At 35.6% G+C, this 72,089-nt stretch overlaps 1 protein-coding gene and 2 pseudogenes across 4 annotated transcripts; all 3 read right to left on the reverse strand.

Moving 5' to 3' along the window:
- Positions 1-748: 748 nt before the first annotated feature.
- On the reverse strand, positions 749-55,527 carry LOC101250081 (uncharacterized). 4 transcript variants are annotated; one of them, XM_010314918.4, is made up of 35 exons: positions 55,198-55,527; positions 54,761-54,928; positions 54,564-54,653; positions 52,214-52,350; positions 52,026-52,116; positions 51,832-51,914; positions 51,589-51,695; positions 43,674-43,826; positions 42,869-42,933; positions 40,875-40,962; positions 40,699-40,777; positions 38,871-38,979; positions 38,710-38,769; positions 38,430-38,548; positions 35,470-35,848; positions 35,176-35,360; positions 34,954-35,026; positions 32,950-33,100; positions 32,689-32,858; positions 32,126-32,467; positions 31,223-31,390; positions 30,812-31,105; positions 27,426-27,602; positions 22,627-22,890; positions 22,128-22,226; positions 21,821-22,005; positions 17,703-18,038; positions 16,689-16,842; positions 16,437-16,547; positions 10,187-10,354; positions 8,227-8,347; positions 2,216-2,374; positions 2,020-2,132; positions 1,881-1,940; positions 749-1,237 (listed from the first exon to the last, which is right to left on the reverse strand). In XM_010314918.4, exons 1-35 carry the CDS (start codon positions 55,408-55,410, stop codon positions 1,034-1,036), a joined length of 5,475 nt encoding a protein of 1,824 aa, XP_010313220.2. In that variant the 5' UTR covers positions 55,411-55,527; the 3' UTR covers positions 749-1,033. The 4 variants fall into 4 exon arrangements, 3 of the variants coding, with proteins under 3 accessions (XP_010313220.2, XP_010313222.2, XP_025883911.2); XM_010314920.4 differs by having other exon boundaries at positions 51,589-51,690; positions 55,198-55,482; XR_011212554.1 differs by lacking the exon at positions 8,227-8,347.
- Positions 28,118-29,064, reverse strand: LOC138339652 (uncharacterized; annotated as a pseudogene).
- On the reverse strand, positions 28,980-30,038 carry LOC138339653 (uncharacterized; annotated as a pseudogene).
- Positions 55,528-72,089: the final 16,562 nt, after the last annotated feature.

The following is a 72,089-nucleotide window of genomic DNA, read 5'->3' on the forward strand; positions in this document are numbered from 1 at the left end:
AAGAGTTTTTTAGCCCGATCTGAATAAGCCAGCTGATTTCTGGGGCTTGAAAAATATCGGTAGGGTCAGCCCGTGGGCCAATAAAAAATAATGAAAAAATATAATATAATATTAAAATTTTAAATTAAAGAGAGTTAAAACTCAAAACAAATTAAGTTAATTTTCTATTACTTTTACTTAAAAAAAATTAGTAAATATTATAAAAATAATTTATTTATGAATTTTATTAACAAGTAGTAACATTAATATCATGTAATATTATTTTGTCAATATTTATAATAATATATCAAAATTATAATTTATACTTTAATTTAATAATTATAAAAAAAATATAATTATTAAAAAAGTGAACTGGTCCCGCAAGCCTGTGACCCACATACTTGTGGATTGGACTGACCATTTTTTGAACCACACCAAAATGAGCTAGCCCAACCTGACCCGTAGCCTGTATGGATTAGCCCGTATGAAATGAACTAGCCCGTATTGACAGCTCTAGCCTGATCATTCAAGGCAAATTCATTTTATCGACGGATGCCTCTTATAACAATTCCAGGGAATGCATGTGGAGGAATGAGAATTAAACTTTATATGTATCGAATGTAAAGTAGCTATTATACCGGTAGGTATCACTTAATGATTAAATAGTTACCAAAAATATAACTTGGCAAATGTTAAGACATCCTAAATAATCATAAATGATGACTGTTCAAAATCAATAACAACGAAATGATGCTAACAACAAAAGCAATTCATCAAAAATTTCATTTACATTGCAAAAAATTCAAAGTTACATTGATTAATTTCTGCGAAATCACTTAACCATTAACAATTGACTTACATTATAGTAAAGTAATGTTCACCTTTACTTGACAGGCTCAAGATCTTTAAATTTGATTTTCTATTTTTTCTTTTGCTACATATTTTCTCCTCCGCACAGGATGGAGAGTGCAGCCTCTAGGAGATCCAATGCAGCAGCAATGGGTTCTGCATTCCCTGCAACAGTGTTGCTGTAGTCCAGATATAATCAATGAATTCAACTTGAAACTTTGTGCTCTTTTTCAAGGTTTTCGAGGATGTCGATGCATCTCTTGAGCAAAGACTTAGCATGCTCATTCTTTTCCACTTCATAGACCTGAACAAACTCGCGGCTGAATGCCACTTCTCCACCAGGCAACTGCCTGGTAGCTTTCAGTAAGTTCACCATTTCCACAAGGCACTCTGAAGCTGCTATGTGAACCTGAGTTTGTGCATGGTTAACAATGTTTGAGGTTCACATTAAAATATAAAACAAACAAAAACATCACAACTCAATCGAAATATTATCACCTCAAACCTTCCACCAAATTTTAGCAAGAAATCATATACTATATCCCCTTTCATTTCCTTAAAAAGAATTCTCTAATTAAAATTACTAGTCATAAATGCTTTTTTTTTTGAGTAATACTAGTCATAAATGTCTGCTGTTGAACTTTTCTCAAATTTCAGCACATTAACATTTTTAATTGAATGCAGAAACACTGCTAAATGCTTGAAGTGGGAACCTAGTGGAGCCAGGAAAGGATGCCAAATCTATAGAGCAGTTACTAAGTCTATCATCCTAGACATTGGATTCGGTAACCAGAAGACAGGATTGCATAAAAATTAAGTATACAACAGCTATCCATACTTAATTGTCCTAAACAGCAGATAAGAATAGGTGAATTACTGAAGAAAGGATGATATCACAACTGAAAAAAAAAAAGTTAAGGCAGGAAGAGACACCAGCATGGAGATATCTCCCTTCAACATAATAACAGACAATCAGGTGTAGATAGTGGACGAGATGAAGTAGTAGTAATGACACATGTGAAAGATAGGAAGGCATAATGAAGATGACATACCTGGGCAATTTTTACTATTTGTACAATTTCAAGTACTTTCACAGAGGTTTTGCAGAACAACTGAAAAGACCAGAATTTTAATAAGAATCCAGGTACAGTACTAGAGAGGACAAAAATGCAACTTTGGGATATGAATCACCTCATGGGCAAAAGAAACTATGCTATGATATTGAGAAGAATCTTGAGAACCAGCTGTCTCAGTATGCAGCTTTGAGCAGAGCTCTTTAATTGACGAAAAAACAGACACTTTCACTGCAGAAAGGAAACAAGTATATCAGAACAGGCAAAACTGTTTCACTCTAATGTAAGGATAAATAATGTTGTGAAGGCAATACCTGGCCATGAAAAGTTTGGTGAAAGTGAAAATAAGAAAAAATCAGTCAAGTTCTTCTGTTGTTTAATAATATCAGGTGCCAGTGCTATGTGAATGCATGCTGTTACACAATTTACTATCTTATCATGCGCAGAAGAAAAATCCTCCTTCTCATCTCCTTCTGCAAATAATAAAAAGTCATAATCAGACAAATGATAGTCATCTGGTTTCAGAAGCATTGAACTATAAGAAAGTTTTTGGTGGTTTGAGCAATATGATGGTTTCCTTGACCTTATCTGAATAGACCGAGTTTCTTAAGTAAAGGAGTCATGTTAGCGGACATATCAGCAACTTGCCTCTATTGTCCAAACCAATTACTCCGTGCTGCCTATTTCTCTGATAATAGATCTCTTTTCTCAACTATTTCTTATTCTAAATCCCTTCTGGAAGTCACATTGACCAATCGATCCAAGACTAAGACACTTGAAGTAGGTTACTTGACCCCTTTACCCTCTTTGACATAAGATTCCTCCCTTTATCTTAATCTCATCCATTAGCTGTTCATCTCAAACACTAAATCATTCAGTAACCTTTTTGATGGATTTGTCTTAAGATAAGATTGTAGCATGGGACAAAAAAGATATATTGAGCTTAATTAAGAAGACGGACTTTACTATCTCAGTCTACCAAGATCACCCACAGATTGCCTTTTAATCAACTCCTCGGAGATGCTTTCATAGATGCTGAGTCCGACCTATTTAAATTTTTTAAAAAAGGTACTTCTTTCATTCCACTTATTCGCCATCAACTGTGAGTCATCTCAACTCGGTAAGCATACTCATTTTTTCTTTTGACAAAGGTAACAAGTTTGTATATTAACCTACAGCACTGAGGCTGGGATCCAAAGAATTTATATCACAGAGCTACATACAACTGAGTAGGCTCAGCAACCCAAAAAAGAACCAGGACCTTATCTCATCTTATAAAGATCTTAAGATGTCTACAATTGTAACAGGATCATCTATATACTCCGAACTACACTAATAGCAAAAAGTGATAATGCAGTTCATTTTAATCCTATGCAAAGGACTACTGAAACATTGAAAACATCTTGAATTTCTCTCCTTCAAAATGGTCCACCATTCACTGCTCGGAGAATTCTTTATCTGTTTTTGCTTGTGCTACCACTCCCCTCACTGTTCCAGCTTACTAGAACCTAACCTGCCCCTTTGGGCATAGTCCACCTTACGCCTCTGAAACTAGTGAATAAGTTCCACAGTTGGCTCACCACTTCACCGTGTAAAAACAGATGGTTGATTATCTTGGCCTTTTGCTCACAAAAAAAGCATCTTGGACACATTTGTACCCTCTTCATGAGGTTTTCTTGAGTTAGAGCAACCTCTTTCACTACCAGCCAAGTGAAGACTATCACTCTGTAGGGAATTTTCACTTACCATATAAGCTTCCAAGGTAAGAAACTAATTTGAGACCCCACCTGATTTGAACTCTTATAAGCAGAGCTGACCGTGAAAAAGCCTTTATTATGGCATTTCCATGTGAGAGTATCTTCTCCTCCTTTGTTCTTGTATACTGCTCTAAGGTATAAAATTCGGCTAGTTTTTCCACCCAGGGGCGGCTCTATGCTTTGGCCTTCCTTTGCCTTTTGGGGGCCCCAAATTTTGTTAAGATTAAATTATGTGTTTAAATTTTTATAGAAAAATTAATTATTTATGATAAAAATATATCTTTTATAAAATAAATTATTTTATCCACTTTAACATCTTTTCTACTTTGTTAAAAATAAGAATTAATAGTGAAAAGTGTTGGAAAACGTGAATTACTAATTCTTTTTTATTTCTTTTTAAATTTTAGTTTCAATCATTACTAGAGTATAAGCATATTAAAATGAGGTATACCAAGTCATCAACTTCTTGTGTCAAATTCTATGGTTCTTACTCTTATCTTTATTTAATATTTATCAACTTATTACTTATAGCACTATGTTAACAATACATATAATAATTGCCTCACTTAAAAGGATGTTTTTCAATGTTGAGTTGATAAAATCTTACCTAAAACTAGTAACTGAAAAAACAATATAAAAACAATATTAAATACCAACAATTTCCATCTAAATAGTGTATTTTTTTTTTTTGAATAAATAGTATATAAAGTATATTATATATTAGACCGAAAATTGAAATTTCGCTTTAGGTCCCCAATTACGTTGAGCCGCCCCTGTTTCCACCTTACAATCTTGCATCAGTCTTCTATATGTCTGGCTCCACCCTTCACCCTTCAGGAGTCAATTTTCTAGCAGACTAGACCTTTGTTGCTGATTTCGTGGATAAATATCTAGAAAAAGTTATTTGAAACTGCTAATTCCTAACCAATCATCTTCCTAGGACATGATCTTCCTTCCACTATTTACATTGAAGCTTGTTCTTTCAAAGAAAACATGCCCCAAGTTTCTGATTGACCCCCACATATTGATGCCATAACAAATGTGTGCTCTTTTTTAGGGAATCTTCACAGCCATTTTATAAGAAAGCTTTCGTTATGTTTTCTCAAATTTCTGATACCTAAACCCCCTGCTTTTAGATAGGATTACAGTTTTTCATTTAACAAAATGGAATCCTTTGTACTCCTTATCTCCTTTCCACAAAAAATTTCTCCTTGTGAATCAATTCTTTCTCGTCCTTTGGCTAGAATGGGGAAAATTGTCATCAAATAAGTTGGCAAGGCATCTAAGACTGAATAATCAACCCCTCTCAACAAATATTGTGCTTTCCATCTGGACAATCTCTTCTCGCATCTTTCCACCATTCCATTCCAAATATCTTTGGATTTGCTTTTTGCTCCCAGAGGCATCCCCAAATAGATAATTGGCAACTTCCCTACCTCTCCTCCCAAAACTTCTATAAGTTGTTGGATTCTATTCACCTCATAGATAGGGAAAATGTGACTTTTCCTCCAATTGATGTGGAGACCAGAAATTGCTTCAAAAAGATTAAGGATTACCCTCAAAATCTTGAGTTGTTTCTCCTCTGCATCATAGAAGATAAGAGTATCATTTGCATATTGTAAATGTGTGATTTCCACACTTGCATTCCCATCCTTTACAACATTAAAGCTCCGTATCGAACCAGTACTGTGTCTTTATCATATTATTTAAACCTTTCGTTTGTTTCAGTCCTCAATCAGAAAGGAAGAAATCTTCCGGAGATCCATTTTTTAGCACTAAAAATCACAGTACTTATGCGAAATCTCATTCACTTCATTCCAAATCTCATCCTCTCATGATTCCAAGCAAAAATTTCCAATTGAGATGATCATATGCTTTTTCATATCCAATTTGCACATAACTCCTGGAATCTTGTCATTTATTCTTGAATCTAGACACTCATTAGCAATGAGAACTGCATCAATGAAATATTTGCCAACATCTCAGGAAGGCCTTATTAGCAATGATAACTGCATCAATGATTTGCCTACATCACAAGAAGGCTATCTGTTGTGTTTTAACTAGCTTATGCATCACTTTCTTTAGTCTTTCTGTGAGAATTTTGGATATCAGCTTGTAGACACTTTCTACTAAACTGATTTGTCTGAAGTCTCTCAACTCCTTAGCACCATTCGTTTTTTGAATGAGAGCTATGTATGTTTGCATTAAAGCTCTTCTCAAAAGCTCATGCGAATGAAAGTTTTGAATAGTTGCCATCACATCTTCCTTGACAATCTCCCAGCATTTTACAAAAAAAACCCATAGAATATCCATCTTGACCTGGTGCTTTGTCTATGACACAAGTCTTACGCCCAAATAGGACTTCTTCCTCTTCAGAAGTTTTTTTTTGCAATTCTTGTTGTTTTTTTCTGTATTGATAGAAGGGCACTAATTCATGTTGTAAGATAGCCTCCAGTTCTCACTATCACTATACAACTTCTTGTAAAAGGATACAATCTCTCTTTTGATGTCAGCAGCCTCCACCAATTCTTGTCCTTCTACTACTAATTTATCAATGTGATTTATCCTCTTGTGAGCATTTGAAATTTTCTGAAAGAACTTAGTGTTCTTATCCCCTTGTTAATCCACAATGATCTTGATCTTTGTCTCCAAGCTTTCTCTTCCCTTTTTTGCAAAATCTTCAAAATCTTTGACCACATTTGCTTTCTGGACAACTTCTTCTTCTGTTAAAGGTCTATTCTGCGGAATACAATCAAACTCGGTAATTCTGGTGAGCAATTCCTTCTTTTTTTCTAGATTCCCATATGTTCTTGCACTCCATTCTTTCAATTTGGACTTCATAGCTTTTAACTTGAATTGTGTATCTACATTATTACATTGAAACCCTATTAAAAGACTTCTTTTCCAACAAGGACACTACAATACAATCATTTTCTAAGTAGGATTCTATGTACTATTTCTATTCATATTCCTATTCTAAGTAGGATTTGTATATATTATGCTTGCTCCTATTCCTATTCTAATACTCCCCCTCAAACTAGTGAATACAAGTCATATGTACCTAGCTTGTAACAAATATGGTTAATACAAGGACCGATGAGAGGCTTGGTGAGATATTTGCATATTAATCACTCGACTTCACAAAGTTGACATACAATCTCAATGTGCTTAGTCTTCTAATGAAATACTGGATTTGATGCATAATGTCGATTACCCACATAGTGATAAATTCCTAAATTACAGTGTTGAACATCCCAAACCAAGCTTAAGAAGACTAAAACCAAGCTTAAGGAGGCTATTTCAGACCATCGAGTGACTTACGTAATCGACATACAAGGCTACTAACCCCCCCCCCCCCCGAGCAACAAAATTAGGTGGTTGCTCCATATAGACTTCTTCACAGTGCAACAACCACCGGAAAGTGCTCAAAATTTGGTACAGAATATATCAATCGTCTTTGAATCAATAGATGAGTCAATTTAAACAAGAAATTCACTGTATCAAGAACATGCTCATGCTTCGGAGTATTAGATTTGATGGCCGAAAGTGGTCACAATCTGAGAAATAAAATTATATAGGTAGGCTTAAAATGATGACACAGCTATACTAAGAAAGAGAATTATATGGGTAGGGTCGATTTTTTTTTTTTGAAACTGGTAACTTTTTGTATTCCTCAGCATTAAGGGCTATGCTGGAAACCTCCAAAAAACTGTTACAAGAAAGGGAAATACTTACAGAGAGACTATGAAGTCCACTAATTGGAACTCCTCTTCTATATTCTATTCTTTACACCAAAAACCTAATGTAGTCACAACAATGACGACACAACCCTACTATAAAGGAGAAATTATAGAGGTATTATGACACAGACCCTACACAAATAGGAAAGATTCACCGAAAAGAACGTTGCCACACAAATCAGATATGAAAAACTAGTCACGACAAAGATGGTGGTGCTACACAAATCAGATATGAGAAAGTAGTCACCAGAAAGATGTCACAAGAGACAAATAAGATATGAAAAATAGTCACAACAATGATGCATGGTGCTACACAAATAAGATATATGAGAAAATAGTGACTGGAAAGATACATGGTGACCCAACTTTTGCTAACATAATCGTTGGCCAGACGGGCGACATATATGGGTAATAGCCATCTACCGGCAGCGGAAGCTCTTTGATTCTCTACCAAGATCATAGAGACTTGATACCATGTGAGAAATATTGAAAAGAATATTATTGAATAATGTATCTACATTATTACATTGAGACCATATTTATCGACACTATATTAAACTCCTTTTCCAACTAGAAAACTACAATACAATCATATTCTACGTAGTATTCTATATAGTATATATTATCTCTATTCCTATTCATATTCTAAGTAGGATTGTATATATTATTCTTGATCCTATTCCTATTCTAACAGATTCAAAGACAATAAAATATGCATCATTAATTGACGTACATCTTTAGTGAGGGAAATGACAAATAAGATAATTTATGCAATACCTCCTCTAAGGTCACTGGAGGAAATGACAAATAAGATAATTTATGCAATACCTCCTCTAAGGTCACTAGACAAATTATTCTGACCACTCTTATTAATTTGCAAACTGCACATGTCAAATAATTGTGGAAAAGCTTTATTGAAGAAGTCTGGATTATTGAACGCCTTTAAAACCTGAAAGGAGAGACGACCAAAGGAAAGATTATTTAATGCCATGAAACATGAAGAAGCTAAAATGTTACACAAAATGATCAAATATTAAACTAGACAATAAAAAGCAGAATCTAGTTAAAGCATAAGTAAATTTCTTTCTACCCAGATTATTTTGTAGTGTACATGGAAAGCAAGCAAGGATGCAAAGATCATCCCTATCGGCATACAACATCTGTACTAAGACCACCTATTTTGCCCAACCTATATCCCAAAGACCATTTGATTTGCTGTAACTTACAGTACAACAGTATAATGTAAGTTCCTTGCCTTCCAAATTATAAGCATGCAAACAACTATGCCTCAATCCAGGAAATTTGGTGTCAGCTGTGTGATCCTCAGCAACCATGTTGCTCCATTTAACTTTACCATATGACATACATTTCCTCTAGAAAACTAATCCAAGCAATTTGGTGTCAGCTGTATGATCCTCAACAATTATGTTGCTCCATTTAACTATATACCATATGACATAACATTTCCTCAAGGTAGAAAACTCTTTCTCTGAAAAAATTCTGGAATTTCTGATTGAATAGCAAGGAGTCTTCAAGAGAGTTCCAGTTTGCCAAAACCCAGTGCTCCAGCTTAACAATACATGCAAGTATTCTATTTCATTGAAAGCTTTGTTTTTAGATCCAGCATATATATATCCGGTTATCCACTTCTTGCTACACATAATTGTCACCTTTCATCCCTTTGGTGCAAGATCTTGAACATTCTTGACATAAGTTATGGTTATGAGCATTCTTCAACTATCGGGGGTCTTTTTACATAGAAGAGAGATTCTGTGTGTGCGGGGTGGCGGGTTAACTCACCTGAAGGTTTCAGAAAAATTAACAAAGTTTACAAGCAAATATCTTAATGAGGCTTTGAACCTATACCACATAGATACTGCTTAATAATATACCTATGCAAAGTAGGCATATCATGCATGTCAGTATCTTTTCAGTGCCTGCTGCACAATAAAGTTCCATTTTCTATATTTACATTATCTAAAGCATATTTTATTGGATTACGGAAGAAGCTAAAAGATCGGATCTTCAAAATCCTATCTACCTGTGTTGAATGTGTCTGAATGATGTGATACTATTCAACTATGAAGGTTTAATTCATTTCACTCAAGGGTGGTTTAAATTGTGTCACTAGGGATAGCAATCCAGGAAAAGATACAATTATTTTATCTTGCGTTTGGTTAAGATTTTGCTTCCAAGATTAACAATCCCAGGATTATATACAACACAATTGTATACATAATAACACTATTCTTCCTATTTTACCCTTGAGAGTTATTAGCCCTGAAAGTATGGATTTGACCAACATAGAAAAACTAAATGATCAATTCATGTTCATTGGTCAATCTAATTAAACAAAAAAAAAAACTCATTTATATTCATTTATTGAAAAATTAACTTCAAGTATACACATAGTAAGGGTACAATAGTAAACTTAAATAATTTCTTAATAGACGTGAATCTAAAATGGTGACATATAAATAGGAACATGTGAAGTATAATTTTATACCGCAATCAATGTGGGAAAACAGTCCCAGGATAATACACTAAAATGACAAATATGCTTTTCTCCAAAGCTCTCTCAACTGAAACTTTTATCTACTTCCCATGAAGTGGGTTCAGAACCTGAGGTCTCAACCCTCAAGTTCAAATTCAAGTAGAGATAAAAACACTAGGTGATTTTTTAGACAGAAGATTATTCACATAACTACTGTCAGATATTTCAGGCAAAAAAGATTGCATGTTCCTGCCTGCACAAATAAAGGTGGTCAAACAGCCAGAGTACAAATACCTGCTCAAGACAGGAGAAAGCTGCTTCACGATACTTCTTTGTTTTCTTTGAACATGCAGATAATATAAGACTCAAAATGGCATCTGGAATGTCAGGATCAGCAGCAGAAATTGATTTATGACACGACATACAGAGTGCAGACAATGCAGAGAGTACTGCATCCTTTCCCTGAATCACATTAATGCATTTTTCTGTTAAGTTATCACTATCATAATAATTAGACAATAAGCACGATATTCCGTACAGGCTTAAGTAAAAGGATCCGGGTGATAAATTAAGCCTTAAAGATTGCAAAAAGGATTGGTTTACCAATACATATCATTCAGCCATCTAGTTTACCAAACATGATCGAAGTATACACTACATATACACTCGGTTGTATATATAGGTATGCATCTAATATGAAGTGTTACACCAATACATATCATTCAGCCCCGAGTCCCCTCTCTGTCAACCAAAGTTGTCCTTTGAGATCCCAACATCTCTCTAGTTGCTTACTTGATGCAATAAGTTGTCCTATTCCACATACTACATGTGTCCCCACTACTATAATATGAAGTGTTACACATAATTTTCTTATTGGATTCACTGCCATATACTCATATTCCATATTAATTGGATTTAAACAAAAAAATAATCATAATACTGATCTTCGTTTATGAAATTAATTTTAGTATGATAAAAGAATAATATGGGATCATAATTCAGAAATCACTCTAAGATGAAATTCCTCTAACTAGAACTCTTTTACCCTCTGATTTTAGATGACCACAACACTACAAAGTAGGAGGATTACAAACTAGTCATTTTGGAAGTATAAGATCATTAATACATATTAGTAATTTAACATATATACATACACACAAGCAATACACATACAAGCAGTTTGATGATCAACAAAGCATGATGTAGTGATCATAGGTAAAAAAACAATACTATTACAATACTTCTCAAAGAAAAAACTTTACAGCATGAAAAAACATGCTAAGAAACAACACAGTACTTCCTTTTGCTTCATTTAATGTGACAGTTAGTTTGGAAACAGAGTTTGACAATTTAAATTTTGTATTATATTGTGGCAACGTTGTTCATAACAAGGGAGACATTCAGAATTGCAACTACTAAAGGGGTATCAAGTTGCTAAGCAACACAACAAAGGTTTGGGAGAGGGTGGTCGAGTTGAGGTTGAGGAGGCTCGTGAGTATTTTTGAGAACCAGTTCAAACATATGTCAGCACGCTCGCCTACAAAAACCAGTCATCTCGTAAGGAGACTAGTGGAGCAGTATGGGGAGAGGAGGAACTTACACATGGTGTTCATTGACCTAGAAAAGACTCACGACAAAGTGCCTATGGAGGTGCTTAGAGGCTAGTAGTGTACCTGTTGCGCACACAAGGTCAATAAAGGACATGTATGATGGAGCTAAGACCTAGATAAGAATAGCTGGAAGGGACTTAGAGCAACTCAATGTTGATGGGGTTGCACCAGGGATCAACCCTATGCCCGTTTTTATTTGTCTTGGTGATGGATGTATTGACACGACTAATTCAAGGTGAGGTGCCATGGTGTATATTACTTGCAGATACATAATTTTGATTGACGATACTCACGCAGGAGTTAATGCTAAGTTGGAGTTTTCGAAACACCCTGAAGTCTAAAGAGTTTAGGTTGAGCAGGACCAAGACAGAATACCTAGAGCACAAGTTTAGTGAGGTGACACACGACACTAACGTGGAAGTGAGGCTTGATACACAAGCCCTTTAAAAGAGAGGTAATTTCAAGTATATTGGGTCTATTATCTAGGGAGATGGAGAGATACACAAGGATGTCACTCAACGTATTAGTGCAGGGTGAATGAAATGGAGGCTTGCATCCAAAATCTTGTGTGATAAAAGTTGCGAACTAAACTTAAAGACAAGTTTTACAACGTGATGGTTAGACCAGTTATGTTGTATGGGCAAAGTGTTGGCCACTCAAGAACATTCACATTCAGAAAATGAAGGTGGTAGAGATGAGGACGTTGTGGTAGATAGGAGGGATAAGATTGAAAATGACGATATCTGAGAGAAAGTGGGAGTGACTTCAGTGGAAGATAAGATGCAAGGAGTAGCAGTAACCTGAAGAAGTATTGGGAAAAGATGATTAGACAAGACTGACACAGTTGCAACTTACCGAGGACATGACCCTAGAATAGAAAGGTGCGTAGGATGCAAATTATGATAAAAGGTAGTAGGCAAAAGTATGTTCATGCTAGTAGGTAGGAGTGCACTGTCGAGGTGCCCTTACTAGCAGCTTAGGGCTATGCTTGTACTTTCTTATTCTTCGATTTTGTTGATATCTTTTGTTTCATGTAAGCTTATTTGTAGTATTATTTGGTTGTAGTACTTTCTGCTTCTATTTGTTGTTAAATCTATTATCTCTTGTATTACGTTTTCTTTAATCTATTTATGTCTTGAGCAAAGGGTCTATTGAAAACAACCTCTCTACCTGACCTCTGAGGTAGAGGTAACGTCTACATACACTACTACCTTGCTCAGATCTCATTATGACATGTTTTTTTTTATTTTATCTCACGGGTTGTTTGATTGAACAAAGTTTAAGACATTGAACGAGTCTATTGGAAACAACATATTTACCTCACCTCTAAGCAAAGGGTCTATCGAAGCATATTACTCCTCTGTTGTTTGATTGAACAGAGTCTAAGATGATAAGAATTTGTATTATATATGTGAGAAATATTAGAGAAGAATATTATTGAATTGTTGCATCTACATTATTATAGTAAGACTCTATTTATAAACACTACAATACAATTCTTTATCAAGTAGGAAACTAACTATACACTATTCTTATTCCTATTCCTATTAAAGTAGAGTGTATATACCTATTCCAATTCTAACACTCCCCCTCAAGCTGGTGCACAGAAGTCATATGTACCGAGATTTAATTAATACGAGGACCGTTACCTTGATTAACGCTGTATTGGATGCAATGCCTACCTACATGATGTCTCTATTTCCTGTTCCAGTTTCCTGTTCCCGCCAGTGTTTTGAAAAGGTTGGACTCCTTGAGAAGGAGCTTTTTTTGGGAAGGGAACAACAAGAAAAATAAAATACATCTTCTCAATTGGAAGTCTTGTCAAACCAGCAAGAAGGAAGGAGGTGCTGGAATTAAGAATCTAAAGATCCAGAATAAGAATTTAATGATGAAATGGTTATGCAACTTCAACTCAGACAATCAGCCATTATGGAAGAAAATTATCATGGAAAAATATGGTCTGGATGGAAGATGGACTACCAAAGTAAGCAATAGTCCTTATGGAGTTAGTCTCTGGAAATCCATAAGGAACTTGTGGCCCAAATTGCTAGCAAAAACCATGTTCAGCACTGGTAATGGAAGGAAATTTGATTTATGGAATGATAAATGGATCGAACAAGGTCCCCTAAAGCAACTCTATCCAGACATATACTCCCTCAATCAAAAACAAAACTCAACAATTGAAATGGTTTGGGGTGCACACAGTTGGAATTTGAGTTTCAGAAGAACTTTAAATGATTGGGAAATCGACAGACTAGCAAGCTTCTTCGAAACTTTAGAACAGTTCAAAGGTACATCAACTGAAGCAGATTGCTTGATATGGTTAAGGAATAAAGAGAACAAGTTTACAGTGAAAGCAACATACAGAGTCCTCTGAACCTCAAACAATCAGAGTGGGACATGGCCTTGAAAATGATCTGGAGGGTTAAGATCCCCCACAAAGCACGAGGAGAGGTTTCATTCTTTGCTCAAGGTGTTTTCTTTGTGGTAAGGAAGCAGAGACGATTCTCATCTCTTTCTTCGCTGCAGCTGGACTGACCAGTTTTGGAAGATTTTCATTAACTTGATGGGAATTAGTTGGACTATGCCTAGAAGAGTATCTGATGTATTAAAATGTTGGAACAGTGATACCAATCCCTCCAATAAGAAAGAGAGATGGAAAATTGTCCCAGCTTGTATTTGGTGGACTGTGTGGGGAGAAAGAAACAAAGTTTGTTTTGAAGAGAAAGCCATTAGTATACAGAAACTAAAGTTGAAATGTTAGGCCTTTTCTTTTTTTTTTTTGGTGTAAACATAGCTTAATGGAGGAGTTCGAATCAGCTAACGATGTACTCGACTCCTTACGAGAAGATTAAGGACTAGGAGCTTATTTTTTTGCCCATCTGGATGTAAATATGGGGGACTACACACCCTTTGTGTAGTTTGTTATTAACACACAAAATGTTACCTGTTCCAAAAAAAAAAAAGGAGCTTGGTGGAGATACTTGCAAGTTGATCACTCAGCTTCACAAATTGACAGTCAATCTCAATGTGCTTAGTCTTCTCATGAAATACTGAATTTTATGCAAAATGTTGATAAAACACAAAATGATTAGCCCCACTATGAGTCATGTCAAACTCTTGAATTACTATGTTGAACTTCCCAAACCAAACTTGGAAAGACTATATCAGACCATAGAGTGAACTACGCAATCGACATACAAAGGCTACTAGCCCCCCCTCCCCCCAAGTAACAAAACCAAGTGGCTTCTCCATATAAACTTTTTCACAGTATAGCGGTCACCAAAAAGTACTCAAAATTTGGTATAAATATATGGATCATCTTGGAATCAATAGATAAGTCGATTGACCAAAGCACGCTCATGCGTCGGAGTATTAGATTTGATGGCCGAAAGTGGTAACAATATAAGAAATAAAATTATACGGGTAGGGTCGGAATTATGGAACAACCCTACTAAGAAAGAGAATTATATGGGTAGGGTCTGAATGATGGCATGACCCTCCTAAGAAATCAAAATTATATGGGTAGAGTTGGATTGATGGCACGACCTTACTTAAAAAAAAAGAGAACTTATATGGGTAGGATCGCAATGATGGCACGACCCTACACAAATAAGAAAGTAGTCATCGAAAAAAAATGATGTTACACAAATCAAAAAAGAAGTAGTAAACGGAAGGATAACACAGTGCTACACAAAATCACAAATTGGATATGAGAAAGTAGTCACCAAAATGATTGCACGGTGCTACATAAATAAGATATGAGAAAGTAGTCACCAGAATGATGGTATGGTTCTTCATAAAGTAAATATGAAAAAACTAATCACCGAAAAGATATGTTCTAATACCATATAAGACATATCACATAAACCTAACGCAACCCCAATTCATTCCCCAACCAATGTGGGACTTTTACCCGCTCTAACACCCCTGTTCACGCCCACAGGCCCGATAGAGGAGTGAACCGAGAGTCCAAACGTGAATGGACCTGACTCTGATACTATGTGAGAAATATAAGAGAGTAGTATTATTGAATTGTTGTATCTATATTTATAGAGAGACCTTATTTATAGACACTACAATCGAATGCAGGTGTTCGATACGGGTGTGGATCTAGAGGTCGGATCCTTCATGATCTAAATTTTAAGATTTTGGGATATGGATCTATGTATGGATACGGGTACGGGGATTCACCTAAATATAACTAAAATATCTAAAGATAGTGTTATAAAACCTAAATTATGAGATATTATGTGGAGAACTTGAGGAGAATCTTGGATAAAAATTAAAGGAAAATGAATGACATATAAAATTCTATACAAAATGTATTCCTTTTCTTCAATTTCACCTTAGCTTTTGTATTGATTATAGAAATCATTAAAACTGTCCAGGCATTCTCCATCGATTTTAGTCAACGTACCCAAAATTAGTTGACCAAATCGGACACTGATCCACACTCACACCCATGTAGTGTCAGCACGGATGTGGCACCAAAAGTGAAGAGTCTGAGCAACTTAGATTATAATACAATTTTTTATCAAGTAGGAAATATATATACTATTACTATTCTTATTCTTATTCCTAGTCCTATTCTAAGTAGGATTACATATACTTATTCCAACTCTAACAATATAATGGCACAATATATATATATATATATATGTACACACACACATACACACACTATTACTATTCTTATTCTTATTCCTAGTCCTATATTACAAAATTCAAAAGTTGAAAAAGTTTAGTGATGTAGATTCTTTAAAAAATTGTGAAATATGCATAAATAATATTACTATAAGCAGAATCATTTTATAAGATCTTGGAACATCCCAAAACGGAAAGGCTACCATATAAACTGGAATGGAGTGAATGAGACGAAATAATACCAGTTTACCCAAGGAAATAAAAAGGTAAAAAGTGCCAAATCCTACCTCCCATATGCGTCCAGGGATTTCTTTTAAGAGGGATGAGAGGAGTACATGGTGCTGTGAGGAAACCACCTCACCAAGGATGTCACAGAGCTTACTTACTGCCTGAGCAGCCTGCATGATAAATAAGATAGTAAAACTCTTGAAACAGCCCAACATACCTTTTTCTTTGAGGTGCAAGGGAAAACTGCAGATAGTTAAACTTTCATGCACTTATCTAAGCTTGGGAGTGAATATAAGAAAGATCATTAGTACCTTCTGTTTTCGAGACCATGAGGATGACATAATTCCTCCACTGATAAGCTCAACGATCTCCCCCAAGTACAATTGAAGAGTAACTCGTTCACTACTCATATTTTCCTCCCACATTTCTTCATACAGATTAGAAACAGATTTTTCATCCTCAAATCTGCATAAGATTATATAATAGTGTCCACTGATAAGCACTAGTCATAGAAAATACTGTTAGGAGAAATTTAAAATACTTGGCTTTACAACCGGACAAAACTTGCAAGCTCAAGTAGAAGGTTCAATTATGTAAATATTTTTGCAAGTATGTATATATTGTTCTAAAGGAGGGCAATGGGGGTACTTGTTACCATTTCCCAATAAAAAGGGAAGGTGGTGGTCTGGTGGAGGTAGAATAAACAGAAAGTTCAGAGTTCAAATTGACTACTACATCAGGCTGTCCTACAACTAGAAAGTTCAAGAACTTCATAACACTTCCATTTCAAAATGACATACAATATTTGTCAAAGGTGGCCCTTAAGTCAGTAGCCAACAAATAAGGCACAGGATTTAATCAGAATTACCAAGGAAGGATACCAGATAAACCAGCTCCCTATCTATGCTACTCCGGAGAGAGGAATTAAGTCCATTTTATGCATTTGAAACAGGATAATATAATATTCTTGAATTTGCTGTCCCAGTAATCTTGAATATGTTGTCATGTCATGTCAAGGGAAGTTAGCATTGTCCCATCATCCCAAATCCATACTGCTTATAGGTTGTCATGTAAATTATTATGTTCATTTTTACAATTCTATTCTTCGTTTGAACAAGATAACATGGCAATATATAGATTCTTCGATAATTAAGGTTACCTCATTTTATACACATAGATACGTTCTCATGTAAGAAGTGACAGCAAATTCAAGATTACTGGGACATGCTAACTTCTCTTGGGAAAATTGATATAACATGAAACAAGATTACATAAAAATTCACCATCACAGGCTATGAAATAGAGAAAGGAAAATAGAGTCTGACCTTGAAATAAATATTACTGGCACAATCACATCATTATATCCACCCAAAACATCAGCAGCTGAGGAAAAGTAGCTTTTCAATAAAACTGCACATGCAATCTGTTCATTCCTTTCCCCGAGATGTAAAGCAGCAGTGTCTTCAATCAACTTCTGGGCCTGGGAAGGAGTTGCATACTTCAGAACTGTGGCACAAGCATTTGCAAATGCACGTTTTGAAGTAGCACTTCTTTCCTCCTTAACAGCTTGAAATAGAAGTCGCAGTAGCATGGTTGTAAATGGTTTGATATTTACGCCAACTTTCTGCGCTAACAAGCTTATAAAATTTGCAACGCCAACCCTGTCAATAGGAGAACAAATAACGTGTCATGAAAATTCAGAACTAGATCAAAGGCGGTTCATTACCAAACAAATGGGATCTCTTCAATTTTTGAGATAAAAAGGTAATTAATCATTCAAGTCACACATACAATACAGAGATTGTTGGAGAGATGTGGCGCATGCAGGGACGGTACTCTAATTTCAGAAGAATGCTCAATGACTGGGAAATTGAGAAATTGACAGAGTAGCTGAATACTAAGCAGCTGGGGTTATGCCAGGGTACAACAGAGAGTGAAGGATTAAAATAGAGCTCCAGATGTTACTTATGCTGTGAAGATTCAGAGTTTAATAGCCAAGTGTCTCTACACTGTAGTGTCACTTCTCAAATGTTGCAACTATTTTCAAGTATAGTTGGATCAGGTGGTCTATCCCAAAAACTATAACTGACCCTACCGAGGTACTGGTACAATCAGGGAGAAAATTTCAGGTGAAAGAAACGGTGGAACCTCATCACAGTTTGCATTTGTTGGATAACTGGAAGGAAAGGAATGCCAGGTGTTCCATTTTGAAGGCAGAAGCAGGCAAGCAGCTCTACTCAAAAGTTAAAAATTAATTGTATCTTGCTGATTATGTTATGGTGCAAAGAAAATTATGATGATGACTCCATAATAGACTTGATAAAATCCTTGTAAGGAGAGCAAGGATAGGTTTTTGCCTACTTTTGGAATATGTAACAGAGATATCAAAAGCGAGAAGCAAAAAAAAGATCTAAGGTTTGTTAGAGCTATAAGTGCAAAGCGCAAATAAAGCGTGAGCTTTACTGAGAGAAAAGGTGCAAATGGAGAAAACATACAAAGTCCAAGACTAATATTTATAAGCATAAATAACAAAAACATGGACAGGGAAATTGATAGTTTTTACGATAAAGTGAAATATCAATGGTTTAGCATTGCCTCTTCGGGAAATCCTCATTCACAATAAAAAAGTATCCCATAGAATCTTGATGACGACATTGAAGCGCACATAAAGCAAAGCGAAGTGCTCAATACGAGCCTCGCTTCAGGGTTTAAGCGCGCTTTACCTGCCTTTGATAACACTGATATGTGCGCAGTTACTGTTAGAATAGGAATAGATGTATACAATCCTAATTAGAATAGGAATAAGAATATGAATAGTCATAGGAATAGGAGTAATAAATAGTATCTTTCTTGGTAAAGGCAGTGTTGTGAAAGGCGCTCCTCTTTCGCCTTTGGCGACAAGGCAAGGCGAGGCACCATCGACTATCTGCAGCGAGGAGAGGTAATTTGAAAATGGCAAGCTATTGCGACGTAAAGGCAATGGCGAGACGACTGGCTTCGCCTTTTTTTAAAAGGTCTGATTTAGTAATTAAAAGCCAAAATTAGGGTTTTCTTGGGTATTTTTGCATACTTTCACCTTCGCGACTTGCACTCCTCTTCTCCTCAGTCGCGACCCCTTCGAGAGTCGAGCTTCTTCACAACTGCTGCCAAGAAGGAGACCTTTTTTTTCTTCTTCAGTTCTTCTCTTCTTCTTCTCTTCTTTTCTTTTTGTTCTCTACTCTGTTTTTCAGAAGTGAGTGACTGAGACTGTTACTGTGCTCTGTTTTCCAGTGGTAATGTAGCAGTGACCTGAGTGCTCTGTTTTCAGTGATAGTGAACCAAGTGTTGTGTTCTGTTGCAGTACTCACTGCTCACTGAAATCTGCCTATAATTTTTTGTTAAAAAAAAAATCAATCTTTCTATATTTATTTTTCCCTACTCAATTTAGTTTTATACTAAATAATTTAATATTTTGGGTGTCCATAAATAATGAATTCAATGGACTCTGATGGTAACAAAAGGACATTGGAGTATTGCTTTAAGAGTTCTAGTATTGCTTGTCAATTGTCTTATGAATTATTGAGTCATTCAAGTTCTAGACTTTTTTTTTTATGATTGCAACTTAATCAAGTACTAGACTTTTAATATCTACTATTAGTTTTTGAATTGAAATATTTGCTAATGAATGTTATTGTTATTGAGATTTTGGATATATATATATATATATATGAAATTAAATATTTTAAATTTTTGGTGTTAATTGGCGCCTCATTTCAAAAAGACGAGCGTGAGGCAGGCCCTCGTCACCTTTCACCAGCCAAAACACTGGGTAAAGAATTGTATTGTAGTGTCTATAAATAGGGTCTTTGTGTAATAATGTGAAACAAACAATTCATAACATCCTCCTATATTTCTCACATGGTATCAGAGTCTCTACAATATTGGTAGAGAATCAAAGAGCTCTCATTGTCACCGGGTGGCTATTACCCATATATGTTGCCCGTCTAGCGAACAATTATGTTAACAAAAGTAGGTCGATGATATATGCATCAAACATATATTCAGGGGAAGAAAACTTAGTCAAACAGCTCACCCGCACATCAATATTTGGTGACTTCCTAGGGTTGTTATGTGTCAACCCCATCTTTACGGTGACTATTTCTTCATATCTGATTTGTGTAGCATCTTGCATCTCTTCGGACTACTTTCCATATTTAATTTGCACAATATCGTGGATTTTTCTGAACTACTTTCTCATGTCTAAGTTGCATAGCACCGAGTGTCTTTTCTGTTACTCCTCGGATTTGATTTGCATAGTTCCATTCGTCTTTCCGGTGACTTCGCGATATTTGCGTAGAGTTGTGCCATCATTCCGACCCTACCCATATAATTTCTCTTTTTCAGTACGATTTTGCCATCATTCCAACCCTACCCATATTATTTCTCTTTTTCAATAGGGTTGTGCCGTCAATCCGACCTTTCCTATATAATTTCTATTTTCTAGTTGGGTCTTGTCATCATTCCAACCCTACCCATATAATTTTATTTCTTAAATTGTGACCACTTTGGGTCATCAAATCTAATACAACGGTGTATGAGCATGTTTCGACCATTATTTCAGTGACTTTCATATTTAATATGTACTCGTCTATTGGTTCTAACACAGCCCATATATTTATACTAGATTTTGAGCACTTTCTGACGACCGCGGGATGGTGAAGAAGTCTATATGGAGCAACCACCTATTTTATTACTCATGAGGGAGTTTAGTAGTCTTGTATGTCTATTACGTAAGTCACTCTATGGCCTGAAACAGTTTATGCAGGCTTGGTTTGGTAAGTTCAACACTTTTATTATATCACTCTATATTTTATTGACATTATGCATCAAATTCAGTATTTCATGGAAGACCAAATACATTGACATTGGCTGGCAATATGCATGAAATCTAATATTTCATGAGAAGACTAAACAAATTGAGATTGATTGTCAATTTTGTGAAGTCGAGTGACCAGCTTACAAATATCTCACCAAGCCCTTATCAGTCCTCGTATTAATTACATGTGTAACAAGCTAGGTACATATGAAATGTATGCATTAGCTTGAGGGGATAGGAATAGATATATAAAATCCTACTCAAAATAGAAATAGGTATGTACAATCTTACCTAGAATAGGAATAGGAATATGAATAGTCATAGGAATAGTAGTAAATAGTATCCTACTTGGTAAAGGATTATATTGTAATGTCCATAAGTAGGATCAGTGTAATAATGTAGAAACAATAATTCAATAATATTTTTCTCATATATTTCTCACAGTTACCAGCACAAACTTTGTGCTATGATTTTAATACAAATGTTACCTTCTGGAAAAAAGACAACACAGATAATAAGATAAATGTAGACTAAAATCCAATCAAATTGCATTTTTCATGTAAATTACACTTTGGACTTGCAAAATACCTGGTATTTAATCCAACACCAGCACGAACTAACTGAGCAACACGAGGTACTAATAACTCCACTGACTGGGAATCAACAACATCAATGCAACGATCAAGAGTTTCCCACATTGGTGAGCCCTTTGCTATTGATATACGGAGGTTTTCAAGCTTTTCAGTTTGTATACCAACATTTGCTGCGTGCAACTGAGACAAGGGAGAGGCCCGAAGAAAAGGGGAAAACATTAGAAAATGAAAAGAAAAATAGAATAATGTCCAGATACTAATAAGTACCAAAGCAATATCAGAAACCACAGAATTTGCTAGACCTCAACATAATTTAACCCTTGGTCTTCCAGGCTTGATAAGCTCTCAAGCATGCAGCAGACTAGGTCAGGTAGATGTGGCCGAAGTGCAACACCCGCACCCTGCAATTATTGAAAAAACTGTTAAAAGAACCAAATTGGATTGTTTGAAGCTGAAACGAACTTATTGGATCTACGCAAGCAAGAAAAAGGTTGGATATTTGCATGGGCACTAGATTAGAATAGACAAGTTTCTCCTTCATCTAAAACCTTGTACCATATACACATGATGATCGCCAACCACCAGATAAGAACTTTAACATTCAACTCTGGTGCAATAATACAAGAAAATTACAGAACGAAGCAAAGAAAATTCTTCTCAGTCAAGTATGAACAGAAGCACCATAATGATCTGACTGAAATGATTAACAGAGAAGGAAAAGACATGACATTGTGAGTATTTTGGAAACTGGAAGGTCTACAAGACATATTCATTAGTTCAATTTTCTAGATAAAATGAAACCTTTGTGAGTTTTGTAACCACTCCAATGGATGCCTTGCGAATGCTTTCAACTTTACTCATTATGCCTTCAGATAGCAGTAACGGCAACACAATCTCCATTGTCTTTGTTGCCTCTGAAACTTGTGTGAGAGAAACATCACATAATCTCAATGTTAGATTAGTAATAGCCCGGCATAATCTGTCACCCGAATTTCGTACAGACTCCTTTATGTCATCCATCGCACGGTAAGCAGTAGTCCATATTCTTTTTAAGTGCTTCTCAACCTATACCATATGCAATGCTGACATTGTCAGATAAGGCAACAATTATGCTCTCTGCAATAAGGGATACCACAGATAAACAGATCAACAAGTACATCAAATTAAAGGATATGAATGATATTCCACACTATAAAAACGCAAGACTGGAAAATTCTAGGAAAAGCTTATTTATCAATTGCTCCCTAACAAGCATTGCAGAGTGGGAAGAGTAAGCCATAATTTACATCCAAGAAAGTACCTCATTCTGATATGAATACACATGACAGGCTCCTCTAAGGCTTACTAAAACTACTTTCCTAGTCCCAAAGAGACTTATTTGAGAATGGATCTCTAAACCCCATCAGTGGAACATGTTTTGGTGTTTGTACATCTGATATTACACTATCATCCATTCTTCATGTACCTGAGTTCCCTGTTATCTGTAAGCCCCACCACCAAAGAACTAAGTTGTAGTTGTGAGTTCTTCCTTAACCACTATTTTTAAGGATCTTCAAAAAAGGAACAAGATTGGCAGTTGTAAATTGCATGACTACTTACAACTATTTGATTGGGACTGGAGACTCTAGTTAAGCCCTTTTTTGGAGGAAATAAGGATGTCAATCAAGAAATAACCCAGTGGCATAGGCGGTTGGGGCACCCATCCTTTTTGGTTTTACAGATGTTGTACCCTAATTTGATTTCCAGACTAAATTTGACTCTATGTTTTATAATGCTTGTGAATATGCATACTAGAGACTCTTACCCTTTGAGTGATAAGTACTAATATTACGATTATTCAGCCGGATGTCCGAGGTTCTAAAACTATTTCTTTGCCTGAAAATTGATAGTTTGTTACCTTTATTGATTATTACCCTAGGATAACCAGAACTCCAAAAAGTGAGGCTTTCTCTTGTTTTTAGTCATTCCACACTTTTTGAGCCTCAGATGAAAAAATTGTGAACTGAAAATGGCACATAATACATAGATAAAAGATTTGGTGCTTAAGGGAGTTCAATGGGATAATCCACCAAACTAGTTGTCCCTACACTAGTGTACAAAACGGGGTTGTTGAAAGAACAAATAGGCATTGGTTCAAAGTGGCAAGATCTCTTATGTTAACCCTGTATCTACCAAAAAATCACTAGGGATGCCATTCCAGTTGTCGTATATCATATCAACAGAAATGCCACTTAAAACCCTCAATTATCAGAGTCCTCTCGAGGCTTTAAAGGGTGGGATAAACATATTATTCCTCCGAATAATGTTTAGGTTTCGTTTACACTAGGAGTTCTAGGAAACTTGATCTTAGAGCCCTTAAGTGCGTCCTATTAGGTATTCTCCTACACAAAAAGGCTCCAAATGATTTCATCTTAAACAGAGAATTCTAGCTCTCACTCATCAATGAGAGTCAAGTTAATCTCCTGGAATGTTGGGGGGTTGAATGGGGGAAGTAAGAGGGAGTTGGTGCGAAAGCTTCTTCAACAATGGGGGGCTGATGTCTCTGTGTTGGTAGAAACAAAACATGATGGTCAGATAGACAATGTTATTCAGAGTATATGGCACAGTAGATGGATGGGAAAGATCCAAAAGGAGGCTAGAGGGACAGTGGGGGAATCCTATTCTTTGGGATAAAAGAATTTGGAATGGACTGATGGTAGTGGATGGCAACCAATGCATAACTGGCAAGTTCACCAGTTTATATGATAACTGGAGCTAGCATTTGATTGGTGTGTATGTTGAATGCAATAGAGTGACTAGGAGACTTGTGTAACCCTGAGGTGACAATCCAAGAGTGCTGGTCCACACAGGGGTGGGATATCTCTTTTAGGAGGCGTTTAAATGATTGGGAGATAGAGAGGGTAGCCATGTTACTGGGAAAAATAGGGCAAGTTTCTATTAGCAGTACGGAGGTTGATATACCCAGTGTAATCAAAGGCGAAAAGCGCAAAAAAGCTCTAAGTTCCGTGAGGGCTTTAAACGCAAAGCGCAAATAAAGTGTGGGCTTAAATGAAAAAAGGCTCAAAGGGAGAAAAAAATACAAATATATATGTTTAGTCAAAGACTAATAATTATAAACATGAATGACAAATATATGTCAAAAGAAATTGAAAAAAAAAATTATGATAAGGTGAAATATCAATTATTTAATGTCACTTCTTTATACGAGGCTCATTGGCAAGGAAACGTTAACCTTAGCACCTTGATGACGACGCTAAAGTGCACATAAAGTTAGGCAAAACGCTCAACACGTTTTGAGCCTCGCTTCAGGGCTTAAGCGCGTCTTTGATAACACTGGATATACCTCTTTGGGAACACAATGGTAACGGGATATTTTTAGTAAAGAGTGCCTACACAAGAGGTCTCAAGGTGACTAATACAAATACTCAATGCAAGTGGAATTATATCTGTAAAAGCAGCATCCCTACCAAAGTTAAGTGCTTCACTTGGTTGGTTATCAAAAGGGCCTGTGTAACCCAAGAAGTGCTACACAAGAATAAGAGACAATTGGTTTCTAGGTGCTTTCTGTGTATGGTGACTGAGGAGACAAACGAGCACCTTTTTTTGCACCGCAAGTACACTGCTCAGTTGTGGAATTTGTTTCTCAACATTACTAGCTATAGTTGGGCCATGCCTGAGCTGCTGAGCATACATCAGACCTTCTTAGCTGCTGGATCAGAATAGGGGGAAGTAAGAGCCAAAAGAGATGCTGGAGATTGATTCCCTCATGTATATGGTGGTCAGTATGGAGGGAGAGAAATGCCAGATATTTCGAAGATAGGTCCAATCCCATTCATAAAATCAAATGGAATTGTATTGTATCTCACTCTTTTGTGTAAGCAATTATGTATGATCAGATTATAGATCTGATAGGGAGTCTGTAATTTAACTTTTTGGTGGTGGCCAGCATATCCTTAATGCTAAAAATACAAACTTACCAGTTCCAAAAAAAATGAACAAAACATATTGAAATTGAATAGGAATTCATGAAATCGAAAATTACTAGTGGCACCTTGAGTTCACTTCATGTACCTTCAGAAGAACAGCTAGCAGAAGTACTTACAGAAGGCCTCAGCAACAGGACTTCTCATACTCTGGTTTGCAAGGTGGGTTTTACGACGTTTCGGCTCCAACTCGAGGGGACTGTTGATTGTGTTATTTCATTAGCATGATTTTTTTTATGACAAGGGAAACCCGCAGCCGTTACCCTTTGGGTGCGAACAAAGTAAACCCTCTGCTCCTATGCAATAGCTTGCAAACCACACAGGAGAGGTAACCCGCACTGGGCAAGCTCGACCTAGAAGGCAAACCCCTTGCTTTCGCTAGCAAGGGGTTTTGAACTTCAGACCTCCATCATAAAGTCCCAAGCCCAAACCACTCGGCCACCCCGAAGAGTAATTCATTAGCATATTTTTTGGAGATCATTTTCCCTTTTCCTAGCGTAATTATACGAAAAAAGTTTTTTTTTATTTCATTTGATGGTCTTTCCTTAATTAGTTAAGATTTACTTGTATAATACCCCTTTCTCATGGGATGTAAAGGCATACTGAAATACAAAAAGAAAGCATTTTCTTCTTTATTTACCAAATTTTACAATATCTAACCGCATCATCAAACTTTCTGATCCCATCAATTTAGTTATCTCTTTTGGTATAGCTTTTAGAAGCATCAACAAATTATCCAATCTTGACCAAAAGAAACTGCCCAACTGTTTTTAGTTTTTGTAATACAGAAACCACTAGCTCAGTTCAGAAATGTTTAGTGAGTGACAAGCAATTATGATGGACAATCAACACGAGTAGTGTGCTCTATCAAATTGCAAGGTTCTGTAATCCTCAGATTAGTTTACTTTTGTGCTCAGACTTGTCAAGTTAAGAACATAACAATAACAATATTCCCTCTATCCCATTTCTGTGACCCTTGCTTTTCTAGTCTGTCATAAAGAATAATAACACCTTTCTTTATTTACTATTTAGAAATAATTGAACTTTAAAATTCTCATTTAACCCTTAATGAGATGTGACTTTATAGCCACAGAAATGTGTGGCATGTTTTAGACCACAAATTTCGAAACTCTTTCTTTCTTGAATTTTGTGGCCAATAAAACACTGCTTCATAAAATGAGACGGACGAAATAATAAATAAGAAATCATATTTTGGGATTTGTAAACACTTGCTTTATGAGAATTTGTGGATATATTTACCATTAAATCATGTAAAATACATAACCTTGATGCTGGTAAAGAGATACAAAGCTAATTACCAGTACATGAAGAAAATTAAGTATTAGTGGGAACAGTTATCTGTATAGAGAATAAGTTACTCCTGTCATCCTCCAACCTCTATTTTTGTTAAGTACCTCAATAATAATCAACTCTTTTTCTTCTTTCCTTTTCTTTTGACAAGAGTCATATATGCAATTGTTTCTACCCTATAACCTCAAAACTTAGACCAACTTTCTCGATCATAATGCTGAATATCATTCTATTAAAGATTTCTAAATGTTTATCACAGACAAATGCAATTTCCTTGAACATAAGATGACAAATCAATGATTTTACCTGATCAAATTTACGTCCTTGAATTACATCTGAAAGTGCTAGACAAGAAGCCTCTCGTGATCGCCAAAGTCGGGATCCGCTTTGAGTTAAAAGATCATCCATAATAAGATCAAAATGCTCATCAATTGACTTTTTTGAATCAGGAATCAGTGATCTCCAAATATGTGTCATCGCATCCTAAAGGAAAAGAAAAATAGTTAAAAAATGGGCATCGTCACTAAAGCCAGTACAATATCAATTTCCTTAATACAAAAAATAATTATAACAAACTGCATGGTAACCGCCTTTTCTTTTTAAAGAACTAACTGTTCTTGTATTCAACCATAATGTTACTCAGTATTTTCACAAATAGAGAGAAAAAGCTCGAGAGATTATAGCAGGAAATCTGCTACACTATTCCGAAGAAAAAAAAACATGTATAAAGATGTTATCTCCACTCTTAAGTGGTAGGAAACAGAAGCTAAAACCAAGTTTAAGAATCTGGAAACAGAAACAAGAAATAAGGAGAGAGGAGAGGGGAGGGAGCGTAGAAAGATAACATTTCGAAAGCTCTAACACTCAAGCTGCAAATTCAGAATTATAGCTACCGGGAGAGGTGGACTTGGACCTCTACTATTTGAGTAATTTAGAAAAGAAAAATTACAAAAGGTGTAGGTGAAAAAATGAGCAAAAATATTAGTTGAATAAATACTTGTAACTTGACATTAGAGCATCCTACTGAAGTTGCAGCGTGGTTCCACTAAAATTCTATTGATGAACGGCGAGAAATGGCTGCTTGCAATGCTTTTGTTCATTCCTCTTGTGGAAGATGACCACAGCCAGATATGGCGACCAGTCTAGAATTTACATGTTTTGATGCCATCACTTGAACAAATTATACAGATACAAGTGCATCTTCAGCTCCTCCAATCACCAGAATCGATAAACTTTCAACTGTTTTTAGCAGCTGTGCTGCATTTTCAGGTGAGAGAACTGTCTCAGATGAATGTTTTCCTACCTCATAGAGTGCTTCATGTCATCCTTCTTCACATACTAAGGGATTGTATACGCTCAAAACATCAGTTGTCAAATTGGTGGCAACATATCATGCACCTCTATTAACAACTTAAGTAATTTCTGTTCCCAACAGTGGATGCACCAAGTGCAATTTCCCGAGAGAAGTACAGAATAATATCCTTGCAAAGGCTAAAACCAATTCTTCTCACAGGCTAACATCCAATATTACAATCCCCTTAATAAGGGCATTAATTGAATTCCTGGATGACTGAACTATTTGTCCAGCCTTCAGTGCAAGCAATCCACCCCCATCATCATGACCAGCAAGTACAACTGAAGTAGAACCCATAATCAAAGAAAATGAGAGAAGCAGGTCAACCTTTCAATCTTGTAGGGATTAGGCAATTGATTTCCTCCCAATCTGTCTGACATGGCCTAGATGTCAATCCCCATCCTAGCCTGTAGAAGGTTGTGACTGCACAACCTACCTATCGGGTTAGCTCAACCATTATCAATCTCTAAGAGAAAACTTCGGCTCTAAAACCATGCACTAGAACAGTAACAAACTGATTGTTCCCTTCAACATCTCATAATGGGAATGAACATCCCACCTTAACAACATCATCTTCATCACCAGTTTCATCTAGGCTGAAACTAGGGATTTCTTCAGACAGAACTGGGGAAGTTGGAGACTCATCTAAAAGAGGCATAGAGAGAGTGTGGGTATGAAATTGACTACTGTGGCACCTCCAATACGATAATCACTTTGAGACAAAACATGCAATGGGTGAGCAGAAGAAGGTCTGAAAGACAAAGAACAGTAAGGTGAGCCAGGCAAGCAAAGTTTGTAATGAAGAGAGGGCCCAAGACAAGAAATAAATGAACTGTCAACATCAGCAAGCAATATAGCAGGGACTTTCCCATCCTCATGAGCCGATCCTGCAAGTTTTCTCCTCATATCACTCTCAGTTCTTGTTTTACCTTGTCGGAATTGGAGATTGTGGTACCTTACTGTATGAAGAGAATCCAACTTTGCACGAAAGGACAGCTTCTGGGTCAACTCGGTGAAACAAAAGCTTCCTCCTTGCTCAAAAGCTTGTTCTTAAGCAATTACAGCATGTCCAAGAGCTAAGACTACCGAAGAAAGAAACAACACAGGCACACCCCCAAGACTTTTTCAGATGAGTCCTTTTGCCTTTAGATAGAAGATGAAGCTTCAACCTCCAGATATGAATTGACAGAAAATACAAGCTTTGACAGAAAGAAGAACATGGAAATGATGGAACAGAATAGAACCGTTCCAAGGTATGGTCCATGCTTAGCAGGGCCATCACACAGAGAATAAACAGAGGTGATAATAAAAAATCTCATTACAGAAACGAGAGGAATGTCCATCAATGTGCTTCTGAAGGAATATCTCTGCAAATGTTCTTTGAAACTGTAACATCTTATGCATGTAAAGGTCGAAATCAACACACTTGGTACCAAAACATCCCCAATCTCCACGATCAGTGGCGCCGATAGTACCAGCCACGATGCCAACATCGCCACCATGAAATATATAATCTTCAAAAACCTCTTCACCTTCTCCAACATTCCCTTTCCTCCACAAGCCATTATCATAATTCCAAGTCCAAAAGCAATATTGACCGAGAATATCTTCCTCTTCAGGTAGGGGCTTCTGAAATAATAGATCGAAGAACAATTGAAATTCTAGATAAATCCATGCGACAAGGCGGCCCAATGGCCATATCTCGTCAGCGGCAAATAAAACGCCGGTCAGCAATGATATTGAGTCTCGATATTGAATGTGTTCCGGGTTGGGCAGGGTATTCATTATGAAAAAATGTAAATTTAAGACAGAGAAAAGTAAACAATTTTGTCCGTTTGCAAAAAAAATTCTTGTGTCCGTCCGTTGAAAAAATATAGAAAGGAGACTTTTGGTTTATCAACGGGAGTTTTTTGAACTGTTTTTCTCTCCCTTTACACCACACCCCCCTACACCTCCCCCTGCTTTCTTTGGCTGTCTTCCTTTGCATGGTAACCCCTATTTTTCCCTCTTACCCCAACTTATGAAAAAAGCATAACCATATAATAACAAACGAAACATTTCTTAGCTAACGGCTAAAACGCCAAAGTAATCACAGACAGTGGGATATCAGCTTATTTAATACAAAAAATTAACATAACAAATTGCACGGGAACCACCTTTACCTCCATCTTACACAAATTCTGAGAACATAATATAACAAACTAAATAGTTCACATATCACCTGAAACAGCCAAAATGATCTTTAGGGTTGCTTGAATGGAATACTATTAAGTTAAACCCCTATCAAACTAGGAGAACACAGAACACCAGCTTGGCACAAGCACTTATACGGAAGTACCTGCACATTCTTATCAGGATCGTACTGATAACGAAGGAGTCTTGGAACAAGAGCATGCAAGTAAGGCTGCAGAGCATCCCCGGCATGCTTGGCTATCTTGGAGAATCCAAAGGCTGCACCTCTTTTAGAATTCAAAGATGCCTGATAATTGGCTAAGTCCATGAACTTATAAATCATGTCCGGCTGCCCCATCTCGTTTGCCAAGTTGCAAAGCTCCTTATAAGTACTTAGTTTCCCTCCACTTGGACTTTCACCAATTGTACCCTCTTGAAACACTTCAGAATCTTCTACAAGCTAGGAACAAATTAAAAAAAAAAAAAACTAATTTCAGAGCAAAAAATGGGTATTCATAGTATAACACACGAGGAAAGATTGTCAAGAATTAGAGCAAGATAAAAGTAGTCATCAAACCTTGACAGCTCTTTTCCTCTTCCCAGAGCCAGTAAGAGTGCCAACAAGAGCATTCACTAAGCTTTTCTTCATAGAAGCATCACCAAGCTCATACACAACACTAAGTCCCTGAGATGCCAGCTCCTGTGTAAGCTCGTTCTGCTCAGCCAGAAGGTGAGAGAATGCTTCCTACAATAGTACAAGAGTCAGTGTCTCAAAAGGCTCTGGTAAAATGTTTTCTTCGGAAACATCAAAATAAAAGGAGGTCACTTTGATGTCTATAGATAATTGAAGAAGCATAGGCCTCACAGTTTAGAAAGCACCCAGTGGTTAGTTATTAAAATTGTATTTATCAGGGGAAGAGAAGTGCTTGAAGCTGTCTCAACATTGCTCTTCAAAACAAAATTGTGACTATCATAATTGAGACCGACTATGAAACAATAAACATGATCTCTAACGGGGATGATTATCATCAAAAATGTAATCGATGACTGCAGATTATACCTGACTAGATTGGGAAACACAACGATTCAGTGTATCTGCAAAGAAGCTAACCAGTTGGTGGACACACTAGCTAAGCATGGAAGCAAAATCCAAGTTTTTGGTTTACATTTGTACTATGATATACTGCCATCTTTTGTATTATTTACTTATGAATCAAATAAGAAATCCTATCCCTAGGAAGGTCAAAGCTTGTAATAGTTTCTATATTTTACTAATAATACATCCCAATAATCAAAAGAAATAAAAGGCTGTCCTGGCAGCATATACAAAAGGCTAATAGAGCTGAAAAGCAATAGTTTGAGTACTTCTCCCAGATACAACAACATTAGGATTAAACCCAAACGAGTTCGAAATTCTTCCCAGGTATGTAGTATAAGGTTTTGCTATGGAACTGTCAGCATCAAGTTAAATTCAAGATACCTGGATGTCAGGAAGCAGTTTCTGGATAGCCTGGTGCTGACCACAATACATTGTCAGCGACAAAAGCCAGACAGTGCCAGCACAGCGCTCTTGTTTCCGGCTACTGTATAATAGATCATCAAAAATCTTTCTAGTGATTGCATCTCTAACTGTACCATGGCCATCTTCATTGGCTTCAGATTCCACACAGGTAGAACTTGTAGAAGACACATCTCCCATCAAAAAGTTCGAACTCATGGAAAGTGAAGTGTAGTTACTCTTAAGAATCATGTCAGCAGTAACAGGAACACCACCCCATAGAAATGACAATGCCTCCCCAGCACCAAACAAGATATCTTCTACCTGATCAACAACAAAAATAGGAAACCCAGATGGAAATGAAATAATGTCAACTCGATGTATGCGAAGCAGAAGCACAAGAAAGACATTATTTAGCAGTGATATTATAATAACAATTAAGAAGGTTTTTCCTCCAGCTGTGAACCTGAGAAAAAGAGTGTTTGTGCATGTCACCAACATAGAGAAAGACCTTTAGGGCCATCAATGGAGGAAATTTCACTTACCTTTGACTGGCTTAGACTGAAAATCAGGTCAAGAGCAATATTTAGATGTGAAGAGGATAATTCCTTGACACACAAGTGTCCCAACGAAATAACAATTTTCTGCACTGCTTTCACATCCTCACCAGCAAGCAGCTTGCTTAACTTTTCACGCAAGACAACCAATATGGGAACTGCAGTTTTAAGCTTGGTTAAGTAAAATCATACTAAAAGCATGCTTCACATACAGATTCTATAGTAGCCTCAATAAATATGCAAACACACCTGAACTAGAGTCTACCAGCAGGAGAGGCAATGGGACACAAAGTCCAACATGGCCCAGTGCTTGCATTGCAAAAGAAGCCAATGTGGCAGTCTCTAAATTGACAACATCGACCAGACATTTAAGTGTACTCTGGAGTAAAGCTTCTGGGATCTGTCACATGTAGAAAGAAAAGCAACACAATCGAAACAAAATCAATAAATACAAGATCAATAATGAAATAAACAATTAGTGCATAGGTTATCCACAAGTTGTGTACATTTAAGATGGTAAATCTTTGAAAAAAAATTGGACTCATATTTTTTATTTCTAAGTTACCATGCAATAGATAACTCTCAAGTCTTAACGATGACAATAAAATCAAAGCATCCCAAATCAGCATCTATTGTCTTTGTGCTAGACTATACACAATATTTTGCTATCTGGCTGTCCTGAAAGCATGCATTATTAGGTTTCCAAAAGCCCCAGTCTTTCATTTTGCCAGACAAGCCTCAAAACTAGAATTATCACTAAGCACATGACTGCATTCATTTCTACAACATGATCAGGTTGTTGGTCAATTTCAGGTATTCAATGTGATGATTGGTTACTGATATGAACATGTGCTAAATTTGATCCTAATAGATCCCGCGACTGCAACATTCTCTCCTAAACCAATCACCCTCTGTTAAGTGAATCACCAACACCTAAATTACATTCCATAAAGAAAAAAGTGGTGCTATTACCTAATTATTGGCCGATTTCAGATCTTAACATGTGCTAATATCAGTTAACATTGTAACAACCCAACCCCTCATTCCAAGTATTTGTGTACCAAATCATGTTTTTGAGACTTTGAATAGGTTGGATATGAACTTGTTGGTAAAGTTCCGGTTGAGACCCAAGGGGCTCGGGGTGCACTCGGACAAGTTGGAAACTTAAAGGGTAGCATGTACACAGACCTTACCCCTAACTTGGTTCTACTTACCAATTAAACAAAACTAACTTGGTCCTAACCTGAGAACTGACTGCCGCGCTACCCTGAACAAAAAACAATTTTTTTTGAGAAAGTTAACATAATATAGACAGCAATACACCAATGGTGTATTTCAGTCGCAAGTACATCAGGAGTATACAGTAAGCAAAACTAAAAGATCTATCATCTATACCCCTCCTAAACTATAAAAAAAACAATTTAACGCAGTTCCACTAATTTTTTCCAGTTCCGTTACCCTTTGCCCCAAGGCTTAATAAACCAAATGAGCAGAAAAGGATGAGAAGGCCACCACTAAGGATTAAAATACAGCTGTAGCATCAGCGAGCAGAAGAGGGTGTCAGAAGCAGGTCAGAAAAACCAGGCAGAGAAAGGAGGATTAGAGGAAACAAGAAGATTGGAAAGGAACTTCAATTTTAAACAAAGAAGAAATATTTGGTCGTTAAAGGTAGGAACCATGCAAGTAGGACAAAAAGAATGAAAGGTATCGGGCTAGGAAGCATAAAGTGGAAGCAACTTCAAAATTTTAGTAAAAATTGAATAAGCTCTAGTCGTCCTGAGGGGACCAAAGTAATAGAGAAAACTAATTTTGTTTATCCTACCTTAATTCTTACACAATACACCTACACCTATAATACACTAGAACATGCAGAATTTAGTATGACCCAACTCTGGAAAATATGGCAAGGCATAATTGCTTTGACTCACTTACGCGATTAGCATATTTCAGTCTCAACTTTGACTATCCACAGGGTTGATTAGGAATTGGAAGTTAAATGATTTCACTCTTTTTAATGCAGAGCCGGTGTACCACCTATTCTTGAAGCATTGTTTTAGGTCATACTCAGGAAGAGAACCAGAGTTATAATACATGAAGCATATATGCAACAACTAAACTCCGTTAACAAAGTATCCATCTAAATCAAGTACACTGATGTTCTACAATGCATTTTACATCAATTGACAAAAAGCACCTGGATGCACATTGCAGTAACGGTTCTTGACATGCAAAATGCCAAAGGAAAAAACTTACAGAAATAGTTCTTGACATGCAATTTGCAGTAACATAGCCTAAAGTACATAGCACACCATGCTGCATCTCGAACCTGGAAGAATTGATAATGCATTATATCATCAGGAAGCCGCTCCAACAAGGGAGATGATCAGCTCCAACAAGGGAGATGATCCACTCCAACAAGGGAGATGATCCAAAAGAAGCAACAAACAGCTAATGTTAAATAATCCAAGCTACAACCTTAACTTAGGTGTTGTACTGATTGAGGCAATCAATTCACTAATAAGATCAGACAAACTGCGAAGAGGAAGTGAACAGGAAGCAATTCCAATTAAGCGAGATATAGATTCACGTGTATCCAAGTCAATATGCCCCAGAAATTGCTTCATCCATGCAACTTTATCAACATATCGAGAAGTTATCACCTGTCAATTATATTAGAAGACCAAAAATTCCTGAACCCATACATCAGATATAAAATGAGAATTTAGTGTGGTCCTCTTCTTCTAGCATTCGAGGGAAATGTGAGCCTACCTCGGGCATATGAGATCCAACAGATATAAGCGCTTTGGAGGCATTAGCATGCAGGTCAACAGAACCTTCATAAGCCATTGCATGTTCAAGAAGCAAGCATAATTTCTCAACTGTAGCCGAAAAATGGGCACCTTCCACCAAATTATTCTGTTTCATATCTGCCTCAAAGCACCTCAACAAAAACTTGATCATAGCCACATAAGATTTTGATGGGAAAAGAAGCTTTGAACCTGCCACGCTAGCAGAATCCAACAGCGCAGGCTGCTGTTGGATAATATAGTCTAGCATGTCACAAAGTTTTGGGTACTTTAAGTTGAGGCTTTTGCTTACTGCTTTCCTTTGATCTTCATCAGGAAATAAACCTTCTAATGCAATTTCCCTACGGAAAAAACAAGTTGCACATTTGCAGACGGTTTATAGTAAGAGGAGATATCTATTAACCCATCGAAGAAATCACCCAACAATGCATTGCACGTAACTTGAAAAGAAACTTTTTCAACAATGAGGAATACCATGTCTTCTGTTTTAGTTACTTCTTACTTTCTTTCGATCACTACTAGTCTACTATTATTCTATCCTCCAGAACCCATTTGAAAGGATAAAGAAAATGAGTAGCCACATATTTGCAGTAGACAGTTTTTCCAGAATAACACCTAGGGAATTACAGGAAGCTATTTCTTCTGGCTTCATCTTTGCAATTTGGACCCTAGGATCCTCAGAATATCTATGGGCTAGCTTACATTCAGTGGAGGAAAACCTTCAAGCCTTTTCACTCCATGTGACTCTCATTTTCCGCATTAGGTAGGGAACCCACATCAATTAGACCAAATTTCAGAAAATTAAAATAGTGGAGAGAACTTAGATGAAGTTCAAAATGCACCAACCTCCTCCTCCCTCTCCCCTCTCTCTCCCACAGAAAAAGAAAATTACATAAACAAGCACCACAACAACCATGAATTAGTCCCATACAAGTTGGGGTCAGCTATATAATCTTACCATGTTTCACCAAACAAGGAGGGAGAGACAATTTTTTTGGGATTAGGGGGGAGGGAAGCACACTTTACTGTAAGAGGCTAAAACTTGTTTGATCAAAGGGCTTTTCCTCCTCCATTGTTGAATATAATCTAGCTAATTGCATTTTACAATTAGGCCTAAGAGACCATAAACTATTTATCAACAGTTTATGCTGGTAGAGAGAACTGAACCTGAACATTCATGTTCTGCCAGTGCCAGCGCAACCACAACACTCGGGCAAGGCCTTATTGACAAGTTTGTTACATATTCTCTGGTAGATGAAGAGTTATAAGGGCAACATGTCCACCTACATAAAGTGAACTATGCATAAAAGGTCTCTAGATGGACCTCTTTGGTGTTCAATTGAAGATACAGTAAGGAATCATCCTATTAAAATAGCATCCACAGAGAAGCCAACACCGTTCCACACGCAGACAAAAGCAGACGGCATTCACATTTCGAACTATCTGGTGTTACCAAGTGTAATTTGTTCTCACAATTGCCAACTTCCACAGAGCCTTACCTCAAAATTTAAGTACAAATTATTAAAAAAATATTCTCAAGTTGTACACATTTGATGAGAAGGTTGTATAATGTGACATAGGCATATCTTTGGTAGTGACTCACGATATGAATGAAACTTCTGGTTGCATTAAAGCATCCACAATGCCAGTATGTGGGACAGGTGCACTATGACTGGGTGTCCCAAACCTATAGTTAGTTTTCCAGGGTTCTCACATCTCCACCCTCCATTCTACCATCATTATTAGCTTGCAAACACTAACACAAATGGAATACATTCTTCCACTTGAAGGATCCAAATTACAAAATTAGTGCAGAACCACACATGTTGACCAGAAAGAGGGGGAGAAAGCTTCAAGGAATGGTGTTACAGTTAAAATTAAAGTGGAATAGGTTCATGACTCAGAAGGAACAGCATCACCAAATGACTAATAATAGAATTTTTTAGAAAAGGTAATAATTTACTGATGTTGTGGACAGTTTTATCAAAAAAGATAAGTGCAAAAAAGTTCTAAGGTTTGTTGGGGCTTTAAGTTAAAAGCGCAAATAAAGGGTGAGCTTTATTGAGAATGTGCAAATGGAGAAGATATACAACTATATATATGTGTAGTCCAAGACTAATAATACAGGCAGGAATAACAAATCTATGGACAAGGAAATTGATTGTTTTTATGATAATGTAAAATGTCAATGGTTTAGCGTCGCCTCTTCAAGAAATGCTCATTCACAAGGAAAAGTATCTCTTGGAGTCTTGATGACGACACCGAAGCGCACATTAAGTGAGGGAAAGCGCTCAACCCGTTTTGAGCCTCGCTTCAAGGTTTAAATGTGCCTTTGATAACTGGTTGTGGGATTTAAGTCCCGGGATACAAGTAGTGAACAAAAAGGAGAGAAGCACATGCCAATATATGGTTTTCTAGAAATTACTCAACATGGTTGATAAAATCATTGCCATAGAATTCCACAGAAAACTAGTCTACTTTTCAAGTTAGATACAATTATTCATGTTGAGAAGCATAACCATATATCAAGGATTAATTGTCAAATGCCAGATTGCCATTCTTTATGACATACCAAGAACGAGTAACCAAAGAGAGATACAGATTATCTAAATTGACAAGTTAACCAACTTACAATTGAAACATTAAGCTACACAATGAGGGAAGCTGTAAAAAGCTCAGCAAAGATTCTAAATATGCAAAAGTACTACTATGATCGTAAGTGATATTGTAGAAAGATATCGAACAGTTGCTAAACCAGAATCTTCAATAATGAGGGAACCTGTAAAAAGCCCGGCAAAGATTCTAAATATGCAAAAGTACTAGCATGGTCGTAAGTGAATATTGTAGAAAGATATCGAACAGTTGCTATTTGCTAAACAAGAATCTCCACTTAATGTTAACCAGCAAACATCATAAGCTAACCTTATATCCAGCTTAGTGTCAGCAGCTCCAACCATACAAATAAATCTGCTTGGGCAATGCTGCATGTCAAACAACAAGGTTGCCCATCTCATAGCACAAAAGCGCACTTCGCTTTCCTCCTTTTGAAAAAGAAAACGAATTAAACAATAAACAACAGCTTGCATCGAATTAAACAATAAATAACAACCTGCATCCATATTAAATGCAGTCCCTAAAGTTGACGGAAACAAGCATAACAATGGAACAAAAAAAAGAAATCAATAGTACAAATGTATCCTACCACTTGAGAACTTCTCAGAAGGAGCGCCTCCAGATCATTTAATACATTTTGTGGTGCACCCTGAAAACCAAATAGCCATCAAAAGATGTAATAAAAGATGGGTGGAGATATAGAAAATTTAAATATACGACAAATAGCGTTGACAGCTTAGAAAGTAGAACCTTGTAAGCAAAAGCAAGGGAATTTGTTGCTTCTTGAATAGTAAGACGGAGAAATTGGGCCTCAGATTGCAGGGCAGCAAAGAGCCTTGAAGCAACATCGACTTTATCTCTGTAACAAATTCAAAAAGAAAATGGCACATTAAAAAGTATCTAATTTAGCTGCAAACAAAAGAAAGGCCCCGGGGAAGGGAGGGAGGGGAGGGACGTCTGGAGAAGAGAGGGAGAGTGAAAAGAAAACACAGCTGCCTGTTCCCCGAGTTAATCAAGTCAATAATATGCAAGGCCTAGCCGACAACCTGGACTGCCAAGTAGCTTTTCTTCCCACCAAATACCTGGGGATGCCCTTGGGAGCCAAGAACAAAGAATTAGAAGTATGGAGTGAAGTCTTGGAGAGAAGTGAAAGGAAGCTGACAAGGTGGAAGAGTCAATATTTGTCTCTGGGAGGTAGAGTGACTCTTATAAAATCAGTTTTGGATGCCCACCAAACTTCTATGCTAAGTCTTTTTCCACTACCAAAAAGTATTAGAAAAGAAACTCAACAAGTTGTGAAGGGTGTTCCTCTGGCAAGGGAACAAAGAGAAGCAAGGATACAATCTGATTAAATGGGAAGATGTGATAATGAACAATTCACAAGGACGTCTGGGCAATAAGAACTTAAGTACTCAGAACACTAGTCTGTTGCAAAAATGGCTGTGGAGATTCTGTTGCAAAGATATAGCATTATGGAGGAGATTCATAGCTGAGAAAAACGGCATATAGAACAACTGGATAACTGAAGAGGTGAATGGCACTTTTGGATGCCCAGTATGGAAAACTATCAGGAGAATGTGGACTGATTTCAATTCGCATGTGACTTTCAGAGTGGGGAATGGCTGGATGATCAGCTTCTGGAATGAGATTTGGCTAGGTGATGTGAAAATGAGGATACTCTATCCTGACTTGTACATTATAAGCCTACAACAGACTGACACTATAGCACAAATGTGGAGTCCTCACGGCTGGAACCTTATTTTAAGGACTCTAAATGATCGGGAGGTAGGAAGAGTAGCAAAACTACTTCAGGCCTTAAATTTGTTCCTTGGCATCAACGCAGAGCCCGATAAACCAGTTTCGAAATTGCATAGCACAGGAGTCTTTACAGTGAAGTCTTGTTACAGGGAAAGGAACACTAATCACCTTTTGACAACAGTTACACCCTGGAAATTAATATGGAAGATTAAGATCCCTTTAAAAGTTGCATGCTTCACTTGGTTGGTAATAAGAAGAGCTTGTCTAACCCACGAAGTGCTATAAAGAAGAGGTATACAGATCTGTTCAAGGTGCTATATGTGTGAACAGGAGGCTGAAGTAAATAGCCACTTATTTTTGCATTGCAAGATGGCTACAGATCTGTGGAACATGCTCGTTTGTATACTTGGGGTAAATTGGACAATGCCCAGAACCACTTTTGAGGTACTAACACACTGGCGAGGAATTGGGAAGAGAGGATCAAAGGAAGATTGGTGGAAAAATGTCCCCCTTGCATTTGGTGGACACTATGGAAAGAAAGGAACAAGAGGATTTGAAGGGAGGGTCAGCAGCTCCCAGATGATCAAGACGAGAAGTCTTAGCCTTCTGTATTTTTGGTGTAAACAAGATTTAGTGGGGGGAAGTAGATAATTTAGTGGAGTTTATCGGCCAACTGTAATTTTAGATTTACAAAATCTGTTTTTCGATTTGAGAATGATGGCACCCCCTGGGGGTTTGTGAATCCCTCCTCATCAATTTCTTGATGAGTTCTTTTGTGTGAATACAAAGTTATCTATTTCAAAAAAAAAATGGTACATACCTAAAAAGTTGAGGCATCCTCTTAGCAAGCAAGCCAATTGCTTGGAAGGCAAATGCTTTCGTCTCCCGCGCAATAACATCTGGACAGATATTACTTGTTAAAAATTATACTAAGCCAATTAATCAATCTCAAAGGGCTTAGCCTAACAAAGTTCATTCTTGTATGAGCAATAGCACCTGATTCTGCTGCTGAATAACCATCAAGAGATTTCAGAATCCCAGTCAGTATAACAGGGCCCATAAGCCTCAACTGGTCCATTGTTCCCTGCATATATTGATAATATAAGTGTCAAGAGAAATACGATTCAATGAAATTGCTTTAGTTATCAAAGAATTGGTGTACATAAGAAGAGTGAATTGTCACTGGAAGCCAAAGACCATCTTCTTCCTCAGGCAAATCTTGGCATTTTCAGCATAAGCAAAAGTGGATCTCCAACTTTCAGGTTCCATAGAAGAGGTCAGTTCCCCTTCTTGTTCTTCCAATTCAGAAAGACTTGTCGAAAATCGCCCGTTGGGTTGGTCCGGCCAAGAAAGGTGTGGACTTTTGGGTATTGCTTGGGTCGAGCTAGGCTACCTAGTGATTTACAAGCACCCTCGCTGCACACTTTCTATACTATAAAAAAAATCAATCTCCAATCAATAATCTATTACCTCTCCAATCAACATGACAGTCCGTGATGGTCTCAACTTGATGGCCTCGCCATGCACAGACCTTACCCACGAATGAGTCTATAACAGTCAAACCTTAGACTCATATTATATTCTTTTGTTGTTGGACACTAACAAATAACTGAAGTATTTTAACACTTGATTCTCATATTGTCACTTAACTTACTAACCAATGTTGGATGCATTATGGAAAAAAGCAAGTAGTGCATATGTAGGGCATCATGTTACGGATGATTCTCACATTAAATAATGAGTCTTTAAGGACGACATATCCATAAAGGCATTATAAAGGAGAAAGATGAATCCATGAGGTTCTTGGCTCGATTGTTCATAATGGTAATTGGATATTATTCGTCATATCTACGGTTGAGCACAGTGCTAGTGAGAGGACACCTCTAAGTGATTTGCTCCCAAGTTTTGGTTCATACAGCAAAGGTGGTATTGTGCTAACTATGATGTAGGCACACCTGAGCTTGAACCCTAATCAGTGAACCAAATCTGATATTTAGGTGGAGAAAAAACTACAAATGGACTCATTATCCACCGTGCTTCAGAACTGAAATACAACGAATTTCTCCGATGTCTTTTAATAAGAAAAACTCTAGTTGATCATCACAACATTCAGGGAATAATTGAGAGATATGCTTCAGAGGAGTTATCTAGTATTGGAAATAGTAGGAATTGGAGTGTTTATAAAAAAGATTACACGTACACTAGGTGCAGATGATAAATTACAGAGAGGACCAAGTATAAGTAGGTCCAGGTAACCTTATTACTTATGTAACTTAATGGAAAGACTGGATGAAGGGCAGAAGATATGGAGTATAACAGCAAAAGAGGAAGTCTCTTTTCCTCCACATAGAGAGTAATCAGGGAATGCAATAGTTAGAGCAAGCAAATCTTAGACATGGGGAACATATTGTTATTGTAACTTTGTAAGTTAGTATTTTTCATCCAACGAGTGCAAGAAAGATGTACATTACTTATTATTGCACCATAGTGTGGTTCTGAGTTGGACTAAGGAAGCATGGTACCCCAGATAAAAGCAGCAAACCTTTTCTAGGACAATTTGAATGATAGGATGAAGAGGATGTTCCAATGCAATGGAAGGAAAGTAAGGAGTATGAAAAGTTCTTTCATGCTCCATTTATGCATTTGGTATAAAAAACAAATCATTTTTGCATATATAATTGGATAGAGCGGTCAGGAAATCAAGAAGAGCACTCAAAGCCACATCGTGCATATACTTTGGCACCTTCACGGTGAACTAGTGAAATGAACTTCAACTTATCTAGTGAGGGCATCTCCAAGCCTCTATAATCATGAAAAGGAGTCTTTAAGTTTTGGAAACAAATGTTCTCAAGCTTCCCCAACTGTTTTTGCACTTCCCACATCTTTCTTTAACCTATATTGGACAATGTTTGAGCTCCTTCATTAGCACATGACAGGATTGTTAAGCTTCACTATGCTGTGAGAGATTTTCATAGATCATGAAATCTTACATGCTTGAAGACCCATACTGTGAACTCCATCCCCAATTGCTTCAACCTTGACGTTGTATTACTTCCTATAAAAGCAAAAAGTATAAATGACTTGTCTTCTATAATAGTAAGACTGGAAGTTTAAAGAAATGACAGAAAAAATCCTAACATATGTACTAATGCAATAAAAGAATAAGATGCAGCACTTTATAACATGCAAATTAAAATAACTGCTCTATGTTTGAGGTAGCATAAATAGAAAATTGAAACATATCGCTCTTGGCACACCCCTTGAAAATTAGATTGATTGGGAAGCTCGATATGCCCTTTAAATAATTTAAATTGGTAAATCTTGTGACTTAAAGTAACTTTTATGTAGTTCTTAAATATGTAAATTGTTTTTCAAAAATCTTTAAAATTGTATGTCCAAATGCACGGTCAAAACAAAAAACTTTGACTTTAGAAATCTAAACTACGTAATAAATTGCGACAGAAGGAGTACTTTCGTAGCCCACTCTAGAGAAAATCATAAACATAGAGAAAAAACATTTTTACCCATATGAGGATCACAGAATGGCAAGCATAACCATTCTAGACAAGCAGAAATTTCAGAGTGGGAGTCTACATGAGCTTAAATCCTACATTTGTGTGTATAAAAGAAGCTAATATACCAGCACACAATCTTGAAGAAACAACGCAAGCCATAAATGAAGTTTTGGACGTTTTTATGGTCCCTTTTAAGAGATGACTGATGATTCTAATGCTTTACAAAATGCGATAATGGTTTCCGAGCATTCCGAGTTCTACACCAAGACAGCATTTTTACCGTATATGCAGCCAAAAATACACTGTAGAGTCAACGGAAAACTGTTTGCTGCAGTTATTGATCGGCAAAAAATAGACATCAGTTTTGCTCTCAAAGATGGATTTCCAGGACTAACTCTAGACTCTGGTGGAATTTGGTCAGTTCCAGCGGTACCTACAAAAACAGCTACATCGTTAGCATTATCTGCATCTAATAGAGCAAAATAATTTATAACTCAACAAGATATGCATCAGAAATAAAAATTGAGGCAAAATCAGACAAAAGCACTTAGGGGTTGTTTGCTAGCTGGTTAGAGTATAAAGGTATTAGTAATGTAGGGATTAGTTATGAGCGAATTTATGTATTATTTTATGCAAGTATAAGTTATGTAGAGATTAGTTATTCATGTATTAGTTATAAATATATTAGTTATACCACCTTCTATCTTGCATATAATAATACATAGACTTCCTTCCTAACTTATACATGTACTAGTTATGCGGGCTTCTAAATTGTCAACCAAACATCATATTAATTTTATACATGAATAACTTACTTTATATCTACCTACCAAACGTCATATAAGTTATACAGAAATCAACACATGAATAATTTATTTCTTATCCAGATACCAAACGACCCCTAAAAAATAATTTTCAATAACACCAATGAGTGAATGGCACCAAAAAACCTCAATATAAATTATACAGAAATCAATACATGAACAATTTATTTCTTATCCAGCTACCAAACAACCCCTAAAAAATAATTTTCAATAACACCAATGAGTGAATGGCACCAAAAACCTCTACAGATATGTTCCTCACATAATAGTTGCAGGTCATGGTGGAAGTGGGGGGTGAATAACCTGTTAATAACTTGACTAGTTCCATTTGTTGTGCGACTCATTGTTAAAAGTTGCACTTTGGGGGACAACAAACCTACCTTCACATGTATGTTTCTACTTTTTGAATGATCTATTTATATGGTATAAATGTTACTACTTTCTGGAATGGAATTGTTCTTATGGTAGTATTGTAGTAACAATGTCTGAAGTGAGCTAAACGTATTTATGTTAGAGAAATGATAGTTTCCCTTCTAGTATTGGAAGTCAATTTGATTCCATAAATTGTTATATTCGGTAACATGTTATTCGGAAGAAAAATATTTCCCTACAATTTTTATACGCGTGAATAATTGATTTTTAATCAACCCAGACTTAGCTAAAGATAGGACAATAATGGAGGAAAAAGATCATATGTTTATATCTACTAGTGGGAATACGATTTAGAGGGTGTTTGGATTGGCTTAAAAGTTGGTCAAACCTACTTTTAATTCAGTTTTTGACTTCTGAAAGTGTTTGGTAATGTAAAAATAACTTTAAAAACTTCATCAAAAAAAGATAACTTAAAATAAGTCAAAAATGACTTAAAATAAGTTAGGAAGTGTTTGGCAAGGTCAAGAATGACTTAAATAGAAATTTCAGTTTAACTTTTTATTTTTGACTTAAAAGCTACTTCTTTAAAGTCAATCCAAACGGGCTTTTAGTCTAGTTAGAGAACTTCTACAATTATTAATTTTACTATAGCTTCATATATTTGACTTATTTTCAGTTTTGTTTTTATTTGGTGATGATCACATGAGTTGAGCCTAAACAGAGAAGGAAAATTTGTACACTTGACCCAACCTTATTTGGGATTGAGGCGTAGTAGTTGTGAATATTTTATTTTAACAGTCTATAACACATGGTTTAAGCTAGGAACACGTAACTTTTAATGGTTTGGACCAATATTATTGTTGTGCATATTGTTGTTTGTTCATTGGGTTAAAATTAATTAATTATGCAAAAATATTCTACTAGGAAATAGATAAAGCTATCTTTTTTAATAGCATACTATGTTTTGGGTTCTTAAAAGTCTCCACTTTCAGTTCCGTGCCTAGAAGCATTACTTTAGAAAAGAAAACATTACAATGAAGACTATGAAGTCTTATCATGCCCCTAAAAAACATTTGGTTGCAGTTAGCAAGTTGAAAGATGAATGGTCCATACAAGTCTTGACACAAACGAAAGGTGGTGGAAAACAAGAAACACCACTATGCCTTATTAAGATAGGTGATATGGGAGAAATATGGCTCCATGGAAGGGGAGTCAAGAACAAGAAAATACCACTATGCCCGCAACCAAGGGTGTGGCCTAGTAGTCAATGAAATGATGAAGTGGATTGAACACCACAAAGACTCAAATTCAAATTCTCCCAAAGACAAAAATACTAGGTGATTGCTTCCCATTTCGTCTAGTCTTGGTGGATAGAGTTGGCGGGTACGTGATGCTGGTGTCAGGTAGTAAGTATCCTGTGAAATTAGTTGAGGTGCACGCAAGCTTGCCCAGACATCGTGGTTTTATATATATATATATATATATATATATATATATATATATATATATATATATATATATATATATCACTATGCCTTTTGGGAGTGACCTTCAAAGAAGGGGTGGGAGGAATTTAATGTTTGTATCTAATTCCAGCTAGGACTGGTATAGGGTTAACATCTAGGAGATGGTGGTGCAGGAAACAACATGTTGAGGATCACTTTCAAAAACATCTATTGTATTGTTGATGACAATCTAATAGGTCCAAAGATACAGGTGCAAATCTTGAAGTAACTTTTGATGAATCGGATATAGCAGAGTTTCAACGTCTACTTGAAATGATCTATAACAAAATCTTACCAGCAGAGTCAGAATTTTCGGTTGGGTATTGGAAGCAAGGACAAGCTCTTGGATTGAAGTATTGAATGTTACTAGCAAAACAAAAATAGTGTGTTTCCTCATATATTAGCTTAGACTCCTAGGGTGAAAAAAAAACGTTTTTTCAAGTGATTGGTACCTATGGGTGCGGTTTTGATGATCGAAAACATGAGAAAGAAGAGGATCACATATGTTTGTTCATGCTTCCCGTAAACACTTGAGAGAGGACGTGAATCATCTTTTGTTGCATGCATCATCAAACATGATGCAACATCACGTCTGTGGTGGAAGCTTTAAGATGGTTCAATATACAATTAACTATGTCGGCAACTGCAAAGAATGAACTCTAGTTAGACATTTAGAGGATAGAAAAAAAGATGTCGGTGTGTGGGATACTGCTCAATTAGCACTTGTAATGTAGACAATACGGAAAAAGAAATAAGAGAGTGTTTGAAGCAAAAATAGCTCGATCCTTATACATAGCTACTACATATGAGGAGCAGCTTCGTGTTTTGAGATATTTATGGTGTGACAGAGTTTCCATTCCTTGTCTGTCTCCTAACGACAAGTAGAGAATTTGGTAGGACAAGTTTACACTTGTCTTTGTTAGTGGTAAAATTCTCCTCTATTGGAAGTTCAAATGTTCTTCCTCACATTGGCCCCACCTAATACCCTTTGAGGTTGAACAAATTGATCTTAATGGATTAGTATTTTCAAAGCATCTTGAACTTCTCTACTTCCGAAGAGTTCAACAAATAATTGATGGGACAATTTTTCATCTATCTTTTTTAGTAGGAAAGTTTCTTCGTGTGCTCCAACATAACAAAAGTACATATGTTCTTCGTGACAAAGCTCACCCAATACCCTTGAGATAGATGAACAATCCTACCACTGACTAGTCACATTATAATGTAGAAACATATGGTTCTCTGCCTTTTGTCTACACAAATAACACCTTGAAGGCTTGAACATATTCATATTCCCCTTTCTTCTAGGATTTCCTGTGTAAGGACAGCTTCTCTGGCTACTAACCAAGTGAAGCATCTCATTTTGTATGGTATCTTTACACTCCAAATATGCTTTCAAGGCCATAAATTGAGTTGAGCTCCCCTTTGGTTCAATTTTTTTATACTGAGTTGGCTGTTTCTGTGTTTTTGCCAATTAAGTGCATGTTCTCCCTCCTGAAGTCCTCTGCATTGCTCCAGAATATTAGCAAAGTCGGGCACTTCCCAATCAAAAAGAAGTCTTCTGATGGTGAGGTTCCACCCCTGTCCAAATCAAAGCTCCTTCATTGTAGCCCCCTGTTGTTAATTCAAATCATACCTGTAAGAGAATAATTGCTTGAGGCATCCTTCCCAACTAGTTGTCCTCCAAAAAAAGAATTATATCACCCTCCTTTACATTAAAAATCAGCTTGTCGATAGAGTTCCCCCACAGGTTCTTTGTAACTCCACAAACTTGTACCAAAGGATGGTTTATAAAAAAACTTTCATTTCCATATGTTTGCTTTAATACCCAGCCCCATAGTGCCTGTTCCTCCCTGGTAAACCTCCGTCGCTAATGTCAAATGAACTCAAACATAGGTAACCCGCTCAACCCGCCCAGAATTTTAAGGGTTGGGCTCGAGATAATTTGAATTGGTTTCGATCTCAACCCATTTAAGTTTAACCCGTTTGAAGAGAATTCTCAATTGAACCTTATTCAATCTCCAATTTCAACCCGTTTTAAAAAAAATTATTAAGATATGTTCCAATGTTGAAGGTATGAATTATTATCTATTTAACATCTTTTAGAATTTATCTATCAATTTGTTACCTTATTAACAAAAAATTCTTGAGCGAAAATTCAAATTGTGATTACAAAAGTTAAATATCAATATGTTAAATTATTGAGATTAATCGTGTCATATTGGACGGGTCAAGACCCAACTCGTTTTTAGCCCAAAGTAAACTTCGGAGGGTCAAGACCCAACCCGATTTTCGTTCAACCCATTGTAATATTTTCAATTTCAACCCAACCGCCCATTTTACACCCTCACCCACCGCTATTCTGCTTTCTCAAGTTTTTCACTCTGAGTCCCCCTTTATGGTTGCTTATGGTCAGCATTTCGCATTTAACAAAATGGCATCCTCATTTCTATTTATTTCCTCACTAAAGGAAATTTCTTCTCAAGGTTTCAAGCTTCTTTTCTACACTTGTAGGTATAGGCCTATAGGGATAAGGGCATCAAGTAGGTTGGCAGAGCATCCAGCACAATTTATGAGTGCCAGTCTACTACCAAGGAAATGTAGTGTAATTTCCATCTTGCTAATTTCTTTCACACCTTTCCAAGACTCCAATCCAACTATCTCTTGATTTGTTTAAACCTCCCAAAAGCATCCCAAGATAGATAGTTGGGGTAACACCAACTTCCCCTCTCAATATGGTTGTCATATGTTGTATATTTGGCACTGCATTAGCTGGAAAGTTTGACTTTTCATCCAATTAATATGAGCTCATAAATGGCTTCAAGGCTCTCTTCTACATCACAAAAAATCAAGGTGTCACGTCACCTGCAATATTGAAGATGAGTAATTTCCAGCCTGCTAATTTGATAGTTTGCCACATTGAAACCCCCATTTCATCCATTGCTCTGTGTAGTTTTTATCATGTCGTTCAAATCTTCCATAACTTGTCTCAATCCTCTTTGAGAAGGAAAGAAACCTTCAGAAGATAACATTCATTGAGATGGAAAATCCGACAATACTTTTAAAAACTTGATCCAGCAATCCCTAGAGCATCTTCAATTCAAACAGATACTCCTCAAATTTTACCACTTGCCTTCACCTGCCACTCAGAAAATAGCTCTACGATTTGCAATCAAAACTATAAACCTGAAGTCTAAAAACAAATAATCAGAATGAATCCTAAGTTAATAAGCTAACACTGATGGTGGAGGTTAGCCAGAATCTCAGTAAAACCAAAGAAAGTTGATTTAAAGAACAGATCAGTGGAGCTAAAGCACAATGCAAGAATGATGCAAGAACATTGCAGATTTTCTACGCTACCAAAAAACTAAGGAAATTAAAACAGCTTCAGATTCTGAAGATGACCTAAAGGAGAAATGATAAAGAAATGGACTTTGGGCCTAAATCAACCCTAAAAGCTAGCTCATGAGGAGAGGATTGCCCTAAACCATATAACGAGTTCATGTTACCATCACACAAACAATGTGGGACTCCAACAACCCACCCACCCATCCCCCAACCCCTCCACACTCAGGATTAGACATCCACAATATAAGACGGGAGGCCCAACCGCACAACATTAAAAATAATGAATTGGGATGAGCCTTGATCTAATATAGTGATAAACAAATGGAGCTTGGGCCTAACTCAACCCTAAAAGTTAGATCATAAGTGATAAGGGTAGGATACCCCAAGACCATATAAGGATTCCTTGTTCCCTTCCACAAACAATGTGGGACCAAGACTAGGCATCTCAAGCGTGGACAATACAAGACGAGCCAACACGTTAAAAATAATCAATTGGGATCTATGTTGCGCAGTCTCTTCATTTTTGTAGCCGAACCCGTCTTGACGCGACACTGGTGCGGTCGCGAATGTGAGGTGTGTTTTGGATTCGGTCAATCCGAATTGCATACTTTGACCACAACCAAGAAAAAAATTGGGGAAGAAGATATCACTTTCATGGCCGTTGGCCCTGAAAGTTGACGACTTTTTCTCTAACAAAGTTGCCACGAGATCTGGTTGCTCCATGAAAAAGAATAGACAAAAGGCAAAGCTTACAAGAACAGAGAGAGGAGGCATATATTTATTCTTGTATAAGAAAAAAGAGGAGACGAAGGCTCCATGGGAAAGAACAAAGGATTCAGAGTCTTTTTCTTGAAAAAGAACAGAGGAGAAAGCTTTTATAAAAAAACGAAATAGAGCAAGCGAAGGGTTTCTTGGGAGAAGAAGGGAAAGGCACGACACTTTATGAATTGTATTATCTGATTTAAGTTATTCTCTCTATATATATATATATATGAATAATTCTTTTTTATGATAAATAAAAGGAATTATAATTTTTTAAAAATTTATTGGTAACAAGTTATAATTAATTCATACTTTTATATGGTCCAATGTAGGAGAGTACATTATTTGGATTAGACCAAAAATTCAAATCAAATTATTATTATTATTATTATTATTATTATTATTATTATTATTATAACTATATTTTCTAATATTGAATATTTTTAGCCAAATCCCTGCACCAGTACCCATACTCGAATTCGCACCAAATTTCCAAAATTTTTTGATTTTTAGTGTGTTATTCCATGGATCTAACACCCTAAGCACCCAAATAATTTTTCTCAAAAAACTTTATGAGGGCCTTTGTAATGAGTTAGGGAATCTTCACTTATACTAAAATTATTCTTAACGCCAATTTACGCATTTACAAGCCCTTCTTTAACAATCCGAGTCCGAGCAACTAGATTGGGATGAGCTTGGATTTGATATCATGATAAAGAAATGGACTTTTTGGCTAACTCAACCCTAAAAGCTAACTCACAAGGGGAAGATTGTCCATGACCATATAAGGAGTCTATATTCCCATCCCACAAATAATGAGGGACTCCAACACCCCCTATGCCCACGATTGGTCATCTAAAGTGTGGACAAAATAAGACGAGGGCGGAAACATCATAAACAATAAATTGGGATGGATTGGCCCTAATACCATGATAAAGAAATTGACCTTAAACCTAACCAATCCTAAAAGCTAGCTCATGAGGGGGGATTGTCCAAAGACCATATTAGGAGTCCATGTTCCCATCCCATAAATGATGTGGGACTCCAAATCAAGACAGCTCAGAATAATGGAAAAGCATTGCTGTCGTTGACCTGATTATACTACAAGCAAGGATTTCTACAAATCCCTGGTAAATAATGTGAGATTGATGAACAATCTCCACAAACTTTTGCAATTACCATTATATACTATGAAGATCAAAGCGCAAAAAACAATTTATCAGGGAATTGCAGGTATAAAAAATCCGCTCTTCCAACCCTATGCAAAGACAACCTAACAGAGATATATTTTCTTTCGATTACAGCACTAATAAGATGTAATAAATCACCGGCGTAACATTATCAGGGTAAAACAAGTTTCAACATAACATAATGTATATCATACCATTAAATAGCACAAACAGTTTGCTCACGAGGTTTGCATCCTCCAAATTCACACCAGAAGCATTCTTCTTGTGAAGCTCCTCTCCTCTCTTAACAATAGACTCTTGACTTTCAAAGAAAACAAAAGAAGCTGATGTTATTTATTCTAAAATCAGAAACGCGAGCGAAGACATTCAACTACCTAAATGAAAACCTAAACACATCAAGTTCCGCAGAATTAGCTTCAAAAAAAAACAAGAAGTACCAATCTGAAGAGGCAGCCACATAGAGGGGATAAACAAGTTCTGTAGACAGTTCCATAGCTTGAACGACATTCAAGATTCCCAACTGCATAATGTGAGATAGACCAACAATATGTTTTCTTCAGATAGTCAACAGAGATGGACAAAAATCAATCCATGTAATGTTTACAGAATGGTAAGTTAAGCTACTGAATACCTTCACATTTCTTAAATAGTCATTTGTCAATTGTCGTTTCCCAGTAACACGATCACATTGAGCAATCGAAAGTCCGGCAGGGCAAGTGCTGCTGTAATAATAAATTTTGTTTTACAACAAGTTAGTCAATTAGCTTCTCAAATGTCAAAATTACCAAACTAATATACTGATATAAACTCTAGTTTAACCTTTGAGAAGTTGGTTGATATAAAACCATGTGAAGGCAAAATTCAAGAAATATCTTGTGGTCTGGCAAATCACCAGATCTTCTATACTTTGCCGCTACTTCATCACTTATTTTAATAGAATGGCATTCCCCAATCACCTGAAAATCAGAAAAGATTTCACATAGCACTTAACACGGATATGATGAACGTCTTTTGTTGTCTTGTGAATAGAATCCAATGTGATTGATAAAGCACTTCATAACAATTTATCAAAGGATCTTCACCAAAGTAGTCGATCTGAAATTTTTCCACTTTGCAAAGAGCACTATGAGAGGTACAATGCAGAAAAATGATGAATCCAATATAAGCACCATATGAACTTCAATATCTAGTAATTAAAATAAAATAAATTTACATGTTTAACTAGTCAAAGGCATTGAAACCATTGGCTACAGAGATCATTAGTATCATGCAAATGTTCCCCAGGAATTTTTCCTGACAATTTCAACTGCATGGTCCTGTTAGGTAAATAAAGAGAGACATAATGGCATCTCCAATGAAACTTCTAATCTGAAAAAAGCTTTAGCTATTGCTTGGACCATTACCTAATACAAACTCACAGAGCCACAGTTGGTTTATCCTCATAACACTATACATGCTTGGTAACATAATACTAGCAAGATGCACATATTCATCAGACAGATACAATATACCCCTGTTTCTCCATCCAAAGCTAATCGTATAGTAAAAATATTCCCTAGGCAGAAACCAGAGCATAGAAAGCATAGAGAAACGTGAGCTAAGGGGATGTTTGGTTATCATAAAAGATCAGCAAAAGTGGGAGAAAATAGCTTTTCTGTATCCTAAGCAATATATTTTCCCTTAGTTCCCCATGTTACCAACTGATGAAGATGTACCTCCTCCTTGCAATACTCACAAGAAAATCCAGGAAATATCATCTACTCCATGAACATGTCTCTCTCTTTATTTTTTTTATGACATCATGTCTCTCTTTTAATTGCTATGGCTTTTCTTCTTTTTTTGAGAAGGCAACATTTTTATATAACGATTTGCCACATAAAAATTGCAGTTGTCCATAATTATAAGGAAATATAGGAAAATGCACTAAGATATAACCTACTTACAGACTAAGTTGCAAAAAGTTGGGTGTAGGTATCCGACACGGACACCACGCGGATCTGGGAGTCGGATTAGGCAAAATCTAAATTTTAAATTCGTGATATGGGTGCGGGGATTTAGCTTAAAAAAATCAAAAATATAAAAATAGAGCTTTAAAAATATTTTAAATAAATATTTTGTGGAAAATTTACATGCATGTTGTAGAATTCAATCTTTCATACTCCAAGATGGGCATTAAAAGTTAACATGCTAATAATTAATTTAGGGGGTGTTTGAGTTGGCTTTTTCTAAGTAGCTAAGCTAAAAGCTAAAAGTTTAAAAGCATTTTTTGCCTTCCCCAAACCCCTCCAAAAATAAAACAGAGCCTAAAAGACAAAAGTTACTTAAAATAAGCAAATTCAAACACCCTCTTAGGAACTGCCCCTCTAATCTCTGAGAAAAAAAACATTTATAAATAGCAAACTTTGATCAAGAGGAAAAGCTAAAAAGGATAGAAGTTATTCCATTTTCCATGTCTTAATCAAAATCTCAATTTTCCCCCCAAATTTTTCCATGGACTCCAATTAAAGTATCCAGTAAGGGTTGACCAAATCCCGCACCATGTCATGTTCGGCAGCAAATGAAGAGTCCGCGTAACGTAGCTTATAAAAACCTAGAACATCAACAAAAGATTCTATGTCTTCCATACATTCATGTTTACACCAGAAATAGGAAAGAGCTAGGCACTTCATTGTTGTATAACTACATCTTTGTCTTATACATTGTCAATCGCTCATGAACTAATAACGATGGTCATTATTGTTTATGCCAAATTTGTTTAAGAACAATATTGCACTTCAGACACTTTTACTAGAAACAATATCGTCCTTAATAATATACATCCATTTTACTTTATGAATATATGTACAAACACACACGGATATATATGCATATTCATTTCACTCTGTCTTAAGAAAATATACATCAAAACCATCAGAAAGAATATTCATAAGATTGTGTGTTCCCTGCTATGTCCGAGTATTTAATATATATGCTTAAATTTTAGAAGCAGCCCTCTAAGTCTCCAACTTCCCAAAAATTTTTGGACAACAGATACCTCTACTAGAGTCACTCACCTTTTCCTTACTTTTCTTCCCTACATCTTTCTTGCAGATCCTGACAACCATATGTAACTAAAAGGAGAACAAAGAACCAACAAATATTTTAGATTAGATGAAGATGATGTGATTACCTTAGTTGTGACCCTCAACAGTATGTCTTGATGTTGAAGAGGTAGCTTTGAAATGTTAGCTAAGAAGTTAGGTGCCATATTTTCTTTATCCTGAAACAATAGATAGTAGAATCAGCAAGGTAATTACGTCTGCCTTGCAAAATGATGTCAAATTCACCCAAAGCTTCACTTCCTGTTCAGCCAATATTAACTCATACCTCCTTTATTGTACGATCAACTGCCATCTCAACATACATGATGCAGAAATTCCTAACCATTGATGATGCACTAGATTCCATATACAACTGCCACAAGTCAGATAATGGCAAACCAATGTCATTCTGGTGCTTCACTCTCTTGTTCACATGGCTTAGAATCTCAAGTACCTAATGGAAAGAACACAAGTACAGCTTAACAAGCGTTCAAAAAACATACACTACCACGCAATTTAAATTTGAGAATGCAACTAAAGAACTTCATAGGGAGTGCAAGACTCGTCACTCATCCCCAGCTAGAAGCATAAAGTACTAAGTAATGCAATAAAGTGTCTAGAAAAGATAAAATTGAGAGACCCATTAGGGTACAAAGTCTTGAGGAAGGGGGAAATGATTAGTCTAAAAGAAAATTAAGAGACCCAATTGGGAAAAATGATTACTTTATTGCGGACAAGAGGAGCAGGAGATGAAAGGGAAGCAATGGAGAGAGGTAGAAGTTTGGTGAGCAAGTCTTGTAGCTTGGAGTCATCGCAAAGTGCGAGCCTTGTGAGCATTCGATCAAGGAGTTCCTCTATCTCGACATCCGATTTTCCAGAGAGCATAGATGACCAAGACGATGCCGTACTCGAAGAAGAAGAAGAAGAGTCCGCCATTTTTTTTTCTGTGAAAAAACTTGGAGGGATCGTTCGTTCAATGTAGGTTTTGTAGCTGGACTTCGCAAAGACCCTCTCTCAAGTGGTGGTTTAAACTTTAAAGTGCATATGCTAACCTCTTTCTCAAGAAATTGGCTAATACATATTTTTTCACCTAATTACTAGACTTTGTCCACAAATGCAGGGGGTTTTATTTTATTTTTTTTCCCAAAGGACAACTCTCGTATATAGTCATTTAAAAATAATTTAATTGTGTCTCATAGTTATAGTTTAATAGTTACAATTTATAGTTACATGTTATAGGGTGAAGATTGAAGAGCGAGACTAGAGAGTGAGGAGAGAGGCGAGCGAGAGAGGAAAGAGATTGCGATATATGAGTTGTATATGTATATTAGTTAGATAATTATATACGCATATGTATGTATAAGAGAATTGGGAGAGGAAGGAGAGAGGTAAGTGAGAGAGAATAATAATTTGTATAATTTGCATCTCGTTTGTATAATTCGCAGGTACGTTCGTATAATTCACGTATTTTTGTGTAATTGAGTAATATAAGGTCTGAAATTATACAAATATAATAAACTTAAAACAACGAATTGATACAAATATAAACATATGAACTTAAAGCAAATTACACATATGTTATACAAATTGCATTACATAAATTATATTAGAGAAAATGCACAAGTACCCCCTCAACCAATGCCCAAAATATCATCGACACACTTATACTATACTAAGGTCCTATTACACCTCCCCCCCCCCCCCCCGAACTTATTTGATAAGTAATTTTCTACCTCCTTTCGGCCTACGTGGCACTAGTTTGAAAAAAAAAGTCAATCAGCATTGGGTCCACAAGATAGTGTCACGTAAGCCGAAAAGGGGTAGAAAATTATTAATAAAATAAGTTCAGGGGGTAATAGTACTTAGTATAGTATAAGCGTGTCTTTGGAATTTCGGACATAAGTTGAGGGTGCATTATCCCATTATATTATATAAAATCTGAACACTACACATTTATACAAACTTTAGAAAGTTATACGCAAAAAAATTGAATGTACATGATGACAAAACTGAAAAACAAAGAAAATCATCTTCATATACAAATACAAAACATCGTGTGCAAATACAAATCAAATAAAGAATTGTTAGTTGCGAATTATATATATAAACGTGGCTCATTATACAACTCGAAGTCAACCCACGTAATTAATGGTTAATGTTAGTCGCGAGTGGTAATTATAGCAAACTATAGCTATGATGAGTAATTAACTAGTATAAGTTTGTTTAACTGCGTAATTTTCCCTATTAATATTAATCAATAAGTTAGGGTTATTTCAAATCAAACCGCAATTGATAATTTGAATTGATAAAAAGTTATTAATTTTTAAATAGATGGATTAATGATTCAATTAACGGTCTAATAGTAAATTAAATAACTATATTTATATAATTTAATATATAAAGTCGTTTCATATTTTTATTTTTTATTGTTTCATTACTCTTGATTATTCTACAATATGAGATAGTTTGCTCTTGATCAAGATGCAATATGTCAACTCATGTTCATAATTTATTTGGTTTGTCGCCTTATTTTAAAATGATTTTTAATTTTTTTACCGATAGCCGAACTATAACGATCAATATTCGATAAATCAATAATCGTTAAGTTAATATCTTAATTGTCTATAACGATTTAGCATGTCTGCAAATTGATAACATATAAACGTTAAAACTGAACCAACCAATATACAACCCTATAATAAGCTTTCTTTTATTTTAAATAGTGTAAAAAATTTGTCATTTTACCCCTTAAGTATTTTTCATAAAGAGAAACTTACAAAAACGAGTTAATGGCTATTATTTTAGGGTTATAAGATTAGAATAGCTACATGTATTACATTTACTCAAAATAGCTATAGTTTCCTTCTAAATCTTGTTTTATTCAAAGTATTATAGATTTTTTAAAGAAAAAATATAATGATAAAGTGTTAAATATAATGTACTAAATATGGGAGGTTTGTTATTATAACTGTCCTTTAATTATGTCATTTAAACTCTCGATTTTCAATTATTAAATTAACAAGAAATATTGACATCTTCACAACATTTACTCTTAGATTTCTATTAGTTTAGCAAAAAAATTATGATACAATATACTCAAAATCTGATTCTTGCATACAATAAATACATTATGTGTATATTTAGCATGTTAATACAACTGTTAAATACACATAAATAGTATAAGTGAACAACTGATATGTATACACAAGAATACAACAATTTACTAACATACATGGAATACAACGGATTCAATATATTCACATTTTAAACTTCTTTTAACAATTCAATACATGTGACAACTGTAACACTCCGAAAGTCTAAGACGTGTTCTAGACCCTAACATAGGTGTCAAAAGATTTAGACACTGTTTTAAGATCAATTTTAATGTATATAAGTCACTTAGGAAGTTTTAGAAGAAAAACATCAAAGAACGCCCATGACGTCTGGGAACTAGTTCAATGAGGCGCTAGTGTGCCTTAGCCTATTTGACTAAGTTTTAAGAGTCAAAAAATGATGAAATTTGGTGGAAGGGTGTCTACCACATATTAGAGTTAGTTTATAGTTGAAACGTCCGGATACTACTCCCCAAGGACCAACTAAGGTCCCTTGAGGAAGACCTTGCAATTTGGCAAAAAACTGCCAAAAGGCAGTGAGCACAAACGAGTGCAACGGATCGTGTGCCAATCGACGGGGCGTTGATGGCCACCGTCGATGGGAACTTAGCCATATCCATGGAAGGCCTGTTTTGGACAGTCTTTGACCAAAACGACGTACCAACAGGACGATTGGTCCCTTGGTCCGTCGATTGACAAACGGGGCGTAGACGTGGTCTCGTTTGTAGGTCCACTGGTTTTGCTGCACGTTTTTAGTTTGGTCAAATTAATTAATTAGGTGGTTAGTTAATCATTTAGGGTTAAGGGATGTCTCATTAAGTTGGTTAATAACCTATATAAAGACTCTAACCTAATTAAGCTAACCTAACCCTCATAATTCCCATAACCCAAATTGCTCTTCCTTCTCTCTTCTTTCTCTCTCCCAAGTAGAATAACACCATAGAAGGTCAAATTCAAGGGTTCTAGGGATTCTATAGATCAAAGTTTCTCCATCAAACTTCATCAACCAACAAGGTATGAGATTTCTTTTACCTTTGGGATCTCTTTCCCCAAAGTGCTTCTCCAAATTGATTTCAAAAAGTTGAGTTCTAAGTGGATTTTCTTCCAATACGAAATTGATAGTGTGAATTGCTTTGTTTATGATTTCTTTTGGATATAATGAGTAGATTAACATGAATTATGATTCAATTATACTACTCTTTGATATGTTGGTCTAAATTGTAGAAGATTAACTCTAGGTTGTGATCTTGAATTAAATTGAATAGTATGACTTATTTGGTTTGGTTAGTGTGTGAATTACTATCCTATGTTGTTATTATGCTAATTAGGAGTAGATTGTGATAACTTGACCTATATCTCTAATTCTAGGCTATGAACTAGTGATAAATTGCTGTATAATGATTCAATTTGCCTTGTTATTATGTTAGTTATTATTGTGTGATGATATTACACCCATTGTTGGGTTGAATTGGATGGTTGATGGTAAGACCTTGATGATGTGTTATGAAGGAGACTTGGTAAGTCTTGTGATCTCAACTCTTTACTTCAATTATGGTTACTTGTGGTTAAATGATGGTGTTGTATTGAAGTATACCTTATGTTAGGATTGATAGGATTGGTATGATGTTAATTTGAAATGTCTTGACTGTGGTTTATGAGATGTTGGCTAAGATGTAAATGTTATAAAGATGGTGATAACTTGTCAATGTGTCTTATCATGATGTGATTATGTAAATGTGCTAACCTCACATGTGTGAAATGTAATGAAAGAATAATACTCATGCAGTTATTATTGAGCTATGATAATGATGATTATACAAGGAATGGACCCTATGACCTATATTAAGCTATGATGATCAATACAGGTATTAAAGACATTTCAAAAAGGGACTCTAGCTTAGCACCGAGTGAACTAGAGTGAGGAGTGTCCCTTCCCACTTAGGGAAGGTAGGATCACTAATGTAATCTTGAGACTGGAGCCTATAATTCATGTAGCATAAAAAGGGTCCCAACTATATCTCCTAGTTCTTGAACTATGTTGTCCCCGATAGGAATACTAGCTAGTGGATCCACGTAGTTGCTATGTTCATGTTTTGGTACTACCTTGGCAAGTAGTCTGCCTTCCTTCGGTGTAGAGTTCCATGACACATGATTCCACATTAGCTCATGTGGTCTATGTCGGTTAAGACAAGATATTCCCAAAAGGTAAAATAAACAAAAGGAATAAACTCTAACTAGAATGACCTAGGGGTTTAGCTTAGTCTACGTAGGGGTATAAGACTCTACCTAAACATTGCACTGGTTAGCCTTGAGGAAAGTCTTAGGAGGATGTTCTTATATATGTATATGCTTATAATTATACATGATTTGTATATGATGACCTTGCATATTGATGATGTTATATGATGATTGATTTCACTTATAAACATGTGTTTGGTCTCCATTGCTAAAGTGTGATGATATGTACTCTTAATAGTATGTTGTGTGAAGTTGTACATTGGTTATGGTTCTTGTTGGGTTTACTTGATTGAGTAAGGTTTTGGGGCTTTGCTTAGTAATTGCACTAGTTGACTTAATGAGGGTCCATGAGTAATTGTCTTGATTTGGTTATGTTGTAATGAACTCTTATTCATGCTTGTTGAAGTTATAGCTTAATGATAGAGTTGTCTTGATTATATGTTCTAGTATGTTGGTATGTATGATTGACTTGGCTAGGTTTAGCATGGTTGGTCTTGTAATGAATATGATTTTGACTCAATAAGTATGCTTTAATGACTTGTATTGGTTCTTGAACGTGCATAAGGCTTTCCAAATGTAAAATAACATGCTTAAATGAGATGTCCCTTTCTAACATGATTTTATGATGTGTGTGCATATGTTCTCATACTTAGTACAAGTGGTGTGCTAACCTCATTTTCTCCTTTCCCCCCAATATTTTGGGTTTCGGTTGTTGAAGGCTTGTGATGACTATTGAAGGAAGACTTGGATTCTCACTCTCCAAGTTGAGTAGGTTCTCACTACTTCGAGGGCAATGCCATTTTCTAGTTTCGGATATTGATTAGTCTTAAAGACAATATCTTCATTTTTTTAATTTGAGTATTAAAGATTATATAGCCTATATGTGGAATTTATTGTGTTGATGTATAGGCTAGGTCCAATTGTTATACTCTTATTTAGATGGTTATGAGATGAGACATCAGATTTTAAGACTATATTAAGAATCTTATATATCTATGTGAAATAAAAGTAGAAGACTAAGTAATCTTCTTATACGAAGGGTCTATGTATACTCAATATGAATATATTATGTGTATGCGAAAGGTCTATGTAAACCTCAAGATAGATAGAGAAAAGTTTTAAATTTTTCCGCAATTTTAACCTATGAATGTAATGATGTAAGCTAAGAGGCTAGTCTTAGTCCTCGATGAGGAGGACGATGCCGGTTATATCTAGGAGGTGGTCTCCATATGTAACAACAACGACATCTAGTACAATAAAAGTATCCAAGTGTACAAGTTACTAATGTATAAAAATCTAAAAAGTATTACCTCTTATTCAAATCATATAATATTCATATGAATACAACAAACGACTAACATATTTCTAATACAATGAACTCATATATTTGTTTTAACAATATAAGTATTAATGTATCATGTAGCCTAGACAGTTTAAAATAATACAATTATACATGTGCACAATTCATCAATATGTCATTATGAATCTTTGCTCGTTTCTCAATCTTCTTTGCAAATATAGAACCTGAAATTTTGACTTGCTCTTTAGTGATAACAAAATAAGTGAAAGTACTTTTTTCAATAATTTATTAAAAACTAAGTTTATCTTGCGACCCTTTTCAAAGTACTAATTTCCTTCATTGTAATGGTGAAAATAACCTTCAAGCAAAACCCTATAAAGATAGGTGAAACATGTATACAATTATAACTTTCGATGAAAAAAAAACAAATGAATTAGAAGATATATACCTAATGAATCTGAATCACAAAATAACTCATGAAATCATGCAAAGAATCGTTAATTGTAAGGAAATTTCGGGAAAAGAGACGATGATTTAGGGATAGATTGAAGGAAAAACTTTGAAGGTAAAAACTAGTAATATTTAAGGTAAATGGGGAGGGGGAGGGGGAGAGGGGGCCTAAAAAATATGATTAGGCGTGTAGAATAGTATTTGCATTTTAATAATTAAAGATATCCATAAAAAATAAAGTATATGTGAGAAATAAAAATTATTAAAATTGTATATCTATATTTTTACATTGCGACTTTATTTACAGACACTACATCAAACTCTTTCAAATAGGATTCTCATTCCTATTCTAATCTAAATAGGATTGTAATACTTGTTCATATTTTAACACTCCTTATCAAGTTGGTGCATACAAATCATATGTATCTAGATTGTTATAAATGTAACTAATATAAGGACCAGTGAGGGACTTGGTAAAGATATCTCCAAGTTGATCATTTGACTTCACAAATTTTGTAACAATATCTCTTAAGAGTATCTTTTCTCTGACAAAGTGACGGTCAGTCTCAATGTGCTTAGTCATTTCAAGAAACATGAGATTTGATGTGATATGAAGGACCACTTGATTATCACATACAAGTTTCATTAGTCCAATTTTGTCAAATTTTAGCTCTCTCAACAACTATTTGATCCAAACTAGCTCACAAGTTGCTACAATCATTGTTTGATATTCTGATTCTTCACTAAATCGAAAAATCATACAGTATTTCTTACTCTTCTACGACACCAAACTATATCTCCTTCTAAAACGCTATATCTGAATGTTGTACGTCTATGAAAAGATGATCCTACCTATCAACTTTTGTACATCCAGTGATATACTCATAGCTTTGATTCTTGAAAAATAGTAATTTATCAAGAAATGATTTTATATACCATAGAATACGAAAAATTGCATCCTAATGACTATCACAAAGTAAGCCACAAACTCTGGGATGTCAGGTTTAGTCATTTTGAGATAATTCAACTTTCCAAGTAGTCATCTATGCTTTTTAGGATTACTAAGTGACTCACCATGTCCCGAAAGCAATTTAACATTTGGATTCATAGGAATGTCAATGAGTTTACATCTCATCATTCTTGTCTCCACATGAATGTCTAAGGAAACTTGCATTGAGAAATAACAATACCTGATCTAAACTAGGCAATCTCAATACCTAAAATAGTTTAGTCTGTTAATGTCTTTAGTTTGATAATTCTTAAAGAGATGTTGTTTAAAATTAGTGAATATCATCTTGATTATTGTCACTGATAACAATATCATCAACGTAAATAACTAAATAAATACACTAATTTGGTGCAAAATACTGATAAAACAGAAAGTATCAGCTTCACTATAAATTATGTCAAACTCTTGCATTACCATGCTAAATTTTCCAAATCAGGCTTGATGAGACTGCTTGGAACCATAAAATAATGATGAGACTGCTTGAAACCATAAAATAACTAATGCAATTCAGAAACAAAGTTACTATTCCCCTGAGCAACAAAACTAGGTGGTTGTTCCATATCGACTTCTTTCACAAAATCATTATATAGAAAAACATATCTAATGTCCAACTGATGAAGAAGACAATGACAAACAACAATTATAAATAGAAAAAAATGGACATATGTTATTTTAGCAATAAGAGTGAAAGTATCACTATAATAGAGGACAAAGATGATACAAAGACATAATAGGGTGGCGTGAGGCGATGATAACTCCAGAAATTATAAAATGGGTTAACATTTCTAATGGATCGTATACATTTTTGAAGTGCAATTGATTGCCTAGAAAGAGAAAATTCTACAACAAAAATAGGGTTCGGCATATGTTATAGATCATCTTGATTAGTGTTGGGTATCGAACAACGATGAGAAGTTAAAAGTGTTGAACTACAATTGGAGATGCAAAAGTAATTATGAATTCCTACAAAACCTGAGATACGGATAAGACCTCAGAGACATCAAAATGATCAGAAGAAGATGTATTGCAAGGTTGAGATTCGAAGAATATGACATCGGGGAACATAAGATATCGATGAAGATCAGTAAATAGAAATACTACTCTTTTTAAACTCGAGAATAACCAAAAGTGACACATTTGAAAGCAACATGGGCTAATTTATCTTTACCAAAGACTAGTTTAATAACAAAACATGTGCTCCCAAAGACACGAGGGGTTATAAAGTAGAAGATAAGGCATCCTGATGCAAGGACTGTATTGTCCCAAAAAATGCAAAGAAAAATGAATTCAATTACGAGAGAGTGAGCAGTCTCAATGAGATGAGTATAATACAAACAAGATGTTTGGTGAATAATTTTTTGGTGAGTCATAAATTTCTGAAATTGGAAAAATAAGTATTCTAAGGAATTATCACTACGAAAAGTATGTATTGAAAGACCAAACTGAATTTGTATTTTCATAAAAAAAACTTTTGAATATAGAAAATAACTTAGAACGATCTTTTATTAGAAAATTCAAACACATCTTGAATAATCATCAATGAAACTAACAAAATAATAAAACCTAAGGGTGAACTGACTCTACCCCATCTATCATAACTTAGAACGATCTTTTATTAGAAAATTCAAACACATCTTGAATAATCATCAATGAAACTAACAAAATAATAAAAACCTAAGGGTGAACTGACTCTACCCCATCTATCATAATGAACTAATGTGAACGACCCTCTGTACTACAGAAAAAGGTAGCACAAGTGTGTTTCTCAAGTTGACATACTCACAATCTAATTTGGATAAACTAGACAAACTAGACACTATCTTCTATAGCTTGGATAAACCCGGATGTCTCAACATTTATAAACTAGGGCTAGAGAATCTGTTATGAAACATGTTCTGAAGAAATTTGAAGAGGTAAGATAGTAAAGACCTTGTGATTCATGTACTTTATCAATCATTTATTACGTATTGTGGTCCTACACAAGGAAAAAAATTATCAAAAATAATTATTCCACAATGTAGAGCACGCGTCAAACAACTAAAGATGGCAGAACCAAGGACATAAAGAATAAAGTCTAAAGTGATAGAAGAGATGAGTTTTGACTTTTTCAACCCATTTTGATTTTGTTTGGATTTCATTGGGTAAAGTAATAGATGGATGAAATTGTGAATAAACAACATCATACATAAGTGATTTTGTTTATGTGTATGATATTGTTTACAAAAATACGATCAAAATAAGTCCATGATCCATGATCCAAAAGTACTAAACTGTGAAACATAAGTAAAAGTATTATCCGCAACACAAATAAAAAAAGAAAAGGAAAAGTGACATACGATTTTGCAAGATGGGTATCATTGTTACGAAATTTAGTTTGTGTAATTATTTCAAGCTCACATCAATTAATATTGTTTTTGGTAGAACTTAGAAGTAGAGGAAAAATATCATTTTTATAAGCGTAAAAATGCTTTTTCATCGGATAAAATGGTGCCTAGCAGTTCTCTCCATTTTCCTTTGACTTTTATTATCTTTTCATCATCTTTATTGAAAAAATTAACTATCAATGACGAAATTCATTACCAATGCAGTTCAAAAAACATATATTTATCGTCAAAAAATGCTTTTTCACCCAAAAACTGGTGGCCAAAAGTAATTGTCTCCCTCTTTATTTTTTATTTTCACATTAATTATCTTCTCATTATTCTTATTAAAAAAACATACACGACGACGAAAATAACTATCTATATCTTCGTAGAAGACCAAAGAAACAAAAAATTGAATAGAAAATAAATTTTGAAAAATAGGATAGGAATATAAAAATAAAAAAGTACAGTAAAATAAAAAAAATTAAAAAATATCCTAATTCATTTGAGCTACATTTCAATGTAAGGTGTACATAAATAATATATAAATACCAATATAAAATTGTTTAGAAGGGTCATAAGACTTGAGATTAATTGGAATGGGGGACACTCCAAATACTTAATTTGCACAATAGTCATTTAATTTCTTTTTACATTAATTTGTATGGTTATGGTTAAAAAGGGTGAAAAAAGTGGGGTTAGGTTGTGGGGTAATGAGTCATTTCATGTCACATACGGGAATAGTCCCTAGACGTAACCGGCGGCGGCCCTCTTTGAGGACTAAGACCAGACTCTTAGCTTACATCATTACATTCATAGGTCAAATTTAGTGGAACATTTGAAAAAATTTCATTACATCTACTCGGAGGTTTACATAGACCTCTACATACACATAGTATGTATATATGTCGAGTATACCTAGACCCTTCGTATAAGAAGATTACTTAGTCTTATACTTTTAGTGCACATAAGTATATATAATATAACATAGTCATAATAGTCGTCTCATTTCATAACCATCTAATAAGCGTATATCAAATTGGGCCTAGCCCATACATCAAAAGTAAGAACACCTCACCTGGGCTATACAATGTTTCATACTAAATGTAAAATAAAGAAACATAGAAGTCTTAAATTCAAAACAACTCCATTAGCTAGATAGTAGCACCGCCCTCAAAAAGTGAGGGCCTACCCTACTTGGATGATCAAGAGATCCAAGTCTTCTTCAAGTCGTCTTCAAAAGCACTTCAATAACCGAAACCTAAAATGTTGGAGAAAAGTAAGAAATAAGGTTAGTACACCACTTGTACTAAGTATAAGACCATATGCACACATATTTGCAGTCATGCTAAAAAGGGACCTTTCTTGAAAACATGTTATTTTACCCTTTTGAAAACCTTATGCACATTCAAGAAGACCATAACAAATCATAAGACATAGTCATTAAGTCATAGGCATGCACATCACAAGACCAACAACATCAAAACTAGTCAAGTCAACATGCATAAACTATAAATGAACACATAGTCAAGCAACTCTATCATCACGTCATAACAACAACATGCATGAATAAGAGTACATTTCAACATGACTAAAGTAAGACAACTACCCACAACCCTTATCAAGTCAACAATTGCAATGACTAAGAAAAGCCCAATGACCTTTCTCTATCAAGTAAACCAACAAGAATTATGACTAACTTACTACTTCACATATCATAACATTTAAGAGTACATAACATCATGATACTTTAACAATATAGACCAACACATATTCATAAGTGACACAATCAACATATAGTATCAACAATGTCCAAGTTTATCATATGCATGCCAGATAACATTACAATCATATTCATACATAAGAACATCCTCCTAAGACTCCCTTCAAGGCTAACTAGTGCGATGTTTTGTGTAGAGTGTCATACCCCTACCTAGACTAAGCTAAACCACTTAGGTTATCTTAGTTGGAGTTCATTCCTTTAATTCATTTTACCTTTTGGGAATATCTTTCCCTAACAAACATAGACCACATGAGATAATGTGGATTCCGGTGTCATAGAACCTTACACCGAAAGAAGGCAAACTACTAGTACCAAAACATGAACATAGCAACTACGTGGATCCATTCGCTAGTCTTCCAATGGGGGCAACATAGTTCAAGAACTAGGAGATATAGTTGGAACCATCTTTATGCTACATGCATCGTAGTATCCAAATCTCAAGAGTACATTAGTGATCCTACCTTCCCTATGTGAAAATGGACACTCCTCAGTCTAGTTCAATCGGTGCTAAGGTAGAGTCCCTTTTGAAATGTCGTTATTAATCATCATAACTTAATGTAGGCCACAGGATCTAACCCTTGTATAACATCATCATCATCATAGCTCAATAGGAACTGCATGAGTATTGTCCTTTCATTACAATTCACATAGGTGAGGTTAGCATATTACCATTTTCTTATCATGATAAGGCACATTGGTAAATCATTCACCATCCTTATAACATTTACATCTTAAGCTAACACCTCACAAATCATAGTCAAGACATTTCAATTCAATATCATACCATCCTATCAATCCTAATACAAATTATACTCCAATACAACATCATGACTTAATCACAATTAACCAAAACCTGAAGTAAAAGATAGGGATAACAAGACTTACCAATTCTCCTTCATAATTTATCATCAAGGTATTACTATCAACCCTTAATTCAACCCAATTAGGGTATAACATCATCATAATTCAATGATCAACATCATATCAAGGCTTAAAGAATTACTACATCACAATTCAATACTAGATCATAGCTTAAGAAAAGATACTTAGGTTAATTCACAACATACCTCATAACCTAGATCAATTCTCAAGAACTAGCATGAAAAGACTACAATTCACCCTAATTCATTCATGATTAGTATAACAACATCATCTAGTAGTAATTCAACCAATAACCAAGTCAATTGAACTAATACAATATAATTCATATCAAGATCATAACCTAGGGTTAAGGGGTAAATATCATCTTCTACAAACTAGACAAAACCATCAAGATATATCATAATTGAGTTAAAATCTGTGTTAATATATTCATAATATCCACAATAAATCATGAAAAATAATTCATAATATCAATTTCGTATTGGATGAAAACCCACTTGAAAATTGAACTTTGGAAATCAATTTGATAGAACCCTTTGAGGAAAGAGGTCTCAAAGGTGAAAAAGATTTCATATATTACTGATTGATGAAGATTGATGGAGAAAATTGAACCTTTAAAGCCCTTAAAACCTCCCATGTTTTGGTATTCAATGGTGTTCTTCGCTAGAGAGAGAAAGAAGAGAGGAGGAAGAGAATTTTGGGTTTGTGAGTTATGAGGGCTTAGGTTAATTTAATGGGGTTGGGATCTTCATATGGGGAGTTAATCACCTTAATTATACTTATATTAACCCCTAACTGACCACCTAATCCCTTAATTAATTATTTGTTAAAAACGTGCAAAAAATACACAGTGACCACATACGACACCATGATCGACAGATCGTTGGTCAATCGACGACCATAGTGCCCTTTCTTGCTGCACATCCGTCGTCTTGGTCAGAGACTATGCACATGAGTCCCACCAATGATTTGGCTAAGTTTTGGTTGAGGAATGGCATCGACGCCCCGTAGATCAACACACGCCCCATCAATTCCCTTTCGTGGGTGTATATTGCCTTGGGCAGTTTCTTGACCCCATAATGCAAGGGTCCTCCTCAAGGGCCCTTGGTTGGTCCTTGGGGAGTTGTAACCGGAAGTTCGATTTTGAATCAACTTAAACACATGTTAGACACCCTTCAACCATTTTTTAATGATTTTTCGACTTCTAAAAGCTAGTCAAATAGGCTAAGACACACTAGTACCTCATTAAACTAGTTTTCGGATGTTCTTGGACGTTTTTGTTTCTAGACTTTCTAAATGACTTATATTCACCAAAATGGACCTTAAACATTGTCTAAACCTTATGACACCTACGCTAGGCTCTAGAACACGTCTTGAATTTTCGAAGTGTTACATTTCATCACTTTAAGATTTTGGGGGTAAAACAAGGATATAAAATATCATTTTCATCCTCAACACTTCAACATAAAATAAATTCATCCCTCCAAATAATTATATTACAATCTCAATGATTATAAATTATTTAATAAAAAAGGTAAACTTTTTTCGAGGAACCTCTGAAAACGTTATCAAACAACTCCTCGTCTTCCATAAACTGCTCAACCTTTTTTACCGAAACTATCATTCATAAAATTGTTCATCCTTCGTCTTTCTTCTTCCATTATAAAAACATAGAGAAAAAAAATCGTATAGTTGTTCTTGAAAAAATGGAGTCGAGTTTGTCTATTTTCATCAATCTTCTTCTCAAGTTCAATCGAAGCTTTTTCAATCTACTGAGTCTGATGTAAGTTTAATCGTGTTTTCAATTTTCACCGATTTGATTTTTATATTGCGATACTATCGTGAAAATTTTGAAGTTTAGATGTTTGCTCAATATTCTGAAAATCTCACCCGTTTTAGTTCATGCTTTTTATTTGAAATCATTAGTGACGTTATGCTTTGGACGATGCATAGAAACATTTAATTTGATAGTTTATTGATTTATTGATTTTTTATCTTTATGGTCCAAAGAGATAAAAGCTTTTACTGTATTTTGAGAATCACCTGTATGTTGGTCGACTATAATGGAGTTTAGGTCAATGACAATGTCGAGTTTTGTTGGAACTGATATTTTTTTCATATTATTTTTAAGCATTACTTTGTTTGTATTAATAGACTACTGATCGATTTTTAATATGAAAAATATGTTTTTGTATATAATACAATATGACACCTAAAAACTAGAGGCGGAAATGTCAAAAGATCCATTTCTAAGCCTTCTAAAAACAATAAAAAAAAGGCTGAAAAAGTTTCAAGAGGATCTTCAAAAAAGGAAAAAAATTGTAGTTGAAGAACCTAAGTCTAACTCGGATTTAGATACAATGGCTGAGATCGATAACTGTGAAGACAATGGTGAATCTAGTGAAGAAAAAGCTGATAGTGTAGATAAGGAGAGTAGCATAGACATGGAGATACTAGAGATGAGAATGATGATCCTCTGTCTTTGATAATCTGTGCAAGAGATATCTCTGGTAAGTCCTTTAATCTAAGTACATGAATGGATGAGTCAGGATCTTTTCCAGCGAAAATTTCTGTTAGAGCAAGATTGACCCTTTATCATGATTTTAGAACTGTGTTAGTTCAACAAAAAATTCATAATAAATTTAAAATTACTTGATTTGGACATTTAAGACATATTTCAGGGTACTACAAGTTCAATGGACAATTGGTCCATTATATGTTGTTGCATCGTGTTAAAACTGATAAAAAGAATTGCATGAGATGTGATTTTGCGTGTTTTAGCTTAGAAGAGTTTGCATTGATTACAGAGCTGAATTGCTCAACATACCCCTATGAATCAAAAATGAAAAATGTACTTGAGAAAGGTGAGAAATTCTACCATCAAGTGACGAAGAGTAACAATATTAGTGGTACAAAATTGATGAATTTGATTAAAGGTACTAGATTTTACAAGGAGCAGAAGTTAAAGTGCTCCTTAGTTTGGTTCGTCCACTCTTTGTTGTTTGCCCACGATCGATCTAAGATTGTGGATTTGAACCACATTAAGATGGTCGATGATTTAGAGTTTTTCAAGAGCTATCCGTGGGGGAGGGGGGGGGGGAAGTGTTTTGATTTAACACTAAAGTATTTGAAGAACAAAATTGATTTGAAGAAGCATATTGCCATGACTGAAATCTAGACCCCAGATGAGAACCGGCGTCCTTGACCTCTCAGAGGTCGCAAACAAGCCTACTTACGTCATTCTTACTTTACATAGGTTAATTTTAGCGGAAAATTTAATTATTTTTAAAAAATATAATTGCTAAATATTTTTTTTATATATCGTAATCGTTCATCATCAACTTTCAAACATTTAAGAGATAAGCAACTAAAAGAAATAATTCATTAAGTATTGATTGTTTATCGGCCAAAATAGCACCAATACAAAGTCTGAACCAAAATAGGAAAGAAGCGCTAGTGGAACATGCTCCACTAGCTAAACTCTAAAACTACGCTAGAATGTAAAACAGTAGCATCCTCGAAAGCGTGAGGACCTACCAAACTCCGGATGAATGCTGACGTTCGGATAGCTGCAACAACAAGTGTAGCTCTATCGTCCACCTGTGCCTGCACCTAAAAGTAGATGTTTGTATGGAATTAGTACACACTTGTACTAATTATGGGTATGTGCAGCACACACCAGGGACACGTATGAGAAAGAATAGCTCTTTCCTAACGACATGATTTTTGGAAGTCAAGCCAGTGGACTTGCCAAATTGAGATTGGAAAAGTTATGCCATGAGAGTGACATGCATCATTATAATTATCGTATGGCACACAACACATGATATCTACATATAGCAAATAACATATAACACATAGTTTTTTTTCATATTATTCATTCATATGCCATGAGACCTTGTTATCATGGACTTGACCTTAAGACTTTCCAAAATGAGGGCTCAACATATGGGATGTCGCGCCCCATTTTCGCAGAAAACGGGTTTTGTGCACGAACTAACAACTCTTTTGGGATTTTGAGTTTGAGGAGTCGCCACCTAACGAATTAAGGCGCGTTAGGGCACCTATCTAACCTAAGTCTAACTAAGGTCAACGAGCCAGAGATTAGGGTAAGGGTTCAAATTACCTCGAGGGGAAGGTGTTAGGCATCCCTCGAGGTCCACAAGTGTGGGTCCCAGCCGTATCTCATGCAATCTATGTGGGGGTTACAATTAGCAATCAAAGTCACCTCATTTATTAATTTATTTAATCTTGCTTCAAAACAATTAATACTATTAATTTGAGCATGCAAGGCTAGGTGATAGCAATAAATAAACAATCAAATTTTATTTTATTATTATTTTTTTTAAGCATGTGAGACTATGTTATAAACAAAATTTATAAATATCAAACAATTAATATGTGCGAAAGTAAAGTTTGAAAATTGATGAGTTTTGAGTAGGAATTTTTATTTTTTATTTTTTAAAAAAATAAAATA

The sequence above is a fragment of the Solanum lycopersicum genome, chromosome 11 (assembly GCF_036512215.1).
Source record: "Solanum lycopersicum chromosome 11, SLM_r2.1".
NCBI classification, from domain to species: Eukaryota; Viridiplantae; Streptophyta; class Magnoliopsida; order Solanales; family Solanaceae; genus Solanum; species Solanum lycopersicum.

Coding starts and splice junctions, on each gene's coding strand:
- LOC101250081 (XM_010314918.4), bottom strand. CDS start 55,410: ATGGCGGACTCTTCTTCTTCTTCTTCGAGTACGGCATCGTCTTGGTCA. Junction 38,770..38,870: donor CCCTTGCTTTTGCTTACAAG/GTTCTACTTTCT, acceptor TTTGGTTTTCAG/GGTGCACCACAAAATGTATT. Junction 27,603..30,811: donor ATCCTGATAAGAATGTGCAG/GTACTTCCGTAT, acceptor CTTTTCCTTTAG/GATGCGATGACACATATTTG.